A 68,720-nucleotide genomic window follows, 5' to 3' on the forward strand; every position below is an offset into this window, starting at 1 on the left:
CAGGTCTCGCCGGAACTCCCGGGAGCAAAGCCGCGTGTGTCCTGGGCCGCGGCCAACAGCCCGGGCTCCTGGAGCGGGACTCAGCCTTTCGAGGGCCAGCACTAAGGCCAGCAAGGCGGGCCGTCCCGGGGTGCCACTGCCTCCCTTTTGGGAGGGGGCGTGCTGGCTCACCGGCCACGTGTCTGCAGCCGTGGCCCTCACACCCGCTTCACCCGGGCAAAGGGGCTTAAGGTCCCTCCTCTGAACGCGAACCCCGGGGCCCTTGCCCTGCACTCGCTGACCAGGCTCCATCCCTGCACGCCCTGAGGTGTGAGCCAGGACTCCCGCCTCACCTCACCTGTCCTGCCCTCTGGAAACAAACATCCCCTGGCAAGCACCCGAAGGCACGTGCCCCAGCTCTGTGGGCCGCCCCCCCAACCCGTCCACATGCGTCCACCAGGCACGGGTGGGCTCGGGCCACCATCTGGCCCCTGGGCAGAAGGGCGAAGCTTTGCAGGACCCGGGACTGATCCCCCAGGAGTGTCTGAGTTCAGATCCTTCTAGCATTCCTCCACCAGACAAAACCCTGGCGTGGCGATACGGGACGTGCTCCCAGCACACGCGGCCTCTCACGCTGCCGTGCGACCGCCCGTGCTCAGCCTGAAGCCCCAAGTCCTAGCACACGGCCAGCCCGGCCCAGCCGGGAAGTGGTGTCCACAACAAAGGTGGGTGCTAGAAAGCGATGTTCTAGAGGCCGAGCACTCTGCAGAAGGCGGGGTGCGCCCGGCACCCCACGTGCCAACAGGAGGGTCCCAGAGCAGTCAGGAGGAAGCCCTGAGCACCCGGGCGTGGCCCCGAGTTCAACAATAATGACTTTACAGAGCCGACGATTTGCAAGAGTGACTTTCCCCTTAATACTCAGCCTTTGCATCTTTGCAGTGGACACGCGGGAGGCTCGGAGCCTTCTAGAACACGCAGCCTGAATAAACCAACCGGAGGTCACCGGGAAACAGCCCGCAGCTCCCGAGCACGGGGCAGGCGGGGCGGGGCGGCCGGCGGGGGAATCTGGGCACGGGCGGGCAATGCCGAGATAACCGGCCTCCAACCCCGGCCTGAGTCCTGCACCGACACGCGCGGCGGGGAGCGGGGAACGGGGAGCAGGGAGCAGGGCCGCCGCCGCCGGGCCGCGCGCCGGGACTGGACCTGCAGCATCACAGACCCGGAGCGGCCCGCGCCCGGGTCGGGCCCCGACCTACACCGGGACCCTGAGTCCAAAAAGGGGGCTGGGGGCGGGGGTCTCCACCCGGCGCGGCCCCGGCGGGGTCCCGGCCGGCCGCCGGGTGACCGCGCGTCCACGGCCCCGAGTTGTCAGGACAACGGCGCAGGTCCGGCTGCAGGGGGACGCGGGCGGGGGTCCCGCCACCTGCTGCACGGCCGAGACCCTCCGACGGACACGGGCGCCGGCCCCGGCGCTCGGCGGGACCCCCCGGGCGGCGTCCACGTGCGGGACCCCCGGACCCCCGGACCCCGTCCACGTGCGGGGCCCGGCTCTCGGCACGTGTCCGGCCCCGGCGGGGCGCGGGCGGAACCGGGCCGGACCCCGCGGCCCCCAAGGTCACGGCGGCGCGGGCGCCAACAGGTGCCGGACAAAGCGCGGGGCCCGCACGCGGCCCTTTGTCTCCCGCCCGCCGCGACCCCCCGGCGCCATCGCGTCATTGTCCCGCGCACGTGCTCGCGCCGGGCCAGGTGGGCCGGGCGGGCCGGGCGGGCCGGGCCGGGCCGGGGGCCGGGGCCGGGGGTCGGGGGGACGCAGCCCGCGCCCGGCCCGCCCGGCCCGCCCGGCCCGCCCCGCGCCCGGCCCGCCCGGCCCCCGCGGCGCCCCCGGCCCGGCGCGCCCCCCGCCCGGCCCCGGCCGCCCCCCGGCCCGCGCCCCGCGCACTCACCGCGCCGACGCGCCCCCCGCGGCGTGCACGCTCGCCAGGCCCCCGCGCCGCACCTCGGGGTGCAGTTGCCACCGCGGCCGGGAAGGTGTAGCCTCGGCGCCTCTGCGCACGCGCGCCGCCCGCCGCCCGCGGCTCCTCAATCGGGCTCATTTGCATACGGGCGCGCGCGCGTCGGCGGGGGCGGGGCCCGGCGGGCGCGCGCGCTCCCGGCGCCTCTATTGTCCTTTTAAGGGGAGACGCGGCGCGGCGCGGGAAAAACGGCGGCCCGCGGCCCGGGGGCGGAGCCTGCTTACTACGGTGACGTCACGTAAACAAACGCGCGCGCGGGGGCGAGCCGGGGCCGCGCATGAGTGGGCGTGGCCGCGCCGCGAGGAGCGGGGCCCGCCGGGAAGGGCGGGGCCTTAGGGGCGGGGCCACGCGCGGGTGGGCTGGCCGGTCGGGGGCGGGGCCTGCGGGACCGGACCCGACCGCGCTGGGAGGGGCGTGGCTACGCTCGGGTGGGCGGGGTCGCGCTCGGTGGGCGGGGCCGCGCCGGGAGGGGCGGGGCCTGCCGGCCGCGCACCTGCGGCGTTTCCGGCCCGCGGGGGTTTGGCCGCCGGCGGCGCCCACGTGCTCCCCCGCGCGGGGCTCAGAGCAGCGCTGAGGCTTCTGCACCCCGGTGAGGGTCCCCCGCCTCCGGCCCCCTCCGCGCCCCCCACCCTTGACACGTGGCGGGACCGGCCCCAGAGGGCAGCGACCTGCCGGCCAGCCCCCGACGGACCCTCGCTGGGCAGCTGCGAGCACTGACCGAGCACTGACCGCCCTCCCCCGAGGCCTCTGCCGGACAGTGTCGCGGGGCCTGGGCGGCCTGAGCACGTGCGCGCCTGGCCAGCGACGATGGCCACTCAGTGACCACTAGGACAGTGGCAAGCCCGTAGCGTCTCGACCCTGCCGGACACTGCCCGGATCCCCGCGGCCGGCCCGCAGCGGACACTCGCTCACTCATGTCCACGCGCAGGTGCCTCGCAGAGCCCCGCGACGCCCCCGCCCCTCCGCGCTCCGTTTGTAACAGACCTTCCAGAAAGGATTTCCGATCTGTAAGTTTCATAATGTGTCAATAGACCATGTAAACATGTTTAATAAAAATAGAGCTCGAGTGCCGTTCTCTCCCGTTAGTGTGAAGCGTGTCTATTGGCGGGGGGCGGCCACGGTCATGCTTGGTCAGCAGGTGGTGTTCACTGCAGCGTCCTGGAAGCATCCCAGCTGCTGACCCAGCACCTGGACCGTCCCCTCTGTCCTCCACTGCCTGCTGGTCTCTTTCTGAAAGGTGAGGCCACCTCGCACAGAAACCCACCCACCTCCTTAGCCCTGCCCCTCAACCAGAGGCGTGTCCCCAAGGTGCCCTGCCTCTCTGTCGCTGGGCCTTGGCTCCATTCAGGCAGGCCCCTCACTCGGGCACTCGACATCCTCCTCACCCAGACCGTCCTGCTCCACGGCGGAGAGGTGGGGCAGCGGGGAGGGCACAGGCCTGGCGCACACCCGAGTGGGTTCAGTCCCCGGCATCCCACGTGGTCCCAGAGCACCACCAGGCTCGATTCCTGAGTGCAGAGCCAGGAGTGACCCCTGAGCAACACCAGGTGTGGCCCACAAGCCAAATAAATGGACCCACTCCGTTTTCCATCATCACAGAGGGGCTGGGAAGATAGTGCAGTGCGTGGGGCACGGGCCTTGCACCCGGGTGACGCGGGTTCAGTCAGGTTCTAAGGCTCTTTGAGCCTGGGGGCTGGAGCGATAGCTCAGCGGGAAGGGCTTTTGCCTTGCACGCCGCCAACCCAGGTTCTATTCCCAGCATCCCATACGGTCCCCTGAGCACCGCCAGGAGTAATTCCTGAGTGCAGAGCCAGGAGTAACCCCTGTGCATTGCCAGGTGTGACCCAAAGGGCAAAAAAAAAAGGCTCTTTGAGCCTGTCAGGAGTGAACTCTCACCAAAAATAAGCTCTGAGCACCATGGGTTGTGACCCCAAAATCAGGAAAAGAAAAAGAAGGGATAAATGGGAGGGAGAGAAAAGGGAGCAAAGGGAGGGAAAGGAGACACTTTGTAATGTCTAGATTTGTATTAGAGTTTTGTATTTGTATTAAAGTAGATCTTGTTGCCTTTTTTTTTTTTTTTTTTTTTTTTTTGCTTTTTGGGTCACACCCGGCGATGCACAGGGGTCACTCCTGGCTCATGCACTCAGGAATCACCCCTGGCGGTGCTCAGGGGACCATATGGGATGCTGGGATTAGAACCTGGGTCGGCGGGCCCCATGCAAGGCAAACGCCCTACCCGCTGTGCTATCACTCCAGCCCCGCCTTTTTTTTTTTTTTTTTTTTGCTTTTTGTGGGGGGAGGGTCACACCCTGCAATGCTCAGGGGACCATATGGGATGCTGGGATTTGAACCTCCTCAGTGGGCCGTGTGCAAGGCAAATGCCCTCCCCACTGTACTATTGCTCCAGCCCCTCTCACATTTGGTTTTAAAATCCAGGCTGATGCCCTCATCGAGCAGGTCCCAGGCAGCTCAAAGCATTTTGCTGAGCTCAGGAAAGTTAAATACCGCATTTAGCATGGGGTTTGGTTCCTTAGCAGAAAATGCCTGAAAGACTCACATCCAAGCATGTACAGTATTTGTTACTAATTTGTTTAAATCCTTTTGAAATTCACATAGCAAGTGGTCGGAGCAGTGGGGTAATCTTAAGCTCCGAGGAACAGAATTAGGCCATTTGCTGGAAAAATACTCCAGCCACCGTTAACAGCTGCCAGAGAAAGATATCTGTTACTTAATCAAAATCAACTTTTCAAATTTCTGAATTTCTCCTAGGTTTATTCCTAGAAAGAGTAATCTCGTTATTCATGGGAAAAATTCAGTTTTATATAACTGTCTTGTGATAACGGAATAACATACTTGAACCATTTCCAGGTAGAATGGCAACATTGCTGGTAAGGCTCTGCGGAGAGCAAGTGCAGTGAGCTCAGGTCAGCAAACCAGAGACCGTTCCGGGACAAGACTCCAGACCCCTCCTCCAGGCGAGGGGCCTGGGCGTCCTGGGCACCATGGAGGGAAGGGGCGTGAGAAAACAGAAGCAAGAAAGTCATTCTGGCCTTGTCCGCTGCAGCAGGGGCCGGCCCCCTGGGGGAGAGTCTCTCCAGACCCCCACGGACAGCGTGTCCTTATCTGCCAGCCAAGGGCAGGCCCGGGGCAAAGGGGCCTTGCAAAGGCTCTGGCAGTCCACAGTCTCCGTGTGGCCCCTTTCTGCGAAACGGCCGACTCCAACCAAGCAGAGCACCCGGGTGGCGGCCCGAGAGACGGGCTGCGGGCTGATCCGGGCACCCCATACGGTCCCTGAGCCCGCGCGGAGTGAGCCCTGAGCACTGCAGGGTGTGGCCCCCCGACAAAGCCAGACGAAATGGAAAGGTCCCCAGGCCCGGTCTCCTCTCTCTGGCCGCCCTGGCGAATGCCTGGGGCTGTGAGACGGAAACACGTGTCTGCGTCTCTCGCTGAGCCCTGAGCAGCGCAGGGTGTGACCCAAGAATCAGTCCGTCACTACTGAAGTCGAGTGAACTACAGCATGCCAGGGGTCACGGAGAGAGACAGGAACCCCAGGTTCAATCCCTGACAGCATGTGCTCCCTGAGCACTGCTGGGAGCAATCCTGGAGCACTGAGTCAGGAGTAACCTCTGAACACTACTAGGTGTGACCCCCCAGCACCAAAAGAGAAACGCAAAATAAACAAACCAGCTGACATCCCAGCGACCAGTGGAAAGAGAACGTGTGCAGCCGGCACGGTGGTTTAGGGTCATCCTGACGCACACGCGTGTGGCCGAGCGTGGCTTGGTCGCCCCACGCCTGACTCTGGGGGCGCCCACAGGTCTCTGCAAACCCCGGTGCCTCCCAATGCCCGCCATGATTCCTCAGTCCAGACATGGGGCCGGAGCGCGAGAAGGACTGTCTAGCTGGGGCCGGGGGGCCGGGGGGCCGGACATGTGTGGTGCCCTCGGGGCGGAGCCGGCGCAGGCTCGGGCTCGCCCCTGCCAGGTCCCCCTCCCTGCCAGGACCCTGACTTAGCAGGCCACAGGGCGCAGCGGGGCGGCGGGGGCCGGAGACTCGAGCGTTTGCCTCCGCCTGCCCAGGACAGCACGGAGACAGCCCCCAGTACCGCGCGGCCCGGCTGCCCGCGGGAAGGACGCGCAGCGCAGGAATGCGGCCGGACAGGACGGGCGTCAGATGCAGAATGCCTCATCCGAGCACGGCCCCTCGGGGAGACCCACGTTTCTGCACAGCGCTTCGTCTCGGCGCCATGTGACCAGGCCAACTCTGTGAATGTGTGTGCACACGCGTGTGTGTGCGTCCGTGTGCATGTGTCCGTGTCAGAGCTGATGTTTCATTGCATTTCCATTTTCTTTGTGTTTGGTCTTGGGTCTCCCCGGGCAGTGCTGGGCTCTCTCCCGCTGGCCTCTCCCGGCTGTGCCCGGGAGGGGCTCGGCGACCACGTGTGGGGCCAGAGGTCACACCAGGTCTGCTTCGAGCGGGCGGCATGTTGGGGTGTCCGGCACCCCAAGGATGCCCTTCCTTTTGTTTGCATTTTGGGGCCACACCCGTTGGCACTCAGGGCCGACCCCTGGCTCTGCTCTCAGGGATCACTCCTGGCGGGCCGGGGGACCACCTGGGGGGCAGGGTGGGACTCCGGTCAGCCCTGTGCACGGCAGTCCCCCTGCTTGCTGGCCGCCCCAGCACCAGAAGGACACCCTTTCCGGGACCTGCTTGGGTGCTCCGAGTCTCTGGTTGGAACCTTCTAGGACCCCCAAGTCAGAATAAAGATACTCCTGAACTGAAGACTCTGGAGCCTGAGCACTGTGGAGGGTGCAGGAGGAGCAATGGCGGGGCGCCGCCTCACCTGCCCGCCTCACCTGCCCGCCTCACCTCCAGCCTCACCTGCCCGTCTCACCTCCCGCCTCACCTGCCCGCCTCACCTGCCCGCCTCACCTGCCCGCCTCACCTGCCCACTCACCTGCCCGCCTCACCTGCACACCTCACCTCCCGCCTCACCTCCCGCCTCACCTCCCACCTCACCTGCCCGCCTCACCTCCCGCCTCACCTGCCGCCTCACCTCCCGCCTCACCTGCTGCCTCACCTCCCGCCTCACCTGCCCGCCTCACCTCCCGCCTCACCTGCCCGCCTCACCTCCCGGCTCACCCTCCCGCCTCACCTGCCCGCCTCACCTCCCGCCTCACCTGCCCGCCTCACCTCCCGGCTCACCTGCCCACCTCACCTGCCCACCTCACCTGCCCGCCTCACCTCCCGGCTCACCTGCCCACCTCACCTGCCCACCTCACCTGCCCGCCTCACCTGCACACCTCACCTGCACACCTCACCTGCCCGCCTCACCTGCACGCCTCACCTCCCGCCTCACCTCCCGCCTCACCTGCACACCTCACCTGTGCACCTTGCCTGTGCCCCCCTCTACCTGCCTGCCCAGCCGCCCGACCTTTCTTTCCTGCGTGGCCCTGGGTCCCATCCTCAGTCGGGCAAGGGCCAAACACACAGCACCGAGCCACATGCAGCCGCGCCCCCTCCCGATACCCACAGGGGCCGTCACCGCCTCGCGCTGGCCGTTGAGGGTGGGACGCGGGGACGCCGCAGAGAATGCTGCCCACGGACGCCCACTCCCCGGCGCTGCTCGGCCCACTCGGCCTCAGCTTGAGCCAGGCGCCAGGACACGGACAGGGAGATGGGGGGGGGGACTCGGGGGTTCATGCAGGGGTGGAGGGGGAGGGGAGCACAGGTGGAGAGACGGCGCACAGGGGTGGAGGCGGGCTGGGGCGGGCCCTAGAAAGGGGCTCCGGGCTGCCTGCCATGCTTGGCCGCACCTCTGCCTGCTGTGAGCTGGAAGCCCCCAGGCCAGGCGCTGCCCCCTCCCCGGAACATTCTGTCCAAGCACACTGCGGCAAACACTGGTCACGGTGACATGGCGGCCTGGGGCCGGGAGAGCGGGTCTCGGGAGAGTCGCCCCCGTGGCCCGGGCTGGCGCCTCGCATGCTCAAGCCCCCCTCGATTTGCTCCCAGAGGCCCTGCTGGCCCCAGCAGCCCTGGCCCCTGTGGCCCGGTTGGCTCTGAGCACTGCTTGGGAGCACCCTCCAAGTCCTGTGCACGGAAGGGCGGCCGGGCTGTCCTCGGGGACCCTCTGTGACATCAGGGTGGGGCGTCGCTGAGAGAGAGGGAGAGAAGAGGGGCATGCCCCATGCCGGGTGCTCTCCGGGGGCAGGGGGCACCCACTTCCATCCCGGGAGTGTCCGTGACCGCGCCCCGCCTGGCCTGTGTCCTTCACCCAGCGGCCCTTTCGGGGTGCCCTGCTCGGGTCTGAGGCCGTCCAAGGCGTCCGTTTGGCAGCGGGACGGGGCGCCGCGAGGCGGGGGCGGCCCACTCCCCAGCACGCCCCTCAGAGCCTTTCTGCAATTAGCTGGGAACTGCCTTAATGGGCTTGTTTTCCTCGCGCTTTGATCCTGGTAGACTGGTCTCAGCAGGCAGGCGACCCGGGGGGGCTCCCGGGCCCCCAAGCCAAGCCTGGCCGCCTCTGCCTCCCACCACCCGCAGGGCTGCCTGCGCCCCCCCAGCTCCCGCCACTGTAGCAAACCCCTGGGGGCAGCGGGGGGGCCTCAGGGGGTCCCAGAAAGACACAGAACCCCCATGTGGGCCTCAGGACAGCAGGGGGCAGGGACGGCCGGGGTGTGAGCACTGCAGGGGTGAGTCCGTGGCCCGGCCCCATGGGCACAGAGCAGCACCATGTCCGGACCCAGCAGCCCAGGTACCGCCGGGAGAGCCTGGGCCCCGAGCACTGTCGAGGAGGCCCACAAGGCGGGACCACAGTAGAGGGAACTCTGGGCTGTGAGCAGTGCAGGACTGAGGGCGGAAGGAGGGCCGGCACGCTGGGTGTGTGGCGCCCAGCTCTGGTGGGCCGGCTCGCCCCCCCCCCCCCCCCGTGAGGACGCCCCGGGCGGGGCCCTGCGCTGTGTGCGGCCCAACGGGAAGGACGCGCGAGGAAGCTCCTGCTGCGAGCGGAACACAGGCCCAGTGGACTTCGACAGGACCTGAGCACAGAGCCAGGAGTCGGCCCTGAGCATCGCTGGGTGCGGCCCCAAAGAACAAAACAGCCAGAAGAGCCTGGCCTCAGGGGCCTGGGGCAGAGGGGGCTGGGGCAAGCCTCCCGTGGGACTCAGTACTCCCGAGGCCGCCTGCCCTCCTGTGCACCCAGCACGCAGCCCACAGGCCTGTCTCCCCGCCGGTGACGCTGCCCCCCGGGCCCCTCTCTCCGTCCCCTGTGCAAACAGACATCTTCAAGGCACTAGAACCTTCCCACAGGTACGTCCGAGAGTCCCTACACGAAGGACATTCTAGAACCTTCCCACGGGCACGTCCAAGAGTCCCTACACGAAGGACATTCTAGAACCTTTCCACAGGCACGTCCTATATATATATATACGGACACAGAGAACAGCCTAGAGCCTTCCCACAGGCACGTCCTATATATATACCGACACAGAGAACAGCCTAGAACCTTCTCACAGGCACGTCCTATATATATACCGACACAGAGAACAGCCTAGAACCTTCTCACAGGCACGTCCTATATATATACCGACACAGAGAACAGCCTAGAACCTTCCCATGGGCATGCCTACAGGCCCTGCACGAGAAGACTAGAAGCCTGCGGGCATGTGAGCCGAGCCCCTTCACCCCGGGAGCCCTTGGGGCGGGCAGGCAGTGCTGAGGCTCCCTCCACACTGCACTCGCCCCAGATTGGGCGCTCACCGGCAGAGGAGAGGGCGTCCCTCAGACGGGCCCCCAGGGTCATTCATGCAGAATGACCCAGCAAGTGCCACGGCAGAGGGGGCGCCGGGGAGCCTGGCCCCACTCGGGAGCTGTGTCTCTGCCGTTCCTCGTAGCTTCATCTTCTGTGAGTGCATGTGTGAGTGTGTGAATATGTGTGTGACAGTGTGTGCATGTGTGAGTGTGAAAGTGTGAGTGAGCATGTGAGTGTGTGAAAGTGTGTGTATGTGAATGTGTGTGACTGTGTGAGTGGTGTGTGAGTGTATGAGAGTGTGAGTGTGTGAACGTGAGAGTATGTGAGTGTGTGCGTTTGTGTGTGAGTGTGTATGTGTGTGTTGTGAGAGTGTGTGTGAGAATCCATGTGAGTGTGAGAATCTTTGTGTGAGAGTGTGCGTTGTGAGTGTGCGTTGTGTGAGTGTGTGTGAGAGTGTTGTGAAAGAATGTGTGTGTGAGTGTGTGTGAGTGTGAGTGTGTGTGTGTGTGAGCGCGCGTGTGTGTGATAGTGCTGCTGTCCCTGGCAAAGTCCCGCCCACACTTCCTCCCAGAAGGCAGGGGGCGGGGCGGGCCGCAGTCCAGCTGCTCAGCAACCAGGCAGTGACAGGCCTGCAGGACCCCCTGAGGGCTCCCGCAGCTTCCAAGGGTCACAGGGCACCTCTGCCGCCTGCCGCTGCCGGGGTTCCAACTGCTCCCCTCGCGCCAGCCTGTCAGGAACCGGGCGGCGGCTCTTCCAGGACACAGGCCACCGGGGTCTGGCCGGCTCTCCCCTCAGCAGCCCAACAGACACGCAGCCGGCCGTGGGGTCAGTCGTGTGACCTTGGCCCTCGGCTCGCCGGGCCCCCGAGCGGGGAGATGCCACAGCAGGGCCGCCCTGCGACGGCGCAGTGAGCGAGGCTCCAACGCTGGGCGCCGGGGGACCCGTGTCCTGTCCACAAAGGGTCCCAAAATCTGAAACATCCTATTTTTAGTTACGTGTGTGCGTGTAGGGCTGTGTGTCCGGAAGCATGTGAATAGTGTATGTGACGTGCATGCGTGTGTAACTATGTGTATGGAAGTGCCTGAGTACGCGTGTGCATGTACGTGTCTATGTGCGTGTGACTGTGTCTGGAAGCACTGAGAACATGTGTGTGATGGTGTGTGGAAGCGTGTGAGCGCGTGTGTGTGTGTGGCGGGCGGTGTCCGGGCCCTCCCGGTGCTGGGCGTGCTTTCCGCGTGAGTCACACCACGGGCTCCTCTTAGGAGACTCTAGGAGACCAAAGGTCCCCCGAGATCTGCACGGCCGGTCCGTTTCCCGGGCTCCCGCTGGTCTCTACCGTGCTGGGAAGGGCCACGACAGTGTCCTGGGGCCAGGCCCTGTGTCCCGCCCTGGACCTGGCATCTGGTCCCCTACTCGCCTCTCAGTCCCTGACCTGGTGACGCAGCTTCCCGTGGCACAGCCCGTGACTGCTCCCGGGGGACGCAGTGGCCCCTGGCGTCCCACTTCCCAGGCCGCTGCTGAGCAAGGTGCCCGACATCTCTGCGACCGCGGGTCCCGAAGCCGGTCCCGCACACGGGTGGGGGTCTTTCCAGCGGAGCCTTGGGTGAGGAGCCCGGCAGGGCCCGGCACGCTGCCTTTCCCTCTGGGGTGCCTGGCAAAGGCCGCACGCAGCCCTCCTTGCCGAAGGGCAGAGCACAGGAGATGAGTCTGGGCAGGGCTGCCCGAGTCCCACCCGCGGCGCCCCGTGCCGCCCGCACCGGGGGTCTGCAGAAGCCCGCGGAGGGGTCTGCAGAAGCCCGCGGAGGGCTCTGGAGTGGGGGGGGCGGAGAAGTGCCGGCGGTGAGGCCGGGGTTCTGCAGGAGAGCCGTCCTGGTCGGGTTCCGCAGCTGGAAGGCAGCGCTCGCCGGGGCCGGCTCCCGGGAGGCCCCCGCGGGACCCTGGGAAGCCGGGCGCGGGCAGCTGCTCCTCCCTCGGGGAGACCAGCTTCTGGCCTGGAAACGGGGCCTGCTGCAGCCTGTCGCCCGCGCTCCCCGCTGGGCCTGGGCCAGCAGCCGCAGCGCCGGAACAAAGTACAACGGCAGCTCCACACCCGGGCTCGGGCGGGCCCGGGCACGCCTGCTCAGGCGCTGGCGCAGCTGGCTCCCGGGAGCCCGGAGCAGGGGCGGCGAGGAGGGGCGCCACACTCGACACTGCCTGAGCCCCCCGCCTCAGCACGGCAGCCCCGGCCTGGGTCTGGGCTGTGCCGGGCCCCCCGCCGGGAGCACGCGCCCTCGGGTCCCCGAAACAGTGGAGGGCAGCGAGCCCAGTGCCTTTGGCACAAGCCCAGCCCACAGGTGAGCAACAAGTGTCCCCGCGGGTTCCCGCGGAGGGGCTGAGCCCGTGCCCGCAAGGCCCACCACCCGAGACACTGTCTCCCCAGAACCCCGAGTCCCCCCACGCGTCCTGCCAGACTCTGCCCACAGACGGCAGGGCTGGGCAGAGCTGAGTGTGCACACACGGCGTGCGCAGGCGCGGACACGCACACGCGTGAGCACACACACACTCACGTGGATCAGGCAAACGTGCACGCACGCGCACACGTGCAGACACCCGGCACCTGCACAAGCGACCCGGCACGCCGGGCACGGGCAGTGCGGCCCCGCGCGGAGGGGCAAGCCCGGGCCCGTGTTCCGGAGCCGGCAGAGCCGCGGAGCCGCGGGCGTCCCGGGAGGAGAGGCTGTGCCCGCCCTGCACGGCCAGGGGCGCGGCCTGGGTCGGGCTGTGCGCTGCGAGAGGCGCGAGGCCGGGCCCCTGGACACTGACCCCTGGACCCACAGTCATGTGAGAGGGAGGGTCTGCTGCAGATGCATGCCTGGGGAGGCGGGGCTTCTGGCTGGGGCGGGGCTTCCTGCCCGAGAGGCGGGGCTTATTGCTCAGGAGGCGGGGCTTCCTGTCTGAGAGGCGGGGCTCCTGGCTGGGGGCGGGGATTCTTGCACGAGAGGCGGGGCTTCTTAGCTGGGGCGGGGCTTCCTTCTGGGGACGGGGCTTCCTGCCCTTCCTTGCTGCCTGGGCAGCGCCTCCAGTGGGGCCCGGACAGGGGAAGCAGCTGGACAATGGGGATGAGACCCCAAGGCTCCAGCAGTTAGAGGGGCTGCCCTGGGGGGGCGCACAGGGGGCTCAGGCTCCCTTCCCTTTCTCTGCGGAGGCCCTGGGTGAGGGCTGAGGTGCTCCAGGCTGTGTCGGCAAGCACTTAGCAGAGGCAGTGGGGCAGAGGGAGGGGGGGACACACGGAGCTTCCTTCACCCTGACACCCTCCCCAACATGCCCGGGGTGCTGCAGAGAGGAGAGCAAAGGGCTGTGCCCCCAGCATATGCCCCAGGGAAACGGGATGGGTGGGGGCGTGGGGATGGGCAAGGAGCCTTTCAGAATGCAGAGGCGCACCCCTGGGCAGGGTCCTAGCGTCCTCGTGTGGGAGCGGCCACTTCAGCCCCCAGGGGACGAGCAGGACAGTTGGCGTGGCAGAGCCCAGGTCACTCTCATGGTGTCTGCAGGGGCGACTTGAGGCTCCCGGGACGCTTCTCGAACCGCCCAGGCTGGGGGTCCCTGGGGCTGGGGCTCGTTTCCTCCCTGGGCGAATCCAGCGGGCCCAGCCTGGCTCAGCCCCATCTCGGAAAGCGGCCCAGGAGTGCGTGAGTTGCAGCTGAGAGCTTTGCACGCACCTCTCCTCTGACTCGGAGAACTCCAGCCCCACGCCGGGAAGAGAGAAGATGGGAGGACACTGCCCGGCCAGCAGGAGGCGCTAAACGGTTCAGAGCGCCGGAACTGGCCTCAGGGACACGCTTTTGGTGGCCAGTGAAGGAGCAGCAGAGAAGCCGAGGACACGTTTCTCCCCGCCCTCACCTGGCCTGGCTCTCCAGAGCCCGGGCGGCCCCAGCTCCATGCCCCAGATCGGGAAGGACTCCCAGGAGACGCCTCCGACCAGGCGCAGGGCCGGCACTGAGCTCGGCAGCGGGGCAGGAAGCCAGAGTTTCTGTGGTGGGTTCGCCGTCCTCCGGAAGGGGTGGGGCGGCTCCTCCCGACTCCCTGGATAGCGGCCCCGCCAGTGTGAGCGCTCCAGACGGGACCCCAGGACCCGCCCACACGGTCCCATCTTCCCATGCAGCCTGCCCTGCCGTCCCGGGAGACACGGCCCAGAGCGTGCGTCTCTGCCCATGTTCACTGTCAGAAACAAGGGGGAAGTGCTGGCAGTGCCTGGCCAGCTGCAGGGACCGTCTCTATGTTGCATGCACCCATGCATACGTGCCCGTTTGCCTGGGTGTATTGTGTGCACTTCAGTTTGTAGGCCTGTGTATTCCAGGCCTGCGTGCTGTGTGGCTGTGTGTGTGTACCTGTTCATGCATGCCTGTGTATCTGTGCACGTATGCCTGGGTGTATGTATGTCTGTGTGCTGTATACCTGTGCATGTATGCCTGTGAGCCCATGTGCATGTGTGTTATGTACCTATGCATGAATGCCTGTATGTACATGTATACCTGTATGCCTATATCTGTGCATGTACCCGTGTGTTCATGGGTATGTTGTATGTACCATCCATGTGTGTACCTGAGCATGCCCTATGTGTATCGGTGTGCATGCCTGAGAACCATGTGGATGTGTGTACCCATGCATGCATGTGAAAGCCCTGTGTGTGTGTCTGTGCATGCATGCATTCATGCATGAGAGCCTGTGTCTGTACCTGCATGGTGAGAATGCATGTGTATGCCTGCACATGCATGCATGAGAGCCCGCGTGTGCCAGTGCGTGTGTGCCTGTGTGGACAGCCTGGGCTGCTGTGGATGCCTATGTCCGCTCACCCGCACCCCACCCCACATGGCTTGAGCCCTCCCTGTGTGCCAGGCGTGTACCAGGCTACCATTTGGGAGTATCTTGCAGTCAGGGGCCTGCTTGGCCTTTGGGGCCAGTTCTCCGTGGAGTTTGGGGCCCTTGTGACCTCTCAGGCTCGCCGAGAGCCCAGCAGTGGCAGACTGGAGCCTGAGGAGAGACAACGGCGGGAAATGGGGCCAGGAGTGGGGGGCAGGTCGCCAGGGGTCCAGGTGGGCGATGAGTTCACATCACTGAAAACGGAATCTCCGTGCAACAAAAAAATGTCGAGAGAGTATGTACATCCACTAGAGAAAAGGAGTCATGATTCATACAAGTAGAGGCCAAAACCAGGCACGCTAACAGGAAAAGCGATTATTTCCAACCGACATTGTCTTACCGGTCCCTTCTCTATCTTGATCTTGTATTCGGGTCACTCTGGACAAGGACTGCTGGAAGTAGGCAAAGGGACACACACGATAACCTCTCAGTACTGCACTGCAGACCGTAATGCCCCAGAAGGAGAGAGGGGGCGGGGAGAGGGAGGGAGAGAGAGGGAGAGGGAGGTGAGAGAGAGGGAGAGAGGGAAGGAGAGGGGGAGAGAGGGAGAGAGAGGAAGAGAGAGAGGGAGAGAGGAGAGGAGAGAGGAGAGGAGAGAGAGGGAGAGAGGAGAGGAGAGAGGGGGAGAGGAGAGGGAGGGAGAGGAAGAGGGAGAGAGAGGGAGAGAAAGGGAGAGAGAGAAGTGCCCTAGAGGCGGCTGGGCAGGAGGGGGCAGGAGGGACCTGGGGGCTGGTGAGGGAGTCAGGCAGGGGGGATGCTGGTCACGGCAGGTGAGGCTTCCGCCCTCTTGGTGGGAGGCGGCAGGGCAGAGGCCAGCGTAGGCAGAGGTAGGAGGCATGAGGCATGGGTGGCCCAGCCTTGCCCACCCGGTCAGTCAGGCGTGTCAGTGCCTGTGAACCAGCCGTGACGGGGGGTGTCGCTCTGGGTGCCCGGGCAGGTGCCCACGTGTCCTGCCGCGCTCAGGGGACGCGCGGGGCTGGCCCCCGGCCCACCGTCTGTGTGGCAGGTTTCAGCTCTTTCCTCGTGCTGCCGTGCGGCCACCTCTGGAGGGTTCCCGGTCCCCCGCGCCTGTCCCGAGTCTGACGGGGGCGGCGGGCGCCGTCTCTGGCCTGCTGCCCTCTCACGCTCTCCGGGGCAGCATCTGGGCGATGCCCGAGGCCCAATCCCGTCTCCTCCTTCCCGCCGAGCCTGGGGCTTCACGGCCGTTCCCCTTCCTGTTCCCCCCTAACGACTTCGCTTCCCTGTGACGGCCAGTTAAGCCCCAGACGCTGCCGTTTCTGGCGGGTGCCCCCGGCCCCTTTGTTCTGCCCTTGCTCGGTTGGCTGCATTTGTACACAGAGTGGTCAGGGCTTATCACATTCCTGCGCGGTCTCCTGCCCGCTGAGCAAGCGTCCATCTGCAGGGCCAGAGGGACAGGACGGAGCGACAGCACTTGCTTCACGCGTCGCCGACCCTGGTTTGATCCCTGGTACCAGACAGGATTCCCCAAACTCCTCCAAGAGTGACCCGGAACAAGGAGTCAGCCCTGAACAGGCACTGCTGGGGGTGTCCCAAAATCAGAACAGTTTAGAATAATGAGGCAAACTGAAGTATCGGGCTCACTGTTTTATTCAAAAAGAGCACGGAACGTCTTACTGACACGGGCCCGGAGCCTGAAACCCCGCCAGCATCTCATCAGGTGCATGTCGGGCCGGAGTGAGAGTCCAGCGGGGAGGGCGCTGGCATTCATGCAGCCAACCTGGGTCCAATCCTCAGCATCCCATAGGGTCCCCCGAGCACTGCCAGGAGTAACCCCTGAGCACCGCCAGGTGTGACCCAAAAAGCAAAAAATAAAGATTGAAAAAAGAAAAGTGCGTGGTATCACAGTATTCTGTAACCCCCCGTGTGGGCGGGGTCGGAAGGAATCCAGTAATGACGTACGCTGTAACCAACACGGAGAAAACCAACGGGATCGGAGTGCAGGGACGCTCATTGTAAACGATACACAGGGCACGCCTATACTTGACACGTGTGACGTGAGTCCCGGCAGGCGCCTCCCACCGAGCCTGTCCCCCGAAACCATTGGCCACGTGGTCCTGCAGCAGGCCCCAATCGGTCACGTACCCAGCAGGCGCCTGTCTCCCAGGCTAAGTGACAAGGGCTCAGCCACGCACAGGGACTGAAGGGGGCCTGGCCAGCGGAGCTGCTCACACACCGGAAGGCGTGCTGGGCTGGCCAGAGCCAGTGTGGACACTGTGTGTGCTGGGCCGGCCAGAGCCAGTGTGGACACTGTGTGTGCTGAGCCGGCCAGAGCCGGTGTGGACACTGTGTGTTGAGCTGGGCAGAGCCAGTGTGGACACTGTGTGTGCTGGGCTGGCCAGAGCCAGTGTGGACACTGTGTGTGCTGGGCCGGCCAGAGCCAGTGTGGACACTGTGTGTGCTGAGCCGGCCAGAGCCAGTGTGGACACTGTGTGTGCTGAGCCGGCCAGAGCCAGTGTGGACACTGTGTGTGCTGGGCTGGCCAGAGCCAGTGTGGACACTGTGTGTTGAGCTGGGCAGAGCCAGTGTGGACACTGTGTGTGCTGGGCCGGCCAGAGCCAGTGTGGACACTGTGTGTGCTGAGCCGGCCAGAGCCAGTGTGGACACTGTGTGTGCTGAGCCGGCCAGAGCCAGTGTGGACACTGTGTGTGCTGGGCTGGCCAGAGCCAGTGTGGACACTGTGTGTTGAGCTGGGCAGAGCCAGTGTGGACACTGTGTGCTGAGCCGGCCAGAGCCGGTGTGGACACTGTGTGCTGAGCCGGCCAGAGCCAGTGTGGACACTGTGTGTGCTGGGCTGGCCAGAGCCAGTGTGGACACTGTGTGTTGAGCTGGGCAGAGCCAGTGTGGACACTGTGTGCTGAGCCGGCCAGAGCCGGTGTGGACACTGTGTGCTGAGCCGGCCAGAGCCAGTGTGGACACTGTGTGTGCTGGGCTGGCCAGAACCGGTGTGGACACTGTGTGTGCTGGGCTGGCCAGAGCCAGTGTGGACACTATGTATTGAGCTGGGCAGAGCCGGTGTGGACACTGTGTGCTGAGCCGGCCAGAGCCGGTGTGGACACTGTGTGTTGAGCTGGGCAGAGCCGGTGTGGACACTGTGTGCTGGGCTGGCCAGAGCCGGTGTGGACACTGTGTGCTGGGCTGGCCAGAGCCGGTGTGGACACTGTGTGTTGAGCTGGCAGAGCCGGTGTGGACACTGTGTGCTGAGCTGGGCAGAGCCGGTGTGGACACTGTGTGTGCTGAGCTGGCCAGAGCCGGTGTGGAGACTGTGTGTGCTGGGCTGGCCAGAGCCGGTGTGGACACTGTGCGTGCTGAGCCGGCCAGAGCCAGTGTGGACACTGTGTGTGCTGGGCTGGCCAGGGCCGGCGTGGACACTGTGCGTGCTGAGCCGGCCAGAGCCAGTGTGGACACTGTGTGTGCTGGGCCGGCCAGAGCCGGTATGGACACTGTGTGTGCTGGGCCGGCCAGAGCCGGTGTGGACACTGTGTGTGCTGAGCCGGCCAGAGCCGGTGTGGACACTGTGTGTGCTGGGCTAGCCAGAGCCGGTGTGGACACTGTGTGTGCTGAGACAGCCAGAGCTGGTGTGGACACTGTGTGCTGAGCTGGCCAGAGCCGGTGTGGACACTGTGTGTGCTGGGCTGGCCAGAGCCAGGTGTGGACACAGTGCTGAGCCAGCCAGCGCGGGGTGGGTTAGCTGTGTGCGCCCAGCCGGCCCCGCTCCTACTGGCCCGAGAAGGTCCTGGTGGCCGTTGTGTCGCAGAGAGGGAAGCTGCTCTGCAGAGCTCCTGCCCAGGGCTGAGTGTGGACACTGGGGCCAGCACTGGCCTGCCCGGACACTGCAGCGCCCAACAGTTGGGCTGGCAACCTTCATGCAGTTGCCGAGACCCTGCAGCAACTCTGCGGAGACGCCGGCCTGGGGGGCCCGGCCCTCACTCTCCGCCCGGGCCCAGCTAGGGCACCGGAACACACTCGGGACAGGCATCAAGGGGCGGAGTTTTGGAATTTATGTCAGGGCAGGTTCTTAAGCTGCTGTGAGGTGAAAACACGGGGTCCTCTCCTCCGTGTCCCTCGCAGTTTGTTTCGAGGGAGCAACGGCGCTAAGACGGACGTGGGGCTGAGGAGCCAGGAAGGGCTGCTGGCTTTCCACACCGCGAGATCCGGCCCGAGCCCCGCCCTGAGCCCACCGCGTGGCCCAGAACCAAAGCCGTGATCTACAGATCAAGTGAGCCGTGTGACCCCACGTGCAATTGTGCATGAGCAGACAGAGACTGTGCGTGTGGAGGGTGGTCTGAAGCCACCCTGCCCTGCCCGGGGGGACAGCGTGTCCCCGGGACTGACCTCGTGTGTCCCAGCAGGGCGCGGGGACCCCCCAAGCTCGGCTGGGTGAAGCCCCCAAAGACCATGTGAGCCGCACAGGGATGAGCCTCCTCGTAACTGCATTTCCCGTCCATTATGCACCTTCTCGGGTCTGCAGGGAGTCTTGTCGCTTCCCGAGATTCCATTTCTCCTGCAAGGTCCAGCGTGGCCGCGCCCGGCGGTGCCCGGGGCGGGGCTGGGCGCCCCCAGGGGCCCCTCTGGAAAGCCTCAACTTGAGGAACCGGGATCCTGGGGTTCCTGTAAAATGGGGCATTTCTCCCGCGGGAGGGAGCCTGGGGACGGCTGGGGGTGGTGCTCCCCCCAGAGCCCCTGCCAGCCCCAGGTCCCAGTGGGCGCTGGCCCGGGGCTCTCACCGGGTCATTCCGTGCCTTGGCCTTCCTCTATCCTCCGGGACTGGGGCTCCGGTGGTCCGGACACCGGGACAGGGAGAACATGGCAGAAGGTGGGTTCTGGGGTCTCCGTGACAAACCCACGCCCCCTCCTTGCTCCCCCAGGCCCCTGGCCTGAGGCAGAGGGGCATCGGGGCCTGTGAGCGGCACCTTCCGCCACAGCTCGGCACCCAGGCCAGTGCCCTCTTCCCGCTGGCCCCCACGACCCCGCCCGTCACTCAAGTCCCCGGCTCTGCCTCCTGGTCCGCAGCTTCCTCTCCCTCCCCCCTCTCTGCTATTTGCTCTCAGGGAACATTCCAGAGCCTGCAGGCCCCCGGGACATCCCTCCGCTTCCTGCAGGGGCAGGGCAGGGCAGGGCCCAGGTGCTGTGTGTCCCTGGAGAGGCGGGACCAAGGCTAAGGAACACGGCTCGCCCAGGGGCCTCGGCTGGCTTCCCGGGCAGCCCCCGGCCCAGACTCCAAACCCGGGAACTTCCTTCACCTTCTCCCATGGAGCACTTCCTACAAAACGCATGGCAGGCTCGCGTCTAAGGGGTGAGACGGGGGACCCAGGAGCTGTAAGGACGGGCGCGCGCACGGTGTGTGAGTGAGTGAGTGTGTGTGTGTGTGTGTGTGTGTGTGTGTGTGTGTGTGTACGTGAGCATGAGCATATGTATGTGTGTGCGTGTATGCACGTGTGTATGTAGGTGTGTATGTGTATGTATGAGTGCGTGCGTGCGTCTGTGTATGCGTGTGCGTATTTGTGTGCTGGGGGGCATGCAGGCCCATACGTGACGCAGATGTTGGCCCTGGCCACGGGGGCGGCTCCTTCCTGCCTGCCCCTCGGCCAGTGTGGGTGTGGCTCCGGTGCCGCCCCTTTAAGAAGAGCCGCTCCACACACCCAGCACATGAAAATACTCTATTTCATACTAAATTCCAGGTTCAAATGAACTACAATACAGCAGCGCCCTCGCCTGGGCGAGGCTGGTCGGGGGCGGGGCAGGGCTGGCCCCGCCCGCCCGCTGGCTCAGTGTCCCCACACAAGTCCGCGGTGCGGCCCTACCGCGCGGGGCCCACGTCCACGCCCTTAGTGAGCGAGCCCTCCAGGACGATGGGGAAGTCCTGGACGCTCTGCAGCACGCGGATGAGCGTGTTGACGGCCAGGTGGTCCCGCAGGAGCGCGCCCTCCTCGTACATGCGGGTGACGGCCGGGCAGGCGGCCAGCAGCGGCACCCACTGCGGGAGCAGCCGGTCCCTGCGGGGAGAGTGGCCTGAGCACACGCGCCCGCCCGCCCGCCCCGCCCGCCGGCGCCCTGCGTACCGTGCTCCGAGGCACACCAGGATCTGGAACTTTCCGTCCTTCCCGATCTTCCGGGGCGCTGTGTTGATGGCGGTGACGTACTGGCAGAAGGCCCTGCGCGGCGACGCGAGGTCGTCTCCCTGGCCCAGAAGCTCCTCGTCCGTCTCAAAGTAAGCGACGGCCCGCTCTGCGGGGGAGCAGACGGCCGGCTCGGCAGGGCCCGGGGGCCCTCGGCTGCCTCATGGACCCACTCGCTCCCGGGGACAGGAAGCCACAGCACACCGGAACCTTCCGTTTGTGCTGCGGCGAACAGGTCAGAGGGCGGAGGTATGTACGAGCAGGTCAGAGGGAGGAGGTGTGCATGAGCAGGTCAGAGGGGGGAGGTGTTCATGAACAGGTCAGAGGGAGGAGATGTGCGGGAACAGGTCAGAGGGGGGAGGTGTGCATGATCAGGTCAGAGGGGAAAGGTGCATATGAACAGGTCAGAAGGGGGAGGTGTGTGTGAACAGGTCAGAAGGGGGAGGTGTGTGTGAACAGGTCAGAGCGGGGAGGTCTGGTGTGCATGAACAGGTCAGACGGGTGAGGTGTGTGTGAACAGGTCAGAGGGGGGAGGTCTATAAACAGGTAGGGGCTGGGCTGAGAGGCCAGAAGGGGGGGCTCCTCGGCCTCAGCCTCCCTCTGTTCACTGTCCTTCGTCTACCGTCCAGGTGAGGTGGGGTCGGCTCTTCCCCAGGCCTCTGGGCAAACACGACGTGACAAGCCAGGCCGCAGGGTCAGGGGGCCCAGCCACGCGCTGTCCGGGCGCTGCGGGGCACTGGGCCCTGCTAGCTTAGGGCCGGGGCCTGCGGCTGAGGCCGTGACTCCAGGGTCTGGGCACCCTTCGGGGGTCAGTCTCGGGGGGACAGAGAGAACCCGCCCAGGGCGGACCCCAGCCTGGCCCTCGCGCTGCCCCGCCCCCCGCCCCTGCCCTGAGGCTCCTCCTGTCCGGGGGCAGCCGGCCCCGTCCGCACACCTCGGCCCACCCCCGACTGCCCCGCGCCGCTCACCTACGAAGTCCCAGACGAAGGTGTTCCTGTGGAAGATGCGCGCCGAGCGGAAGCCGTGGTGGAACGCGTGCTCCAGCGCCGCCACCAGCCCGTGCTCCCCGCACAGCAGCACCGTGAGGCTCCCCCGCTGCGGGAGAGCCCGTCAGCCCCAGCACTCAGCCCCAAGCCCTCAGCCCTCAGCCCCCAGCCTTCCAGCCCCTCAGCCCCTCAGCCCCTCAGCCCTCCAGCCCCTCAGACCCCAGCCCTCCAGCCCCTCAGCCCCTCAGGCCCTCAGCCCCTCAGGCCCTCAGCCCCTCAGCCCTCAGCCCCTCAGCCCTCAGCCCCTCAGCCCCCTCAGCCCTCAGCCCCTCAGCCCCTCAGCCCCTCAGCCCCCAGCCCCCAGCCCCTCAGCCCCTCAGCCCCCAGCCCCCTCAGCCCCTCAGCCCCTCAGCCCCCAGCCCCCTAGCCCCCCAGCCCCTAGCCCCTCAGTCCCCTTAGGCCCTCACCCCCAGGCCCTCAGCCCCTTAGTCCCCCGGCCCCGCGCACCTCCTTCTCGGGCTTGTGGAAGTGCTTCACGATGTTGTTCACGGCCTCCCCGATGCCATCCTGGATCTGCCCAGCGCTTGGCTCTGCGGAGCAGCACGGGACCCCCGGGAGTGAGCACCTGAGAACGAGTCCCGGAGTCCCGGAGCCCCGCCCTTTCCCCAGGGGCCTGCAGGCGGAGGCACTCTGCCACACCAGCCGCAGACGGACTCGCTGGGGCGGAGGGGAGGCAGGACCAGGCAGCCCGTGTCAGAGTCGGGGACGGCCACAGCTGACACAGGCCTGACACACCCTTTCTGGTACGGGCCAGTCAGTGGACATGGTGCCCTGGGCCCTCGGCCTCCTTGCCGGTGTCCAGCGACGGCTCACGGAAGGGCCTCTCCCCTGCCTTCTTTGAGGGCGTTTCTGGGGGGCTGAGGGGATTCTGGCCACACGGTGCTCAGGGCTGACTCCCAGCTCTGTGCTCAGGGCTGACTCCTGCCGGGGCCCGAGTTGTGCGGGCCGGGGATGAAGTGGCCGGCCACACGCTAGGCCAGCACCTTCAGCCCCGTCCCGCTCCTCAGTCTGGATCCTTCACGCCGTGCGGGGCAGTGCCCGGGACGGGGCGGGCACGCACGGCACCTGCCTGGACACCCTCTGCCCCGCCCGGGCCGGCTCGTCTGGGTGGGGCTCGGGCGACACCTGGTGGTGCTCCGGGGGCCGTGCAGTGCCGGGAACCGGGCGGGGCTGCCCTTCTGCGGTGCTCGGGCTCACTCCGGGCCACGCACTGCTCCCGGCGGAGACCAGGCAGGACGCTGGGGACCGCACCAGGCTTGCCCCCGCCCCTGCCCCCCTTTCTTGGAAGCGGCACCGAAGGCAGGGGGCCCAGTCACCAGCTGCTCTGCGGAGGGCACTGCCGGGACCGGTGCCAGCCTGGAGAGGACGCCCGGCCTGGGGCCCCGCGCCCCCCGCCCCTCCCCTGCTCTCGGGTCGACCCTTCCCGCGGCCGACGCGCAGGGCACTTACTGGCCGTCCTTCCTGACAGGGAGGGGACGCTCGCCCTCCGGGCCGTGGGGGGGGACTTCTGCTGGGGGGGCGTCCGGCACGGCCTGCCCGGCTCCTCCTCGGCCACCGCCGCCACCAGCTCCCCGAAGAGCACCCGCTCCAGGCTGCCGTCGTCCACGCCCTTCCCCAGCCACCGGCCGCACGGGAACCTGCGGGACACCCGGGGCTCACGCACGGCCAGAGGCGGCGGCGCCTCCCACAGAGGGACGGGCAGGCCGGCCACACGACCGGCGTCCCCGTCCTGTGAGGCCCCACTCTGGGCGCTTTTGCTGTCTCACTGTCTGGTGTCTGGCAACCTGGCAGGGCTCAGGCTGACTCCCGGCTCTGTGCTCAGGGCTGACTCCCGGCTCTGTGCTCAGGCTGACTCCCGGCTGTGCTCAGGGCTCACTCCCGGCTCTGTGCTCAGGGCTGACTCCCGGCTGTGCTCAGGGCTCACTCCCAGCTCTGTGCTCAGGCTGACTCCCGGCTCTGTGCTCAGGGCTGACTCCCGGCTCTGTGCTCAGGGCTGAGTCCCGGCTGTGCTCAGGGCTCACTCCCGGCTCTGTGCTCAGGGCTCACTCCTTGTGATGCTCAGGGCTGACTCCCAGCTCTGTGCTCAGGGCTCACTCCCGGCTCTGTGCTCAGGGCTGAGTCCCGGCTGTGCTCAGGGCTCACTCCCGGCTCTGTGCTCAGGGTTCACTCCTTGTGATGCTCAGGGCTGACTCCCGGCTGTGCTCAGGGCTGACTCCCAGCTCTGTGCTCAGGGCTCACTCCCGGCTCTGTGCTCAGGGCTCACTCCTTGTGATGCTCGGGGCTGACTCCCAGCAGTGCTCAGGGTTATTCGTGGCTCTACACTCAGGGATACCTGGTGGTGCTCAGAGGCCTCTAGAATGCCCGGCATGGAACCCGGATCGGCCCGCTGTCCTATTGCTGCAGGCCCCTGAAGGCCGTTCTGAGTGGGGGGTGGCCCTGAGGTAGGGGTGAGTCCCCGGGTGAGCCCAGCAGCCGTGTTCTGGGGCAGTTCGTGCCACACAGAAACCAGGCGAGGGGCCGACGGGAGCGCTGGGTGTGGGCACTGCCCACCTGTAGGTGTGCCCCGTGATCTCGTTCCTGACCACCACGCAGTCCACCAGCCACTTGGTCAGCAGCCCCGAGTTGTCGTGTCCGATCTGCACCGTGCTCAGCCTGCCCAGGTTTTGGCACTGCGGAGAGACGGGGGTCGTCAGCCGAGTCACAGGGAGTCAGAGGGGGTCGGGGACAGTCTCGGGGGAGCGTGTGGGAAGAGCCGGCAGGAAGCAGCCCCCGCCGGCAGGGGTGCCCTGGGGCTGTGAGCGCGCCCACGCTGCGTCTAGAACATTCTGTCCTGCCTCGACTCGGGCAGGAGGCAGGGGGGCTTCGGGAGGGCGGCTCAGGCGCCCCTACCTCGAAGGTCATCTCCAGGAGGTTCTTGGGGATCTGCCTGACGCCCGTGTCGCCCAGCTCCCCCGACACGCAGACCCAGGGCTTGGAGGTGACCATGGCGCTGCTCAGCTTCTTGATGGGGACGACCACGACCCTGTAGGGGATGACTGAGCGCCGGCGGGTGAGCGCAGGAGCACCGAGCCCCGGGCTCACCCAGGCCCCACGGGGACGTCAGCCTTGGCCCCGGTGCCCTTCCCGCCCCCGAGGGGCCGCCCGGCTTGTTCTGATCCCCTCGGACAGGACTTCCCAGGCCACACCCAGAGCACAGGCTGCAACGCCGGGGCCAGCCAGCAGGGGTCAGTCCCGCTGGCCGAGGGGCAGGGGGGGCAGGGCGGGGGCCAGGCGGGCTCACCGATGGTGGAGAAGGAGCCCGTGAAGCAGAAGTAGTCCACGGCGTTGAGCGCCAGCAGGTGGTAGAGGAACTGCTCCCGCTCGTCCTCGCAGCGCAGGAAGGCGTAGCGCTTGTACAGCTTCCTGGGCAGAGGGCAGAGGGCAGAGGGCACCAGGCCGGCTCGCGGGGGCACAGAGGGGGCGCCCCCACGCGCACACAGCACCGGGTGCCAGCTCACACCCCGCGGCCAGTCCGGCAGCACCGCCGGCCCCGAGCCACTCGCACCCACAGCCCAGCATGGGCCGGGACGGCAGCGCCTTGGCCTGGCCTCTGCTCGGGGAGGCCCCCGCCTGGGTGGGGCAGCAGCCGCCACCGGAGCCCCCTCAAACCACCAGCCTCGGACCCCCAGGGCACGAACAAAGGCTCGTGCACAAGTGGACGTGGGCACAGAGGGGGCGGGGGCTGGCACGTCTCCGCAAACTCGCGCTGAGAATGAGCACGGGCCACGGCAACAAGGCCCTGGGGTGCAGGCCACAGGCCACGGCAGCAGAGCTCGGGACCACAGGCCACGGCAGCAAGGCCCTGGGGTGCGGGCCACGGGCCACGGCAGCAAGGCTCAGTGCAGGTGGCTCCCACCCCGGGGTCTGCCGTGACCTCTGCAGGCCGAGGCCCGGGAGGCGGCCCCACCCGACTCGCAGTGCAGGTGCTGGGCCCCGCGTACTTGGTGAGCGGCTGGTCCGAGAGCAGCTGCTTGAGGTGCTGGGACAGCAGCTTCTTCTCCAGGGACAGGCGGATCCAGGAGCGTGCCCGGCCCACGTCCGTCTTGATCTCACTCATGTTCTGCACGTGCCTGCGGGGGCAGCCCAGGGGTGAGGGCGGGGAGGGGCGAGGTGGGGGGGCAAGGCGGGGGAGGGGTGAGGCAGGGGGAGGGCGAGTCCCAGGGAGGGCAGAGCCCCGGGAGAGCGGCCTGGGCTGCGGGGCGCTGGCCAGCCGTGACTGCAGGGCCGCTGGGGGCCTCCCGCCGAGAGACGCCAACGCCCAGACCCAAGTTAGGGGGCGCCGCCGTCCACGCGCTCCCGCCTCGAGGCCCCCTCCCCGTGAGACCCACAGACGGAGCGGCCCTGAGCTGCGGGGTCGGGACGTTCAAACAACGGGGGGCCACCCTGAGCTTTGCGCCCCCACCCGGCCGGACAGCAGGAGAGACAGCAGGAGAGACAGCAGGAGAGACACAGGGGGCCTGGGGACCGGGCGGCCCCGGGAAGCACCTCATGTCCTGGGTCAGGGAGACCCTGAGCGCCGGCAGCACGAGTCCCGAGTCCGACTTCCTCCGCTCCGGCCCGAGGGAAACTGCGAAAAGACGTCGGTGAGGATGAGGAAGACGGGAGCCGAGCGCCCGCCGTGCCCGAGATGAGCCGGGAGCAGCCGAGGGCCAGGGCAGGGTGGCGCCACCCTCGCCCCGAGAGCGCGGGGGCCGTGGAGGCCGGACGCCAGCCCGCCGTGTCCACTGGTGAGGGGGGGCCGGGCAGCTCCCCGAGGAGGCCCCGCGGGCACGTGACCCCGAGTCAGCCGAGACCACAGCCGGGGAGCCCAGGGGTCTCTCCTGGCAGGGCTCAAAGCCGCCCCCCCCCGTGTCCCTCTCTCAGCCGACCTCAGGGAGACCTGGCCATGTCCCTGAGCATCACCCACGGGCCGGGCCCCTCCTGGCCACCAGGCCGGGTGACCCTCATCTCTCTTCTGGGCCTGATCCTGCCACGATCCTGCCATGTGACTGACAGGAACGCGGCCCCCTGCCCACCCCTCCCCCACCCTCGGGAGCCCCTGAGTCTGGGGACCTCCCCCCCCCCCCAGACCAGTCCCTCGGGAGCCGGAACAGTTGGCAAAACAAAAACACTCATTTAGGAACCAAAGGTCAACAAGCTGCTAATTTGTATCTAATTGGGCCACATTGTTTCTCGGTGATGGAGCTACTTGCTCTCCAGCTGACGCTTTTCATACATGTTTCACACCCTCATATTTTTCAGTCCCAGCCCCATGGCTGGGCCACCGGGCGCGTGAGAGAATATCCCCAGCTCTGCCCCCGGAGCAGCGGCACCCACACGACACTCGCCTGGGTCGCCAGAAGCTCACGCCCCTCCAGGCGCGTACAGCCGAGGAGGGGGCCGGGCCCAGTCAGCCGGCGGCCCGGACACCTGAACAGACACGGGCAGAGGAGTCCGAGTCCCGCTCAGACAGACGGGCAGAGGGGTCTGTGCCCAGTGTCTCGGGAACTCCCGGCTGGGGCGGGAGCTCATGGGCGCCGCCCCCTGGCCCCTCGCCTCCTCCCTGGGGGGCTGTGCCCGGCGGGGGACTCGGAGGCAGGACAGTGCTGGGACCCAGGCCGAGTGGCGGGTCCCTCTCTCCCAAGGAAGCTGGGGGGCGCACTCAGGGCGGGGGCAGGCTTCTCGGGAGTGCCCACAGGGCAGTGCTCCCCCTGGGGATGGCAGGGACGGAGCAGGCCCAGGAGGGTCTACAGCCCAGGACTGAAAACTGCTTCCTTCTGGAGCAAACACCAGGACGCCCCCACGGGTGACGGGCTGACGCCAGCACCCGCCCGGCATGAGGACCACCCTCCGCTCCCGGCTCAGCTGCCCGGGGCCGGGCCCGAGACAGGGAGCCACACCCGGCCCACCTGGGGACTCGGCGGAGTGCTCCTGCTTCTCCTCCCGGTCCTGGAACTGGATCAGGTGTGACCACAGCGCGGACTTCCCCTGCCGGGCACGGGTGCGAGGTGTGAGACGCCTGCTCCCAGCCCCGTCACCACACCGCGGCCACTCAGACCCCAGCCCAGGGCCCCGGGGGACACGCTCAGGTCCGGGTCCCCAGGGCGGGCACGCTCAAGACGTCCGGGGGGGTGGGGCCGTGCCCAGGCAGGGTGTGGGGCAGTTTCCAGGCTCTGCACAGGGGCGAGGGGGGCTCGTGGCACTGGTGCCGGGCCGTGGGCCTAGGCGGGGCCGGGGCTGGGGGCTGCCAGAGGATCCGCTGGGCAGGATGGGCTCGGGGCAGCCCCCGGGTGTGGACGGGCTCAGGGCAGCGGCCCCCCATGTGGGCTCGGGCCCAGCCCCCGCCCGTGTGGGCTCAGACCCAGCCCCCCCAGCCCGTGGGCTCAGACCCAGTCCCCCCCAGTGGGCTCGAGCCCCCCCGGTGTGGGCCCAGGCCCAGCCCCCTCCCGTGGGCCCCAGCCCCACCACCGTGGGCTCAGACCCAGCCCCCCGCCCCATGAGCCCAGGCCCAGCCCCCCGTGCCGCGGCGCCGCCCGCACCTGCTTGACCTGCAGCCCGTGGCTCCAGATGCGCTCCAGCAGGTGGCACAGGCTGGCGATGAGCGTGTTCTCCTCCAGGCCCGTGATGCTCACCTCCCCGTGGCCCAGCTCCACGGCCTCGCGGCCCATCTTCTCCACCAGCATGCGCTTCGTCTGCAACGGGGGGCGTCACCACGGACCCCGGACACCGCGGCCAGGGTGGGCTCGGGCTCCCCACGCCCTGACCGCCTGGTCCCTCACGGGGCCACGCAGACACGCCTCCGGGGGCTGCCAGGACGTGGGGTGACGGCCACACCCGGGTCCGGCCTGTCTGACACTGCGGGGAAATCCGCCCGAGCGGGGCCACCGGCACCTTCCCTGCCCGCCCCGTCCCACGGCCGTGTCTGCTCTCCGCGCCACAACACGGGAGGGGGCTCAGCCTACAGCGCTAACTGAGGGGTCCCCCCGACCCCAGCCCAGGGCCCTCCCTGAACAAGGGCAGTCTGGGCCCACGGACACATGGACATGGATACGAATATGGACAGACACACGGACACAGATAGACATACAGACACATGGACACAGGCAGACATACAGACACAGACAGACATACAGAGACACACGGACACAGACAGACATACAGACACACAGACACAGACAGACATACAGAGACACGGACACAGACAGACCCATAGACATGGACATGAGCACGGACAGACACATGGACACAGACAGACATACAGACACACGGACACAGGCAGACATACAGACACACAGACACAGACAGACACATAGACATGGACATGAGCACGGAAAGACACATGGACACAGACGTGGATATGGACATGGACAGAAACATGGACACGGACACACGGACACAGACACAGACACAGACATGAACACAGACACACAGATGTGAACACGAACACAGACATGGACACACACAGACACGGACACACAGACACCACAATACAGATACAAGGACTCACACAGAGAGACACACAGACAGACGCACGGACGCACGAAGCCCCACGCGGCACGGACCCAGGCGCACCTTCATGCGGCACTCCTTCAGCAGGCGCTCCACGAACTTGCGGTTGGTGTGTGCGATGACCGCGGGGGACAGGCCGGACAGCTGGGGCTGCCCCAGGCTCTTCCCTAAGCTCCGGGCCTCCTGCGCGTGTTTCTAGAGAAACGGGAGTTCAGTCAAGGGCAGACGGACAGACGGACAGACGGGCAGATGGGGAGGGTCCGGGCCGGCCTGCGGGAGAGGGGACAGGGAGGGCCAGGAGAGGGGACAGGGCTGGCCAGGAGAGGGGACAGGCCCGGGAGAGGAGACAGGACAGCCCGAGAGAGGGGACAGGGCAGGTGAGGAGACAGGGCGGGCAAGGGAGAGGGGACAGGGCGGGCCGGGAGGAGGACGGGCCTGGTTACATGGCGTGTGGGTGCGTGGGTATCGGGTGTGCGGGATGTGGCATGTGGGTCTGTGGGTGCCACGGGTGGGGGTGGCTGCACGGAGTGTGCTGTGGAACGGGGGGCCGGGGCACGTGCAGGGGACCCTGGGCTCAGTGCCGGCTGCTCTCTCCCGCCTCTGACTCGAGGCCCCCGTCCTCGTCACAGCGGCTGGCACTCCGGGCGCTGCCCTCGGGGGCAGAGGCAGAGGGGTCCCTAGCGCCCCATGCGGGTGGGCGGCTGCTCGGAGACGGGCCGAAACGCCGACTGCGGCCCAGGCACGGGCCCGAGTCTAGCCGGGGGGGCTCCGGAGGCCCCTGAGCACCTTAGGGGCCCCTCAACGCCAAGTCACACAGGGGACAGAAGTGACACGAGCTGGGCGAGCACCTGGCTCCACGACGCTCTGATGGCGTCCTGCTCCCAGAGGGGGAGAGGCCCGGGGCAGAGCCCCAGGGGAGCCAGGGCACTGGACCCGAGGGGACCCGCCGGGGGCACGCCCAGCACGCAGGAGGAAGGGACGGCGCGGGAGGGACCCTGCGCCCAGAGTGACCGTCCCGGCCCTGTAAGGCTCAGTGTTGACCAGAGCCTGGGGAGCCCGTGGGGTTGCCGGCCACCAAACGACAGACGGTGAATAAAGCGGGCGGGCGGGCGGGGAACAGCGACAGGGACCCGCGACGGCGACACCCACCTCCCTGAGGTCGTTGTCCAGGCCCGAGTGCTCGCAGTGTGGCCGGAGACGCTCCTTCCGGCGCTGGGTGCTGCCCCCACGGCCGGCCCAGCGGCTGCCGGAGAGAACAGAGGTCAGGGGCGTCCGGCACGGCCGCGGTCAGCGCTGGGCTCCTGGGAGGAGCGACGGGGCTTCTGCTGACGGCTGCCCGGCCTGGGAGTGGCCTGGACACAGCCCGCGCGCCCACCGGGAGTGACCGCAAAGAAAGCGTCCGGATGGCGGTGGCTGGACTGGGCACTGCCCCCGCCAAGCCGGACGCTGCTCCGGGCTCCGGCCTCAACGACAGTGCCCGGGGGCGTGGGGCAGCCGGGAGGCCTCCAGAGGCAGCAGGCCACCACGCTGCGGGCCGGGCCGCACCCGGCAGGGGGCACAGCTGCCAGTACTGCTCCCGGGCACGCAGCCTGCCTGCTCGGTGGGGGAGTTGGGACCAGGCCCCGCGACGGGCCAGAGACACTCACTTCCGGGGCCAGACCCTGGTCATGCTCTGCTCAGCAGGAACCTGCACGGTGGCAAGAGCTGGACTGTCCACCCTGGTGGGGGGCACGGTCAGTCTCGCACACTGTTCTCCACTGCATCTGTCTGCACACGGCCCTCTCCACTGGGTCTGCACACGGCCCTCTCCACTGGGTCTGCACACGGCCCTCCCCGCTGGGTTCTGCACACGGCCCTCCCTGCTGGGTCTGCACACGGCCCTCTCCACTGGGTCTGCACACAGCCCTCCCCACTGTGCACTATTCCCAAGCACACAACCCCAGAATCAGAACTTTTCCACGATGCACCCAGAAACCTCAGTGTCAATCCAAAGTCAAATGAAGTGATTTGGCCTTCAGAGGACCAGGAGAAGGACCCAGGGTGGGAGGTGGGAGGTGGGAGGGGAGGGAGGGTCCTCACTTGTTGCTGGTGGGCCCCGTGGCCAGGACCTCGGCCTGCAGCCGCGGGAAGAAGCCTTGCTGGTACTTGCCCTGCCCGATCTTCATGTCCAGGAGGTGGGGGTGGATGGCCGTGTGGTCCATCTTCATCAGCCGCTGCTCAATGGGCTGGGCTGCGGTCAAACCACAACCGGTCAGGGGCCGGGGCCCGAGAGCACAGCGACGCTCCCCAGGAGGCTCCGGACAGCGGCCCGCGCCTGCTCAGCGGGGGGTGGGGGGGCCGGGCATCCATCAGCGTCCACCGCCTGGGGCTCCTGTGGCCACGGGATGGGCCCCCGGGGACGGCACTCACCCACGTCACTCAGGGCGCTGCAGGGCTGGTGCAGGGACGGCCGCAGGCGCAGCTTCTCGATGCGCGCGTCGAAGACCCGCAGCAGGGGGTCCTTCTCCTCCCACTGCGACAGGATCTTGTTGTCCACGAAGGTGGCGAACATCTGCGTCTCGATGAAGCGCGACAGGAAGGGCAGGAAGGGCTCGGGCTGGTCCGACAGGAAGGAGGCCTGCGGGGCGCAGGGTGAGCAGGGGGCGGGCAGGGGCGCAGGGTGAGCGGGCAGGGGCGCAGGGTGAGCGGGGGTGGGGGGTGGGCAGGGGCGCAGGGTGATCAGGGGGCGGGCAGGGGCACAGGGTGAGTGGGGGGCGGGCAGGGGCACAGGGTGAGCGTGCGGTGGGGGCAGGGGCACAGGGTGAGCGGGGGGCGGGCAGGGGCACAGGGTGAGCGTGCGGTGGGGGCAGGGGCGCAGGGTGAGCGTGCGGTGGGGGCAGGGGCACAGGGTGAGCGTGCGGTGGGGGCAGGGGCGCAGGGTGAGCGTGCGGTGGGGGCAGGGGCACAGGGTGAGCGGGGGGCGGGCAGGGGCACAGGGTGGGGGGGCGGGCAGGGGCGCAGGGTGAGCGTGCGGTGGGGGCAGGGGCACAGGGTGAGCGGGGGGCGGGCAGGGGCACAGGGTGAGCGTGCGGTGGGGGCAGGGGCGCAGGGTGAGCGGGGGGCGGGGGGCGGGCAGGGGCACAGGGTGAGCGTGCGGTGGGGGCAGGGGCACAGGGTGAGCGGGGGGCGGGCAGGGGCACAGGGTGAGCAGGGGGCGGGCAGGGGCACAGGGTGAGCGTGCGGTGGGGGCAGGGGCACAGGGTGAGCGGGGGGCGGGCAGGGGCACAGGGTGAGCGTGCGGTGGGGGCAGGGGCGCAGGGTGAGCGGGGGGCGGGGGGCGGGCAGGGGCACAGGGTGAGCGTGCGGTGGGGGCAGGGGCACAGGGTGAGCGGGGGGCGGGCAGGGGCACAGGGTGAGCAGGGGGCGGGCAGGGGCACAGGGTGAGCAGGGGGGGGGCAGGGGCACAGGGTGAGCGTGCGGTGGGGGCAGGGGCGCAGGGTGAGCAGGGGGCGGGCAGGGGCACAGGGTGAGCAGGGGGGGGGCAGGGGCACAGGGTGAGCGTGCGGTGGGGGCAGGGGCGCAGGGTGAGCGGGGGGCGGGCAGGGGCGCAGGGTGGGGGGGGGCGGGCAGGGGCGCAGGGTGGGGGGGGCGGGCAGGGGCGCAGGGTGGGGGGGCGGACAGGGGCGCAGGGTGAGCGGGCGGCGGGCAGGGGCGCGCTGCCCGGGGCGGGGGGGGGCGCGCCCACCTTGTCGAAGTTGTGCGTGTGCTCGCGGCTGCTGAGCCAGGCCTCGGGGTCGGCGGCCGCCTGGATGACGAAGGCCTCGTAGTCGGCGAAGAGCAGCGTGAAGCGGCGGGCGAAGACCTCGCGCAGCTGCGCGCCCAGACGCTGCTCCTGCAGCTCGGCCGCGTCGCACGGCGCCCGGCCCTCGCGCGTGTCCGCCTTCTCGGAGCCCGCCGGCCGCTCCTGCGCGGGCGCCCCTGGGTCTGGCGCCCCGAACTGCAGCAGCACCTGCGCCAGCTCCTGCAGCAGCTGCGCACGCTGGGGAAACTGAGGCAGCTCCTCGGGCAGCTCCAGGAAGCGCACGTCCAGGTCCACGAAGCACAGGTTGGCCTGCGGGCGGCGACGGCGAGGGTGAGTGGGGCGGCGGGGGCACCGAGGGGGCACTGAGGGGGCGGGGGGCACTGCGGGGGCGCAAAGGGGACAGCGGGGACAGCCGGCTCCGCGCGAGGGGACGCGTGGGGGGTGGGAGAGGGCGGAGGCAGCGTGGCGGGGGGTGGCGGGGAGGGTGAGGGGCGGAGTCGGGGACAGTGCCCGGCTGGCTCCGGGCACACAACCAGCCGCACGCAAATCTCCAGTTTCTTTGGCCTTTCCCAGGCTAGCCCCTGAGGGAGGGCAGCGGCCACCCCAGCACGGGCACTCCTGGCTCTGTGCTCAGGGGTCACTCCGGGGTGGGCATCTGGGGACAGAGCAAACACCCGCCCGCTCTGCTCTCTCTGGCCTGGGGCTCGTGCCAACCCTCTCCGGCCGAGCACTCGCCGGGTGCACGTGAGGCCCTGGGCTGGCCCCAGCACAAGCCAAAACGGACGATGAAGTCAGTCAGAGAGACGAAATGCGTCTCCGGGGCTAGGGCTTTGGCACGCCCGGCCCCGGCTGCAGGTGCCCCAACTCCTGGCTTGGCGTCCCCCTGTGGAGCGGGCGCAGGGCTGTGGGCGCCACCTCTGCCAGGCAGGGGCTGGACCCCCATCACTCACGGCATCCCCCGAGCCAGCCACCGTCCCTCAAGGCCACAGCCGTGTCCACAAGCACGGTTCTTGCTCCCGGCTCCGTGGTCGTGTCTGCCACGGAGACTGAACAATCACCACCAACCTCGGCCCCAGAGAGCACTGAGCTCACGCAAACCACACGTCCCTCGTCCCTCCTCTCTGCCCTCACGGCGCACACGTCGGCCACCACAGCACCTGGCAGGAGGCGCCTCGGGTAGGTGAGGACCAGCGCACACGTGGACACACGCCTTCTGGTGTCCACGTCCGTGCAGGTGTGCACACACGCCTTCAGGTGTCCACGTCCGTGCAGGTGTGCACACACGCCTTCAGGTGTCCACGTCCATGCATGTGTGCACACACGCCTTCAGGTGTCCACGTCCGCGCAGGTGTGCACACACGCCTTCTGGTGTCCACGTCCGTGCAGGTGTGCACACACGCCTTCAGGTGTCCACGTCCGTGCACGTGTGCACACAGCCTCTGGTGACTCCATGTCTGTAGGCCTGTGCTCACGGCCGCCTGGGAACCCACGTCTATAAGCATGTGTGTGCAGCTCCACTGAGTCCACTCTACATGCACACAGCCTACCACAAACCCAGGTCTATATGTATACGTGCACACTTCCGGTATTCGTCTGCGCATATGTGCTCAATGAGCTCCTGTAAATTCACATCTATGTATGTGTGTCCACACGGGTTTTTATGTCTACATGCATGTGTGCGCAGCTTCCTGTGAATCCATGTCTGTAAGCATGCATGCACACACGGCTTCCTGTGAATCCACTCCTGTGAGAATGTACGTACACACGACTTCCTGTGAATCCACATCTGTAAGCACGTGTGCGCACAGCTTCCTATAACTCCATGTCCGCACATGTGTGCGTGTGACCAGAGAGCGGGACGTGGGCCGCTCGAGGGAGAAGCAGCTTCTGGGTTCCGTGGCAGCTCCCGTCTCTGCCCCCTGCGAGGGGAAGCCCAGGGGAGGGGCAGACCCAGGCCACGGCAGGGCCGGGTGTTCCCCCACGCGAGACCTGTCCCCTCACAGGCCCGGAGTGGCCGCAGGGCTGCACCCAGGACGGCACCCCAGCCAGAGGCCCGGCCTCAACGTCTTGGGCTCTGGGAACCCGAGGGGGGGGCAGGGGGGCTCCCGCCTGTTGGGGCCTGGGGCCACCCACGTGCACGGGCGGATGCTTTCCTTCGAAAGGACGACGTCTTGCCTGGGAGCAACAGTGCACAGGCGGGCGCTTGCCTTGCACACAGTCCACCTGGCTCCCAGCCCAGAGCCCTGCTCCCCGCCAGGAGTGAGCCCCAGCACAGAGCCAGGAGCGAGCCCTGAGCATCGCCGGGGTGACCCAAAAGCCAACAAAAAGGACAAATGTCCGTTTCTGTGCCTTTAAGCCCCAGCCCGGCATGCAGAAAGCCAGGGGTCTGCCCCGCCCCTGGGTCCCAGGGCGGGAACCCTGCCGGGTCCTCAGCCGGGACGTCTGGGGACACTGAGTCCGGGCTGCGGAGACAAGGTCTGCCGTGGGACAGAGGCCACGGACCTGGTCCCCGCAGCGGACACGCCGAAACACGGACGGTGACATAGGGGGGCCGCAGAACCCCCCCCAGCCCGCCCGCCACCCCCCGCATCACCTCCTGAGGAAGCTCCAGCTTGGAGCGGTCGGCGCCGCCCTTGGCCTGCAGGCCCATCAGGTAGGGCACGGGCGCGTCCAGGAACTGCAGCAGGGACGCGGGCAGGATGGGCACGTACACGTGCTGCCACTGGAACGGGAAGAGGAGCGCCGTGATGCTCTCGGCCACCGTCATCAGGCGCTGGCAGTCTGCGGAGGGACAGACGGGGCGGTGAGCACGGCCGCACGGCCGCACTGTCCCGAGCGCCCAGCCGCGGGCAGCCCTGTGCGACCGCTGGCCAGAGGTGCCCCCGCTGCACCCCACCCGGCCGCCCCCGGCCGCCCCTGAGCGGGGCCTTCTCGCTCCTCTCTTGGGTTAAAGCCACACCCGGAGGTGACTCCCGGCTCTGTGCTCAGGGATCACTCCTGGCGGGCATGGGAAAGCAAATGTGGTGCTGGGGCCTGAACCCGGGCCGGCCACGTGCACGGCAAGCGCCTTCCCCGCCATGCTCACTCCGTGGCCCTCACCCCGGCCTGTCCTTCACTTTGTGGGGAAAGAGATCAAACAGGCGCTGGGCACTCGCCTGGTCGGTCGGGAGGGCGGGGACAAAGCCGGAGTGAGGCGGGGAGGGGAGGGGGTGGGGGGAGGCGGGGAAGCCCAGCTACGCCCGGCCAGAGAGCTCTGTGTGTGTACACGGGGCGCTCACGTGTGTGCAGCTCACACGGATGGATTTATCCGAGTGAAAACGGGCAGAAGCAGGTGCTCCCCCGCCCCCCACAGCGTCAGGTCGCATGCACACACACACACACACACACACACACACACGTGAACCCACACACTCACACATGCATACTTACACGCACACAGACGCACTCAGTCACACCCATGCACACTCACACACTCACACAAAATCTCCACCTGCACCTAGCTGCATCCTGAGAGCAAAGGCCACTCTCCCTGCTCACGCCCCGCACACAGGCACTGCTGTGTGGAGCCCCTGTCACACACCACCCCCGGCTGTCACATCCAGCCTGTCACACACTCACCACTGTGGTGTCACACACACGTGTGTCACATCCAGCATGTCACACACTCACTGCTGTGGTCACACACACAGATGTGTCACAGCCAGCCTGTCACACACTGCTGTGATCACTCACTCACTCACACACACACACAAACCCCAGCCGTGTCCCAGCCAGCCCGTCACACTGCTGTGATCACTCACACACACACACACACACACACACACACACACACACACACACAAACCCCAGCCATGTCCCAGCCAGCCCGTCACACATTCCCTCTGTGGACTCTGCTGTCACACTGGGCACCCAACAGCACCACACGGCTACGAGGGTGACAAGCTGGAATGCTAGGCTGGGGGGTTCACGGGACGGTTTCCAGCACATTCCAAGGCACTGCAGGCCATGGGGCAGGTCCATGGCTGAGCCCAGTGGGCACCTGCCATCAGGCCCGGGCAGGACACACGAGGGGGCGGACACAGCCCAGCTGGTCGGCGAGCCCGGCCTGCTCTGGGTGAGGAGGCCGACAGCCGTCCCACCTGCGTCTGTGACCCTGGGAGCCCTTGGACGGCGCCCCGCAGGGCTGGAGCACCGGGCGGCGCCTCCAGCCTGGTTCAGGAGCCCCTGATGCAAAAACGCCCATGCCCTCCTGAGTGACCCGCCGAGCAGGGGGCCAGAGGCACGACTCAGAGGGACGCAACTCCCAGAGGAGCTGACGGGGCATCCCCGCGGGAAACACCCAGGGACAGGCCGGGTGGGCAGCGCCAGGCTGACCAGAAGCAGCGTGAGGGACGCCTGTTAAGGGGTGACTGCAGGGGGGCGGGGGGACGAAAGGCAACAAGGGCAGATGGGAAAAGCCTCCACACAGACACCAGGAGTGGGGAGCTCGGAGCCCCTGGCAAGGGCTCTGCCGGCTGCTGGGGCCTCAGTGCTCCGGCCGTCCAGCTCTCCACGGGGCTTGGGAGGGGCCGGGGAGTGTCGCTCTCGGCACACGGCTGGGCCTCTCCCGGACGCACGCTGGCCGGGGAGCGGGCCCGGTGCAGGGAGAGCCCAGGGCACTGCCGGCTAGTCCCGGCGCGACGGCCACGGAGTGACCGGCGGACCCACCAGCGCTAGGGGCCGTCCTGCAGGGCGGCGCCCGACAGACAGACACCGGGCGCCCGGCGCGGGGCCCACCTTGCGAGTAGAGCAGGACCTGCATCTCCAGGAGCACACAGGTCAGCACCTGCACCAGGCTCTCGGGGCCCAGCAGCTCCAGGGCCTCCCGCAGCGAGAAGTCGGCCAGCGGCAGCTCGTCGGGGCCGGGCCGCTGGCACACCACGGGCTCGTACACGCCGTAGAACTTGAGCGAGCGGCCGGGCGGCGGCAGCGGCACCTCGTAGAGGATGTTGTGGATGTAGCTCTCGAGGGGCAGGGGCGGCGGCTCCGGGGACACCACGGCCCGGTGCAGCTGCAGCAGGAACTTCCTGCAGGCGCGCATGAAGGGCAGCGGCACCACCAGGCAGATGCTCTTGGACACGTACAGCGTGTCCCGGGCCGGGTCGAAGGAGCCGCCCGGCGGCGGCCGGGGGCACGGGCCGCCCTCGCCCTCGTCCGGGCTGCTGGCCAGCGAGTCCGTGCTGCCCGCGCTGCCCGCCTGCTCGGCCTGGTGCATGTGGTACAGCGTCTGCATGGCCGTGCGGATGGGCCCGCTGGTCACCTCCTCGTAGAAGGTGACCGCGAAGCCGTAGGTGCGCGAGCTGTCCTCCCGGGTGATGAGGAACGAGTGGAACTGCGGCTCCCGGCTGTCCGCCTGCGTCCGGAACGACAGCCCCTTGGGCATGCACAGCTGCGGGGGACAGCACGGTCAGCAGAGGCGGCACGCGGCCACAGGCCAGGGCCTCTGCCAGACGGACGGACGGGCAGATGGACAGACGGACAGATGGATGGATGGACAGATGGAAGGATGGATGGGCAGACGGACAGATGGACGGACGGACAGATGGATGGACGGACGGACGGATGGACAGATGGACGGATGGATGGGCAGACGGACAGACGGACGGATGGATGGACGGACGGACGGATGGACAGATGGACAGACAGATGGATGGGCAGACGGACGGATGGACGGGCGGACGGACACACAGAGAGATGGATGTATGGGGCAGATAGACGGACAGCAGGTGGGTGGACAGAGGGAAGGACACACAGTCTGCGGGTGACCAGCAGGCCGCAGAGCCCAGCTAACTCAGGCCCGGGGAAGCTGGGTGTCCTCACTGCTGCTTTTTGGGGGGCTGGGGGCTCCCCAGCAGCAGGGGCGCCCAGAGCTGAGCTGGGGGCAGCAGCCCTGACTCAGCCCAGGGTGCCCTGCCCGCTGGCCAGTTTCTTTCCGGTTCTCGAGTTTGGGATTTTGAGCCTCGCCCAGCGGTGCTCAGGGGCTGGTGAGACCCCGCAGGGCTGACCTGCGCCCCGGCCCCTCGCCCGCCCCCTCCCCGCGACTGAACGTGCCACTCCGAGACAAACAGGAAAGTGCCTCCCCCCTTCCTGAGGAAGCTCCGGGCCGAGGGCAGATGCAGCCGGGAGCCAGGGTCCCCAGTCACGGCTTGGGCTGGGAAGCTCAGTGGGCACCGCAGGCCCTGCCCCAGGCAAGGTGGGGGGGTGGCAGGTCACAGGGCAAGGGTCGGGTCCCTCTGCTATGGCCGTTGGACCACAGAAAGGGGACGAAGGCAGGTGGGCACAGGGCGGACGACCCCAGGGAAGAGCCCGAGGCGAGGAGGGCAGGAGAGGCTTCTGGGGCAGTGCCGAGCCGCGGGGGACAGCCGAGGACTAGCAGCACGTGGCCAGCTACCCGCAGAGCCCCCAGGGTGCCCAGAGCAGGCCCCTCGCGTGCCCCCTCCCGGCTGACCACCAGGGGTGTCAGGGACCCGCTTCCCACGGTAACCCCGGGGGGTCCCCGAGAGTCCCGGCCGACCTGCAGACAGTGGAGACGGACATGCGGGCGGGCCTGCGTGGCCATCGCCGCTCGTGCCTCTCACGGGGGTCAGCACGGAGCCCCCAGCCCCTGCAGGAGGAGTCCGGGTGCTGCCGGGTGTGGCCCCCGGGCCAGAACCGCTAAGGACAGGACACGAAGGGCTCTCCTGGGCGTGCCCGCCCTGGTGTCCAAGCAACCCTGCCTCCCGGTCCCGCAGAGGAGAGCCAGGCCAGCCCCGCCAGACTCACACCCAGCCCCGGCCCGCGCGGCCGGCCGGGCGGTGGCATCAGCACTCAGCCGTCCTCTGGCTTATCTCCGTTCTCTCTCCAGCAGGAGAAACCAGCAGAGACGCAGCAGCAGCGGCCGGGCGCCTCCCCAGCACCTGGTCTCCCTCCCTGGGCTGCGGGGCCCCGGACTGCGCCAGCGGACAGGCCTTGCCGGCGTGGGCTCTGCTCAGGGCCGGCCCGAACCTAACGACCTAACAACGTCAGGTGGAAACGGATCACCTCCCAAACAAGTGCTCGGGAAACCAGGGGCGAGAGCGAGAGGAGAAAGCAGGCACGTGGCGGAGGCTGGCCATGGGCAGAGCAGGGGCTGAGGTGCTGACCCCGGTGCCCTGCCACCCCAGATGGCCCCCGGAGCCCTACCAGGGGCAGCCCCGAGCCCGGAGTAAACCCTGAGCACTGCTGGGTGTGGCCCAAAACATCCCCAAACTAAAGATTTGAAGCAAAAACTTTGAATTCTGTTAAAAATCTTGAGTACCACCAAGTGAACCCCCAAATCCCAAAACAATTTTTTTTCTTTTTTTCCTTTTTGGGTCACACATGGTGATGCTCAGGGGTTACTCCTGACTCTGCACTCAGAAATCACTCCTGGCGGTGCTCGGGGGACCTTATGGGATGCTGGGAACCGAACCTGGGTCAGTTGCATGCAAGGCAAATGCCCCACCCACTGTGCTATCGCTCCGGCCCCCCCCAAATTTTTAAAATAAAAATCCAGGGACTAGAGCGACAGCACAGCGGGTAGGGCGTTTGCCTTGTAAGTGGCCAACCCGGGTTCAAATCTCAGCATCCCATATGGTCCCCTGAGCACCGCCAGGAGTGATTCCTGAGTGCAGAGCCAGGAGTAACCCCTGAGCATCGCCAGATGTGACCCAAAAAGCTAAAAAAAATAAATAAAATAACAAGAAAGCCAGGGGCCAGAGTACAATAGCGAGGCCACTTGCCTTGCTCGCGGCCGAGCCGGGTTCGATCCCTGACACCCCATCTGGTCCCCAAGCACAGGCCAGAGTATGGCCAGGTGTGGGTCCAAAGCAAAACAAACGGAAAAAACCCAAACCCAGCCCGTGAGCCCTGGACACGCGGGCCGCGGGGAACCGGCCAGGCACCGCAGAGGGTCGAGGTGTGGCGTGGCCTGCAGCCCCCAGGAGCCCGGCCGGCCCCCGCCCTGCCCTCAGCACTCCCGAGGCCACCCGCGGCCCGAGCAGCTGATGACCTATTTTGGGCCCCTGCTGTCTGCTATTTCGGTTGGTGCCAGCTCACACGTCTAACGGCCGTGCCCGCTCTGCTGAGGCACCGCGGGGGGCGGGCACACACGTCCAGCCTGCTGCGCAGACAAGGTCTGCCCTCGGCACCCAGGGCTGTGCACATCTGTGTGTGTGTGTGTGTGTGAGAGTGTGAGTGAGTGTGTGAGTGTGTGTGAGTGAGTGTATGCCTGTGTGTGAGTGTGTGTGAGTGTGAGTGTATGCCTGTGTGTGTGTGTGTGAGTGAGTGTATGCCTGTGTGTGTGTGTGAGTGTGAGTGTATGCCTGTGTGTGTGAGTGAGTGTATGCCTGTGTGTGAGTGTGTGTGAGTGTGAGTGTATGCCTGTGTGTGTGTGTGAGTGTACGTTAGTGTATGCGTATATGTAATGTGTGTGAGCGTGGTAGTGTGTATGTGACTGTATATGAATGAGAGTACGTGTGTGTGTGTGCGTGCACGCTGCAGGTCGGGCCGGGGGTAGAGGCCTGTTGGCGTTTCTCCACCTGCCCCCGCCCCGCCGTGCCCCCGGCCTCCCCTCCTAACCCCCAGCCCCTGGCCTTGCCTGTGCCCCCACAGGGGACGCACCCTAGATGGTGTGGGCCGAGGCTCAGCGCGGAGGGCCGGGCGCACCCCTCCCGCCAGCAGACAGGGCCTCGCACAGCCCCGGCCTCCTCTCGTATCGGGTGGGGCTGGGGTCCCCTTCAAAGCACGCAGGACCTGAGGCCCCCAACCCACGGTCCGGGGCCACCTGCATTTCTTCCCTCTGTCCAGCGGCGCCCAGGGGCTGCCCCGGGGGCTGCAGGTGGGGCCTGGACTCCTGCGTGCTGGGCCGCGTCCGCCTCAACCTCAGGAGTCCGGGACCCCCGCGGGTCTCACCACTCAGCTGAGCCACTTCCCATCCCTCCCGCCCCTGAAGGTGGGCGCCACGGGGGTCTCTGTGCCTTCCCCTGGGGCTGGGTCAGCCACAGGCCCCCCGGCAGAGCAGCCACGCGTGAGAGCAGCTGCCCCCAGCACCCGAGTCCCGGCACAGACCCGGGCGTGCAGGAAACACGACACAGTGAACGCACAGGTCACGCAAGTACTCCGCGGGGGGAGACGTACCAGGTTGACGGCGTCCTGGTCGAAGGGGCTCCACTCCACGTTCTGGGGGTAGTGCGCCAGCACCTGGGACTTGAACGCTCTCCTCAGGGGGCTCTGCTCGAAGTTCTCACCTGGGACAAACAGCAGGCGCCGGGTCAGCTCCCGGTGTCCTCGCTCGGGTGGTCAGAGCCGAACAGTGGCGAGGGCGGAGTCACAGCCCGGGGGGGCCCCACTCGGGTGGGGAAGGGCCCTCGGCCTGCGGCGTGCGTCTGAGGCACCAGACCCGGATATGGGGTCCGGGCTGCACAACAGATGCGAAAAATCCACGAGACGCTCAAGTCGCACTGAACGCGCGTCCCTCGGGCCCGACTCCCCGCGTGGGTGACCCAGAGGGGACAGGGACGGGACGCGGGTGCCCCAGAAGGCTCCTGGGCTCCTCGCTCCCGTCCACGCACTGTCCCTGTCCAGCGCATGGTGATTTAAAAATTACTATTTGGAAACTATGTAGCCCGCGGAGACAGTCCTGTCCGGGGGCAGGGCTCGAGAGATGGGACAGCAGGGCAGGTGGCAGCCGGGCACGCAGTGACCCGGGCCTGGCCCCCAAGCGTGGAGCCCGCGGTGAGCCTGAGCGGTGGGAACCGGCGCCTCCTGCCTGTGTGGGGGCAGGGGCCGGTGTGGGCAGGGCAGGTGGGCCGAGCGCCACGGGGGTTGGGGACAGTCCAGAGGGGGCGGGACTGGGTGTGGCCTTTCCCTGGAGCCTCAGAAGGCTCCGGCCCGGCACAGGCCCCCTAGTGAGAAATAAAAGCAGAAGAAAAACAAGAATTCAGGCCCCCGGGTCAAAGGTCAGCGGAGGTGCTGGTCCTTCCTCTCAGCCGCAGGCCTGAGCGGTTGCTGTAGAAACGAGCAAGTTCACGAAACCCGGGAAGGGGGCTGGTCCTGGCCCGACGCTAGTCATGGCCAAGAACGTGATGACAGAGGCTGGAGCGATAGCACAGTGGGTAGGGTGTTTGCCTTGCACGTGGCTGACCCGGGTTCGATTCCCAGCATCCCATATGGTCCCCTGAGCACCGCCAGGGGTGATTCCTGAGTGCAGAGCAAGGATTAACCCCTGTGCATTGCCAGGTGTGACCCAAAAAGCAAAAAAAAAAAAAAAAAAAGAACGTGATGACGGCCCCTCGGCCCCCCTGCAGCCCTGCCCTGACGGCTGGGCCTGACCCTGCAGTGACAGCCACCGTGGGCAAAAAGAAAATCGTGAGGGGCCGGAGCGATAGCACAGCGGGGAGGGTGTTTGCCTTGCACGCGGCCGACCCAGGTTCGATCCCCGGCATCCCATATGGTCCCCCAAGCACTGCCAGGAGTAATTCCTGAGTGCAAAGCCAGGAGTAACCCCTGAGCATCGCTGGGTGTGACCAAAAAAAAAAAAAAAAAATCGTGAAAGGGGCTGGAGTGACAGCACAGCGGGGAGGGTGTTTGCCTTGCATGTGGCCGACCCGGGTTCGATTCCAGCATCCCACATGGTCCCCTGAGCATCGCTGGGTATGATCCCCCCCAAAAAAAAAGGAAGAAGAAGAAAATCACCAAAAGGTCCAGGATCAAGTGCATCAAAGTCCATGGCTATGATCACCTCGTGCCCACACGGCACCCTGCGGACACCCCCGTGGGCAGAACCACCCTGCACAGGCATCCCCAGAGACCCTCTCCCAACCGCAAGGCCCGCAGAGAGGCCAAGGCCGCGCTCGGCGGGACACGGAAGCTGCACTTCCACGTGTTTTGTTTCAATCTTAGGAAGTAAAATCAAGGCCAGAGCGATAATGCAGGGGGGAGGCATCTGCTTTGCACGAGCCCAGCCCAGTTCATCCCGGGGATCCCACGGGTCCCCTGAGCACCACCAGGACTGATTCCTGAGCATCGCCAGGTGTGACCCAAAAAGCCAAAAACAAAATAACAATAACCATAACAAAAAGGTCAAATCAAGATGGAAAGAAAAAAGGATTCTGCCTCAGCTGCGGGCTCTGAGAACCGCCCTGGGGTGACACAGGAGCTCTCCTGTGACCTAGCGCAGCATTTCCTGAACATTTTCAGTGTCAGGGCTGAGAGCTCGGAGCCGCGGTGACAGCCGGCCATGCCCACAGGCCGGCCAGCAGGTCAGGGGCCAGGCTGGGCACGGAGTCGGACTCAGGGTCCACCCGGGGCAAGGACACTCCGGTGCCCATCCACACGCCACCCTCCGCAGGCAAGGGCGCCCGTGGAAGGCAGCCCCCGGGCTGTGGGCGGGAGCGGGTGCAGACACCCGGGATTTCCACGCGTTTAAAAACATTCACATGATTTTAAGTCAAAGGGGCAGAGTGCCGAGGCTGGCCCCGGGCCAGAGGTGGGCCGTCCCACGTGTGCCTGGCCTGGGAGCCCGGACACCGCCAGGGCGCCACGGGCACCGGGCAGAGAAGCTCCCCACCCACTCACCGTCCGACGGGCTCCTGGAGTGTGGGGGGAAGCCGGCAGCCCTCCCGTGGGGTCCTCACGGGCTCGCGGGCACGGGGGAGGGGCACCACTTAGAGGAAGTGGAGCCGAAAGGGGAGAGTGCACGCACCCAGCAGTAACAGAAACAGACCCCCACCACCCACCTGCCGCTGCCCCAAGCACCGCGACCCGGCCAGAGTGACAATGGCAGGCCAGCCTGGCACTCGGCCCACCCGCATCCGTCCCCGGCACCCCTCAGGATCCCCCGAGACCACCAGGAGTGCAGAGCCAGCAGTAATCCCTAAGCATCGCCGGGTGAGACCCAAAATACATTTAAAAAAGAATCACATTACCGCCACCAGCATTACAGCCACCACGAAACCACCATTCTCACACCGCCACCATAAGCACCATCACCACCGCCACCGCCACCGCCACCAGGACTAATCAGGCTGTGGAACAGGACAGCAAACAGAAACCATCATTGCTCCGTGTCCCACTGTCTCGGCAAACAGCGTTTTGAAGGAAATTAGGGCAGGCAGCAATTAAGAAGCCCGGCTTCGGGCTGGAGCAATAGCACAGCGGGAGGGCATTGGCCTTGCACGCGGCCGACCCAAGTTCGATTCCCAGCATCCCATATGGTCCTCTGAGAACTGCCAGGGGTGATTTCTGAGTGCAGAGCCAGGAGTGACCCCTGTGTGTTGCCAGGTGTGACCACCCCCCACCACCAAAAAAAAAAGCCCGGCTTCGCCGCTAGGATTTGGAGTGCTCAGCTTCTGTGCGGGGCAAGTGGAAAGAGGAAAATGCAGCGCCCCCTGCAGGCAGGGGAGAGCCCCACTCCACCCTGTGGCCCCAGCCGGGCTCAGGCTTAACTGCAAGGACTTGGCAGAAGGAATGACTCAAAGAATCCGAATTCCCGGGAAATGGAAATTATAAAGAAGCGTCTTAACTGGACGTTAAGTCCGCTTCTGAAAGCCCGACTGCAATGAGCAGGGGCCACAGGCCTACTCCTTGCGCCACTGTGACACGGGGCCTCGCGAGCGTGCCAGGGGCCCCGGAACACGTACACGGCAACTGCACTTCTCCCCTGGAGACCCAGGCCCGTCAGACTCAGCCTAGAGGAGAGTTTAGTCGAGGCTTAAAGCAAATGAGGTCGAATGAAAGCTTAGGTGCGAATGAGAACAGGCAGGTAACAGTGAGCTTTCGCCCAAGCAAACACAGGAAACAGTCGTGGGGGGCTCAGGGGGCTCAATGACCTCGAACACCCCACCTTCATTCCTGGCATTTTTACCTGTGTCCATATCCGCTGCATCCGGGCTCCTGGTGTGCGGGTCTGTTCGGAGCCATCGGAACAAAACTGATGATGCAACAGAAACAAGAAGCAAAACGGGCGGATGAGCAGACACAGACACACGCTGGGTGAAGACACGGACCCCTGGATGAACAGACTCCACACACACAAACACATGCGCGCGCGCGCACACACACACACACACACACACACACCACACCCCAGGTGAAAAGACTTGAGACACACAAACACAGGATGAACAGACTACACACACACACACACACACACACACCCCACACACACCCTGGGTGAACAGACTTGAGACACACAAACACAGGATGAACAGACTACACACACACACACACACACCACACACCCCGGGTGAACAGACTTGAGACACACAAACACAGGATGAACAGACTACACACACACACACACACACACACCACACACCCCGGGTGAACAGACTTGAGACACACAAACACAGGATGAACAGACTACACACACACACACACACACACACGCAGGGTGAACAGACTTGAGACACACAAACACAGGATGAACAGACTACACACACACACACACACACACACACCCCGGGTGAACAGACTTGAGACACAAACACAGGATGAACAGACTACACACACACACACACACACACACACACGCAGGGTGAACAGACTCAGACATGTGCCCACCAGCCACGGCGCCTGGAGCACAGAAAGTGAGAATGAGGGGCTGGAGCCATAGCACAGCGGGGAGGGCGTTTGCCTTGCACGCAGCTGACCCGGGTTCGATTCCCGGCATCCCATAGGGTCCCCGGAGCACCGCCAGGAGTAATTCCTGAGTGCAGAGCCAGGAGTAACCCCTGTGCATTGCCGGGTGCGACCCAAAAAGAAAGAAAAAAGAAAGTGAGAGTGAAAGGCCCAAGAAGACGCAGTTACTGACTGCACACGGCGGCCTTCACGAGCTGTCGCCATCCCCTCGGACCCCGCATGGGCTCGGCTCTCCTGAGGCCAAGCTGAGGGGTCCAAGAAGGCCCCGGGCTGCAGGGCCCACCTGCTAAGGCGCGACAGTGACACGAAACCAGCGCCGTATAAACGACCCGGGGCCGGGGCCGCACACACTGGGTGGGTGCTGCTGCTCCCACAGGGCCCTGGACTCCAGGACCCCCCACCCGCCTGGCTCTGACGGCGAGCACCGAGGCGGTGGGGACACAGGGCACGCGGCTGCGGGGCGGGACAGGCCGCAGGGACACGCTCAGGAGAGTCCTGGGACGGCCGTGAGCAGACAGCAGACCCCGGAGGCCACGTCCCGGCCACGTTCTCGGAGTCAGAGCAGCTCTGTGATCGCGCCGGGCCAGGAGGGCACCGGGAAGGCGCTGGCGCTCGCCGTGCAGGCAGCCGACCCGGGTTCCACCCGACACCCCACAGCAGCCCCCTGGGAGGACCCCAGGGCAGAGCAGGAAGCCCTGAGCACCACCAGGTGTGGCCCAGAAGCCAAAGAGGAAGAAGAACCCGAGCTGGAGGGCGCTGCTGGGGGGCGTGGCCACAGCCGGACGTGGAGCTGCCCACTGCCCAGTGGCCAGGGTGGGCGAACGTGGCCACCTTCCAGCACAGGCCGCCAGACGCCCAGCTCTGGAGGGAAACCCCACACACAACCAGGACGCAGACGGGCGTCCACGCATCCCGCAAGCATCAGTGGCACGAGGGCTGCGGCCAGACGCCGGCATGCAGCCATGGCGGGCGCAGAGCCAGGGGCTGGACAGCTCTGCTGCAGGCATGCCCAAGTACCTGCACCGAAGCCCACTCCCCGGGGACAGGCGTGCAGCGTCCACCCGCACCCTGGGGACAGGCGTGCAGCGTCCACCTCTATCTCTGGGGACAGGCATGCAGCGTCCACCCGCACCCCGGGGACAGGCGTGCAGCGTCCACCCGCATCTCTGGGGACAGGTGTGCAGTGTCCACCCCACCCTGGGGACAGGCGTGCAGTGGCCCCTGTGGCCCGCAGCCCTGGGCCGGGAGAGCAGGTGGGAGTCGGTCAGGGAAGGCGCCAGGGCTGGACACTTCTCCGGCTGCCTCGCCACGTGTGCACGTGTGTGTGTTTGCGTGTATGAAGCCCCTGATACTACGTGTGGCACTCACAGCCCGCCAGAACCACCGGGGAAAATGCCCCAAACTCGGACTCTCCCCTGAATCCCACCTGGAAAGCCACTTTTTTGGATCAGTCGCACCTGTGTCCCAGGGACGAGCCCCGAGCCGCCAGGGCAGCGGGAAGGTGACGGCCATCAGCCTCCCTGTGCCATGGAGGCCATGTGTGGGGGGGGGGGCGCGCGCTGAGACAGGGACGGGCCCGAGTGCGTGCGGCTCTCCCGGCGAGCAAACAGGCCCGTGTGAGAGTCAAGCGCGAAACGCACAGCCTCACACGGAAACGCAGGCAGACGCGTTGGCTTCACTATTCCAGTTTGGGGGTGCTCATCCCTCAGTGCTCAGGGTTTACTCCTGGCTCTACGCTCAAGAATCACTCCTGGCCGGGCGCGGGCACCGTAGGGCGTGCCGAGGACGGAACCCAGGCGGCCGCGCGCAAGGCAAGTGTCGTGCCCGTACTCCAGCGTCTGTATCTCTCTGAGCAACAGCGGGGGCGGGGGGGGAAGGCAGCTCAGCAGGAGCCCCGCCATGGGGTGTGAGGCCCCGACATCCTCTGAGCACCTCTGGGTGCGCCCTGGCCGATGCAGGCCCAGTGACATTCGTTTTGTTTTGTTCTTTTTGGGGCCGCACCTGGCGGTGCTCAGGGCTTGCTCCTGGCTCTGCACTCAGGAATCGCTCCTGGCAGTGCTCGGGACCCTGTGGGATTATGGGATGCCGGGGACTGAACCCGGGTCGGCCGTGTGCAAGCAAGCGCCCTCCCTGCTGTGCTGTCTCACTGGCCCCAGCAGTGACCACTTGGTTTCCAGGCCACACCTGGTTTGTGCGCGTCACTCTCGTGCCTCGCCCCGCCCCGCACATCTCCCAGCCCTGCGGCCGCCCTGGCACCGTTTCCGGGAGCTCCCTGGCCACATTCACGCCCGGTCCTGCAGGGCCGTGTGGGGAGGCCGCAGGACCTGCAGGGGCAGTGGGGCTGGTCCCCGGGCCGGGGGCACGGCAGCCAGGACGGACTCTGAGCTTACCGCCTTGAGTGGGTTTCTGGAAGGGCCGCCCCCAGGAAGCACAGGACACCCAGACTCCGACGGGCCCCGCATCGCGGGGTGACACACACAGGCCCGAATCTCGGGGACTGTGCCCCACAGTTCCACAGGCTGCACAAAGGGCCCACAAGACAGATGCATCACACATGCATAAATGCACCCACACACGTGCACACACAGCCAGCGCCCTAGGCACACGTGTGTGCACGCACCCACACATGCAACTATACATACGCACTGACACATGCACGCGTATGTTGGGTAACATTGGTTTGTCCTTTCTCCTCCAGCAGGGAGCTTAGGTTTATTGAGTTACTCCCACCACAGTGCTCCCAGGCACACCCAATTCCAGCAGGCACTCCCAATCCTCAGTGTCTACCTTGACCTCTCTGTGCTCTGCTTCCCCTCTCTGCTAATCACTTACACCCCCACATCAGACCCTGGGACTTATAAAGTCAAATTCTCCTTTGGTTTGGATCTTGTATATGTAACTGAAACATTGCTTTTCTCTTTATGTCCTTTGCGTGGTTTTGCAATGTCCTTTTTGTGCGGGCACAGGAAGACAGTCGGTGCTACGTTCTTATAACTTGAGAGTTACCTGACGCTGAGTAATTACTCCGTGGCATCCGTCATATTTACCTAGGCCTCTGTTGCCCTTGCTTCCTAACACCCCCAAAAGGAGGGTCCCGATGAGGGACTTGGACGGACCCAGGGTGAGCCGTAAGCTGCTCTGGCATGGAGAAGGAATAGGAGAAGCTCCACAGAAGTGCAGGAGCCTGGACATGAACAAACTCTGCCACGACCCAGAAAGAAGTAACCGAATTAGGATCCTGGGGGGGGGGGGGGTAGGAAGGACTGGCCCAGCCTGAGGGCCGTGGTCTGGGGCCTATAGCGAGATGTCCCCAGGAGAGCCACCCCTTCAGCTTAGTTTATCTCTTACTGCATGACCGAGATCACACAAAATGACCAGAAATATTAGCATTCACCCTGACTGCTTAAGTGGATCACCAGCTAAGGAAGGAGAAAGCGTACACCCTTAGGTGGAACCCGGCCCTGAGTGCGTCTCCTGGGAATCGAGACCCCTGAGTTCCCAGTGAGACTCTGTCCTTGAATTAATCCCCCAGAACCTGTCCTGAAGGAGAGACTTTACATCTTTACGATGATGCTCCACCCCACCTGTGTGTACCACACCCTTCACGGCTTCCATATGACTAGCGCTGTGAGACCTGACCAAGGCCCCTGACACCAACCAGCCTGTGGCGCTGTGCCTGGCCATCCGTCGATGCTGGCCGGCAGGGGGACAGTTCTCAGCCAGCGAACGCACCCACGCTTGAACTCATAACCCAGGGACAGGGCGTTTGTCGTGCACACAGCTGCTGTGTCCAGACTGGACCTGACCCACACCAACACGCTGGCCCGTGTCAGGGTCCCACTCAGAGTGACACACGCAGATCACTCAGGTCACACTTAGGACCCCAGTCAGGGCCACACGAAGGTCACATGCAGGGTCACACTCAGGGCCCCGGAGTCCCCTCTGCGTGGCTGTCCCCCTCCTCACGCCGGGCGGCGCAGGACCCTGAGCACCAGAGGCAGGCCCGGGACCGAGCCCGGACGGGGAGCACCTGCCTGGTGCGGGCCTGGGGTGACGTCCCCGCACCCACACAGAGCGTGGCCCCAGCAGCGCAGCAGCTCGGGTGCGAGCAGGTACGCACGGGGCGGGTGTGCAGCCCGGGCGGGCCCGTCACCACCACAGACCCCCAGGCTACGGGCACGAGACACGCGCTCTGCTCCGGGTAGCGGCACTCAGGGGTCCTGACGCGGCTCTCGGTCACGAGCCTGATGCCCACCCTCGCCCTCACGACCCCCGTCCCAAACAGGAACCGGCCAGACACAGCACCGAGAGACGTGAAGGGTCTGCCCTGACACGGGGAACCGAGTCCTGAGGCAGGCGAGGGCCCCTGGAAACTGCTCCTCGTGGGTGCCGCGCCCCGGCTGCCCCGTCTGGGTCGGCGAGTCACTGAGAGTCCCAGGCGCCGGGCACCGAACAGGGCCGGCAGGACTTGCAAAGTGACTCAGCTCGTGTCTCCCAGGAGGCTCCGGCACCCGTTCCCGGGGCTGCGACACTAAGAGCCGCGTCCCCGAGGTGGGACAATGAGAGAGAGGGAAGCTGCTCTGGGCTGAAGGCGAGGGGGTCTGAGGCGGAGCCTTCCCGCCCCGCTGGGATTCTCCACCAGTGACACACACAGACACACACTCACACAGACACACACTCACACACCGACTTACAAACATACATAATCACACACACTGACATACTCAGACACACTCACAGACACACACTCACACAGACACACCCACAGAGACACACACTCACACACACTGACATACTCAGACACACTCACAGACACACACTCACACAGACACTCAGAGACACACACACACACTGACTCACACAGACACACACTCACACACACGCCCCTTCCCACACACACACCCACACTCACGCCCCTTCCCACACTGACACACAGACACACACACAGACATACACCCACACTCACGCCCCTTCCCACACACACACACACACACTCATGCCCCTTCCCACACTGACACACTCACACTCACGCCCCTTCCCACATGGACACACACCCACACTCACGCCCTTTCCCACACGGACACACACACACACTCACGCCCCTTCCCACACTTATACACTCACACTTGTGTGTCCTCTCACTCAGTCACGTTCACACACACTCAGAAACTCTCTCCTGCACATACAGACGCTCACACTGACACTCAGTCGTGTACACATATTCACCATGCACTCACACTGACACAGCACAGATATGCGCGCGCGTGCACGCACACACTCATGTATGCAAACACACCACAGGGGGGAGGAAGGCTGGAGAGGGAAGGAGGGAAGAAAAGAGGAGAGAGGGTGGGAAGGAGGAGGGGAAGGGGGAGGGAGGGGGAAGTGGAGGGGGGAGGGGAGGGAGGGGGAAGTGGAGGGGGAGGGGAGGGTGGGGGAAGTGGAGGGGGGAGGGGGGAGGGAGGCCCGTCTGTGCACACACGTGAGTCCCGGAGAGAAGCCCGTTGGGTCGGTCTCGGGTGGACGCGAGCCCTCTGGCAGGACAGGGCCAAGCGGTGGCTCCTCCTTGCTCTCAGGGGCTGTCGCCCGCCACCAAGGAGGGCTGTGCTGGGCCGCGTCTGTCTGCCCACCCCGAAAGGCGCCCGCCTCCCCCGCCCCCCCCCCGCCCGCAGCCCTTCCCAGGCCTACCGCCGGCCTCTGGGGGAACGGAGGGGGCTGCCTTCAGGGTCCCAGGCTCCCCGGGCCCCCGTGGCCGCTGCCCGCACAGATGCAGGAGCCCAGGTTCAGGGGGCCAGGGCGGCACCAGCCCCTCTGGCCTCGCCCCTCTGGCTGCAAGCACAACAGTCCCCACCAGCACCCTCTGCTACACGCCCCCAGGGCGCCCCTGCCTGGGAGCCGAGGGGGAGGGCGCGGGCCACCCGCCCCCAGGGCCCCATACAGTCCCCCGAGCACCACCAGGAGTAATTTCTGAGCACAGAGCCAGGAGTAACCCTTGAGAAACACCACACACACACACACACACACACACACACACACACACACAACAAAAACAAAAACGCATCATTTTCTTTGGGGCATTATGGTCGCATCCCGCGTGCTCAGGCGCCATTCCCAGCCCAGTGCTCAGGAGTCACCCCTCACCTGCGGGTGGCAAGGGCCTGGACGACCTCAGTTCCAGACCCCGCCCTCGCCCGGAGAGGCTGTGGGCCAAGCAGGCCAGGTAATCCGAACCCTACGTGTTAATTTTTTATGACTGGATTTTCTTTTTTTGGTTTGTGGGGCGCAGCTGGCAGGGCTCTCTCGGGGCCCTCCGGGCGCCAGGGGCTGAGTCCCAGCGGCGTGTGCGGGGGGCGGGGGGGGGGTGCTCCAGCTCCTGCCACCCACTCCACTGCTCCGGCCCTGAGGAGATGAAACACAAACCCTCGCAGGACGACGGCCACAGGCCTAGGAACTTCTCTTAGGGAGTTGGAGCTTTACCGAGGGGAGGCGGCTCAAAGGCCTGTAATCTCAGCACAAAGTGTGGGGTCAAAGGGCAGGGGCCAGGCACTGGGTGCAGAGCGTTCCCACAGGGGGAGGGGAGGGCTTTGTGGGCTGCAGCTGCGGAGCTGGCCCAGGGACTCTTCCCTCCACAGGATGCAGTGAGGAGCAGGGCGGGCGGGCGGGGGCGGGGAGCGGGGTGCCCTGCACAGGGCTGCTGCGGGTTCGAGCCCTGGCACCCCGTATGGTCCCCAAGCCCACCAGAACTGGTGGCTGAGTGCAGAGCAGGAGTTAAGGCCTGAACACTGCTGAGCGTGGCCCCCAACAAAACCAGCTGTCCCCAGCCGAGGGACCCCAGGGTCTCGCCACGGGAGACCAGAGCACCCACCCACAGGATGGAGGTGCCGCCTTCCCGGCAGAGGGCGACGCGGTGGGGCTGGGCCCCGGCAATGTGCCACAATACGGGGGCTGGGGGTCACCGGAGGAGGCAGGACGGAGCTGGAGGAGCTGACGCGGGCTGAGCCCCAGTTCCCAGAGGCCCCACCAGCCCTGAAACCCGGGCGGGGCTGGGCAGGAAGGCAGGCGGGGCAGGGCGCAGGGCGGCACAGGGCGGGCACCGAGCCCCTGAACTGCCAGCCCAGGCCACTCGCCCCCGGCCACCGCCTGGGGCAGAGCCCGCCTCCTGGCGCCAACACGGAAGCTGCGGAAGCGACAGCACAGCTCCTCCCCGGAGGGCAGAGACCCCAAAGGAAACCGAGCAGCTGCCCACCAAGCTCTGGGAGCGTCACCTCCCTTGGGAAACTACCGTGCCAGCCGGGTTTCATCCCGGCACCTCACACAGGGTCACGGAGCCCGCCAGGAGCGATCCCTGAGCACAGAGCCAGGAGTCAGCCCTGAGCACTGCCGGGGGTGGCCCCCAAACAGAACCCTTTTGGTGGGATGTGGAGAGAGTCCAACCGGGGGACACCTGCCTGGCTCATGGTCGGCATGGTCCAACCCACGGTAACTTACGGTCCCCGAGTCCCACCTGGTACGGACCCAACAACTCCGAGGGGCTGGAGAGATAATATAGGGATAAGGCGCTTGCCTCCTCGTGGCTGACCCTGGGGGGTCCCTGGGACCACATGCCGCTCCCCCTGGCAGCTGCCAGGAGTGACCCCTAAGCACACTGCTAGGAGTAGCCCCTGGGCACCACCAGGTGTGGCCAAAAAAGAAGGGAGGGAAGGAGGGAGGAAGGAAGGAAGGAAGGAAGGAAGGAAGGAAGGAAGGAAGGAAGGAAGGAAGGGAGGGAGGGAGGGAGGGAGGGAGGGAGGGAGGGAAGGAAGGAAGGAAGGAAGGAAGGAAGGAAGGAAGGAAGGAAGGAAGGAAGGAAGGAAGGAAGGAGGGAAGGAGGGAGGGAAGAAGGAAGAAAAGGAAAGAAGAAGGAAGGATGGAGGGAAGAAGAAAAGAAAGAAAAGGAAAGAAGAAGGAAGGAAGACGGGAAGGGGAGGGAAGAAGGAAAAGAAAAGGAAAGAAGAAGGAAGGAGGGAGGGAAGAAGGAAGAAAAGAAAGAAAAGGAAAGAAGGAAGGAAGAAGGGAAGGAGGGAGGGAAGAAGGAAGAAAAGGAAAGAAGAAGGAAGGAGGGAGGGAAGAAGGAAGAAAAGAAAAGGAAAGAAGGAAGAAAGAAGGAAGGAAGGAAGGAAGGAAGGAAGGAAGGAAGGAAGGAAGGAAGGAGGGAAGGAGGGAGGGAAAGGAGGGAGGGAGGGAGGGAGGAAGGAGGGAAGGGAGGAAGGAAGGAAGGAAGGAAGGAAGGAAGGAAGGAAGGAAGGAAGGAAGGAAGGAAGGAAGGAAGGAAGGAAGGAAGGGAGGGAGGGAGGGAGGGAGGGAGGCGGGGCTCAGGGTAGAGACAGCTGTGCCCAGCGAGCAGCCCCAGGCGCTGCCTTTTTTAAAAAATGGAATCGAGGTGAGCTACAGTTACAAACCTTCATGATTAAGTTCCAGCCCTCCAGTCCCGGGATCCCCTGCTTTCCTAACCCCAGCACCCCAGGAATAAAACAATGTATCAATTATTCATCCACTCTGGCTTTTATCCTTTCCAGCCTCCCCTGCGGGTGCAGAGTTGCTCCACCCTGCAGACAGGGGGGGGGCCTGAGTCTCGCCCACCCCAGTGCCCCTCACTCTGGGCTCCGCCAGCAGCTCCCCGACAGGCTCACGGGCACGTGGGCACACCCCCCCACCGCCTGCAGCAGCTGTGCCCGGGGGCCCGGGGGCACTCGGAGGGTCTCGCCCAAGGAGGTGGCCCCTCCAGAGTGCTGTGCTGCCAGGGGCGGCCGGGAGGGCGAGGCCCCAGCAGCACCGAGCCTCGGCTAGCCCACTCGCGTCCACGTGGGCACCAGCACACCCGCTAGGGCCCCGCTTCCCCAGCCCTGAAATGGGTTCTTTCCGGCAGCCGCAGCTAACACCCGGCTGGCATCTGTGCCGTGCTCGGGCCGGGAAGAATGTCGCAGACCCTGCTCGGCCACCATGATACCCCCGAGCCCGCCAGGAGGGTCCCCGGAGAAGGGAGGCAGGAGTGGGGAAGGGTCCGCAGCACAGCAGCCCGGCAGAGGGGAGCCGATGCGGGGACCCTGAAGGCCCTGCTGGGGGGGCGGGGACGAGGAGCAGACGGAGAACTGGCCACCGGAACCCCCCAGACCCTGGGGGGTGTGAGCACTCTGTGCCCCCAGAATCACAGCCCACCTTACTAGCCACACCCTCACACGGGCAGAGCTGGACCCCAGGTGGTGGAGGGGGAGGGGGGAGACAGGAGCTAAAGAAGCGAGAGCAGAGAGGCGGAAGGCCAGGGCAGCGGGGGGCACGCGGACAATCCCCCAAGCCCACCAGGAGGGAACCCCTGAGCACAGAGCCAGGAGTCAGCCCTGAGCGCCACGGGTGTGGCCCCAAAGAAACTTCCGAAGAGGAAGTGTGTGGTGGGTCCTCTGGGGCTGAAGGGAGGGAGGGTCAGCGGGGCCGTGGCCGGGGCAGAGCCTGGCCCTGCAGCCGCTGCGACAGGAGCGAAGGTGGGGTGCGTGGGGGACAGGGTCCCGGGGCTGGTGCAGACCCTCCCACGAGGCCCCGCTCACTCCAGACCCCGGCCCGTACTCCAGCGGGGGTCCCTGGGGCACCCAGCGTGACAGCTGACCTCGCCGGCACAACCACCAGCGAACCTCAGGACGGCGGCGGGGTCTGCCCAGTGGGGGGCGGCAACAGCCACGGACCCCAGGAGGAATCAGCCCTCGGGGGCTCCCGGGCTGCCCCTCCGGCCACTCTAGGCCCGGGGCGTGGCCAGCCTGCTCCCAGCCCGCCACATCCTGCGTCCACTCGGCTCCTTCCCCGGCCCGCTTCTTCCCTGGACAGCGCGGCCCTCCCCATCCGGCCTGCTCCGGAGATCCAGCCGCTTCCTGCACCGCAGGGAAGGAGGTTCCTCCTGCACGGGGGCTGGGCAGACAGCGGGCAGGGCCACCAGCCACCACTGACTTCTAGGGAAAACCCGAGACACGCCAAGTCACCTCTCAAGTCTCCGCAAGCAGGACGTGCCACCTGCCCACAGCAGAAAGCCCACCGCCCAGGTGAGACTCGCCCTCTGGCCACAGAGACCACAGCCACGACAGCCAAGTGGGGCGTGCGGGGGCCAGGCAGCGGCGGGCGACGGGGCGCCGTGGTGCAGACGGGAGGGACCCGCCACAGCACCCGCCCCAGTGGCCCTCCTGGACCCCGCTGTGGTGCCCCTTTCTGCCACGGGTGAGGGCAGAAGACGCGGCAAAGAACCGTCGTCACGCCTACTGAGCACGCCTGCCAGCAGCCCTCCAGGCTCCTGCTTCACACGCAAAACGTGTTCCCACCCCAGGGACAAGCTGCCGGAGGGCTGGTCTCGGCCGGGGTGGCTGTGTCAGGAGGCCACGGCGGGCCAGAGCCGGTCCTTCGCTCTAGCGGCCAGCCAGCGGCCTGACTTCACTCAGGGGCCGAGAAAAGCTGCCGAGCACTTGGCAGAACTTCTGTCCCATGGAAGCAGAAAGAAGGCGGGCGAGGTGTGGACGGGCGGAGAAACAGCGGGAGGAAAACAGATCGGCTCCAGAAGGTACGGCAGAAACTGACGGCCACGAACCGAGACAGAAAACAGCGGCACCTGCCCGCTCGCCACCTGCCACCTGTTTCCTGACCCCCACCTGCAGCTGGCTGAGTCCCCAAGCCCCGCGGCGTCGGCCAACACCATCCCCATCCTTGTGGCCACTGTCCTCTGCCCGCAGGCAGCGTCCCCTCCTGCTGTCCTGGCCTGAGGGTCCCCAGCCCCAAGGGCCCCTCAGGCAGTGCGGCAGCTTCGCTGGCTCTGTGCCCCCCTCAGGGGCGTACCCCGGGAGCATCTGCATGAGGGACACCCCCGCCCACTCTCTGCTGGCCTCCTGGGCCCCCTGACCAACGCCCACCTCAGCTCCCCTCGCCCGGACATCCCGGCTTCATCCTGCTGTCCCAGAGCCAGGGGCCGGCAACTGTGGGGGGCACTGAGCCCCACACCCCCACACGCCCCCCTGGAGGCTGCCAACCAGCGTCTCCTTACATACACATACCCCCCCAAGGTCCGGCCTTCTCCTTGGCACTGCCCACGCGTCTGCGCCCTGCCTGCGCCTTCCTTGCGGCCGCTAACATCTGGCAGAGTGCATATTTTTATAATTCATTTACGTAAGCGGTTTCTGGTGCCGCGGTGCCCCGCCCCCCCGCAACTGCGTACAGGGTCAGGGGATGCGGGAGCACCCTGCAGTCCCTGGGTCCCACCGGCACCACCCGCTCCCCCGGCACTTCCAGGAGCCAACACCCAGCACAGTTTTGGGGGCAGTCCGGCTGAGTGTTGGGTGTGGCCCCCTCAAAACACAATGAACTATTTCTGGAAGAATGAGTGATACTGAAATAGTAGCAGTCAAACGGGCTGTGGGGGTGGAATCAACGCACAGCGCCCGGGCTGTCTGCCTCGCGGTGCCCGGCCGGGCTGGATCCTGGCACGCACAGGGTCCCCGACCCCGCTAGGAGAGATCCCTGAGCACAGAGCCAGGAGCAAGCCCTGAGCACCGTGGGTGGGAGGGTGGCCCAAAAACAATCACCAAAAAAGATGAATTATCAGCTGAAGGCGCCAAATATTAGGGGCAGAAATCCCAGCTCTGAAACCACAAATTCCTCTTCACTCTGGGCAGAAAGACGCCGCCTGTTCGCCTGTTCGGATGAAGGTGTTAAATGAAGCTTCGGCCGCTCAGTTTCCTGCTGGGCATTTGCCCCGCATTCCCGCGCCCCTGCCCCCCTGGCGCTGCCCTGGCAAAGAGGCCAGAGGTGGCCGCACAGGGCAGCAGCCGGGGATCCCGGGTCGAGGAGGGAGGGGGTCGCGGACGAGCCTGCGGTCCCCCAGGCTCCACGTCGCGACCCCGAGCCGCTGCGCGCGCGCTTACGTAACCGCACACCTGTCCGGGTCCGCGGGCAGCGGCTCCGCGTCCTCCCAGGCCTGGAGGCGAAGGGTGACCCCCCTCCCCGGGCAGCGCGCACCCACCTCCGCCCCGCACTGCGCCACCGAGCGGGGCCGCGGGGACCACCCCGCGCAGGACGCCCGCGGGCCGGACGCGCCAGGCCGGGCGTCCAAAGGTCCCCGCAGCGCCCGCCACGCCGCCGAGGCCACGGGCCTCCCGGGCGCGCCGCCAGCCCCGCAGAGCCCGAGCGCAGGCGCGGCCCGCACCGCCCCGGCCACCGGCGTCGCCCCCCGCCCGCCCCCGAGCGCCCCGGACCCCTCCACCCGCGCAGCCCCGCGCAGCCCGCGCGCCCGGAGCCCGCGCCCCCCGCGCCCCCCGCGCTCCCGCGCAGCCCCGCACAGCCCCGCGCGCCCCCGGAGCCCGCGCCCCCGCGCATCCCCGCACAGTCCGCGCGCCCGGAGCTCGCGACCCCGCGCATCCCCGAAAGCCCCGAAGCCCGCGCCCCCTGCGGCCCCCGCGCATCTCCGCACAGCCCCACGCGCCCCCGGAGGCCCCCGCGCATCCCCCGAGCCCGCGCGTCGCCCGCGCGTCGCCCGCGCCCGCGCCCCGGCTCGCCCGCGCCCCCCGCCCGCGCCCGCGCGCCTTACCCGCCAGCTCGTCGGGCTCCAGCCCGCTGTCCGCGTCCATCCCGCACAGCACGAAGTAGTGCGCGAAGCGGCCGGCGGCCGGGGACGAGCCCGAGCCGGGCCCCCCGTGGCCGCTCATCCCGCGCGCCGCCCGCAGGCCGCGGCCCGGCGCCGCTCGTGTCCGCGCTAGGCCGGCGCTCGCGCGCCCATGGCCGCGGCTCCCCGCGCTGCGGCCGCCCGGTCCGGCCGGGAGTGTCCCAGCCCGCGGCGCCCCCGGCCCCGCGCGCCCGGCGCCCGGCGGTCAGCTGAGCGCTCGGCGGGGCGGGGCCTGGCCGGGCGGGGCGGGGCCTGACGGGGGCGGAGCCTCACGGGGACAAAGCCAATCCGGGCAGGGAGCGGCCAGGAGGGGGCGAGACTTCTGCTTTGGGGGCGGGGCCTGTGTGGGGAGGCGGGGCTTGGCAGGAAGGGGTCATACTAGGGGGCCAGAGGAGAAGGTGAGTCCCGCGTGCCGTGGGCGGGGCCCTGTCGGGGAAGGCGGGGCTTGGTAGGGGCCGTCCTATCCTAGGCTGGGGGCGGGGCCAGAGGGGCGGGGCTGCGGGGGCGGGGCCCGCTTCGGCTCGCACGCGGGCGCGCTGGACACTCGCCTGCCTGCGGGGCGGGAGAGGGGGCGTGGGGGCCTGGCCGGCGCGGTCCCGGGAGAGCGCGGGGCTGGAGACCCCAGAGCACCCGGCTGGGCGGAGCCGACTCGGTGCCCCGCGCTTGGCCAGTGACCTCCTGCCGCGCTCGGACACCGGGATGCTCTGCAGGCCGCCGCGCTGACCGGCGGGGGTCGCGGGGCGGGGAGGGATCGGCGCCCAGGCCACAGGCGCGCGCCTACCGCTGCCCTGCCCACAGGGCCAGCACGAGCCCTGGACTCTGCCCCTGCCCTGCCCGCTCCCCCGGCCCTCGGCCCCGCGGAGGCCGGGCTGCAGCCCCGTCCACGCAGGCTCTTCCCGGGTGTGGCTGTGCCCTGCCACCCCGGGCCCCGGGGGGGCTGACCTTTAGCCCCGCTGAACTCTGCACCGGCTCCCGCCCCTCCCGGCCCCGTGTGCCGCTGGACCCTGGTCCACTGCCTGTTCTCCAGAGGAGCTCACCTGTTGGCGCTAGGTCACTGCAAGGTGTCTGCACAGAGGCTCATCAGCTGTGGTGGCACACTCACGGATGCTCCTCCTGGAAAGTGCTGGAAGCCCAGCGCAGCCTCGCTGGAGCAAGCGGCAGAGGAAGGGCGACTTTCTCCTGGTTCTGTTGGTGAGGTCCTACAGAATGTGCTAGATTGCAACCTAGTCAAACAAAACACCCAAGAAAAGGACATGTAGTGTTACTAGCTAAGAAACCTGTATCTCATGGCTCAGTTTAAAAGTTGGGCTGCATGGGGCTGGAGCGATAGTTCAGCGGGAAGGGCATTTGCCTTGCACACACGGCTGACCTGGTTCCATTCCCAGCATCCCATAGGGTCCCCTGAGCACCACCAGGAGTGATTCCTGAGTGCAGAACCAGGAGGAACCCCTTTGCATAGCTGGGTGTGGCCCAAAAAGAAAATTAAAAAGTTGGGCTGGAGCCCTAGTGCAATGGGGAGGCCGTTTACTTTTCACATGGCTGACTGACCCAGATTTGGTCCCCAGCATCACGTAAGATCCTTTGAGCACTGCCAGGAGTGATCCCTGAGAGCAGAGCCAGGAGTAAGCCCTGAGCACCACCAGGTGTGACATAAAAACAAAACAAAATCAAAACAAAAAAACAAACACAGTAGGGCTAGAGAGATAATATAGAGGGTAAGGCATTTATTTGCCATGCATGCAACTCACCCAGGTTCCATCCCCAGCATCCCATATGGTCCCCTGAGCACTGCCAGGAGTGATCCCTGAGTGCAGCCAGGAGTAATCCCTGAACATCGCCAGTGTGCCCCCCCAAAAAAAAACACAAAAGTAACTGACTTATGAAGTTGTCATTAATGATGGACATAAGTCCCACATTTGTATATAACTTAAGAGAAAAAAACAAAAAGGAAACTAAGGAAACATCAAATAATGTTTGATTGTGATACATAAACCCTAATCAAAATATACAATATTTCTAAACTTTTGTTTTTGGTTTGCGAACCACATGTACCCGTACTCAGGGCCTCCTCCTGGCTCTGTGCCCAGGGGTCACTCCTGGCGGGGCTCAAGGGACTACATGGGGTGCAGGAGTTTGAACCTAAGTCACCCGCGGGCACACCAGCACCCTCCCTGCTGCATAATCTCTCTGGCTACAAGATTTCTAAATCTTCCCTACAACGTGCAAGAGAATAATCACGAGCTCCAAGATGAAGCGCCCATATGGAAATACCTGGCACTTCCCAACCATCGCCCCGTGGCGCCAGGTTAAGCTGCAGTGGAAGGACCACAGAGAATCCGCCACTCGCCTGGCGTCTGCTGGGACCCCGACAGGAACCTTCCGAAGCATCTCCACTGTGTTGAGGACCTGTCTCTGACGCTCGGATCCCTCCCAAGGCGAGCTTCTCCCCGCGGGCACACACAGGCTGGGGGGCTCTGCGGGCTGGCTGTGTGCCGAGGCTCCAGCCGGCCCCCTGCTCAGAACTCTGTTCCTGCCCTCTGTGCCTGGGGCCTTTGCTGCCCAGCGACCTGTCTGCAGTGCTCACCCTTCCACCTCGAACCTCCCTGGCACCTCAACCATGCCTGTGGCCACTGACCCTCCAGGGGAATTCTCCGGTGACATTTTCTTCTGCCTGAGCTGTGGCTTTCTGGGAAAATCTTGCCACAACAAAAGGTTATGTGGAAAATCAATCGTTGCATTTCCTCATCAGATTATCAGAAAAAGGGCTCGCTTAGGCCAAGAGGACTCTAGTAGCAGAACCGCTGACTCACAGTTTGGCATGAATGTGCTTCTGCCTTATACAATGAGCCTAGCGTCGTCCAGAATCTCCCTTACGTAAGTCACTGAGCCCCGGCTCTCAGAGCTGCACGCTAAACAAGGTTACTTAGCTAGAAGGAAGCCCTGAGCTGCCGATCTAGCGAGAAGGAAAACAGCCACCAAGAAGCTGGACAGACGATACAGCGGGGCAGGCGCTCGCCTTGCTTCTATCCCAGGCTCCCCATTGGCCTGGGCCCCTCCAGGAGTGAGCCCTGAGCGGAGCCAGGAGTCGGCCCTGTGCATCACTGGGAGTGGCCCAAACCACACGCCCCACCTCCCCCCAAAAGGGGAAAGGCAGGTAGCAGATTGGGCAGAAGGGCTAGATTTGGAATTGAAATGGTGCATCAATGGGCCCCAAAGTCACAGATTTTCTTTTTGTTTTTATTTGGTGGGGAGGGGAGAGGGGGTGCGTGATGCTCAGGGGTTACTCCTGGCTCTGCACTCAGGAATTACTCCTGGTGGTGCCTCGGGACCCTACTGGGTGCCAGGGACAGAACCCAGTCGGCCTTGTGCAAGCAAACCTCCCACCCACTGTCCTATCCCAAGTGACAGACTTCCACTCACAGAGGAAACCTCTAAAGAGGCCGGAACCCAACGCAGCGCAGGATTGGACCTAAAGAACCACAGGGCCAGTGTGGAGCGAAGGGACAGTGCGGGGGACTCTAGCCACCAAGGGCGGAAGACAAGGTGCTGAGGGAAATGCAGTTCTCGAGGGCCTGATGGAAGAGGGACACTCCTGGCGGTGGACCCGCAGGGTAGCTGCACTTCTGCTCCTCCTTCCCGGCCAGTGCTCGTCCCGGGAAAGCCAAGAGCCAGCTCCCGGGGGGGCCTGTCCAGTCATCAGCTCACGCAGAAGGGGTGCAGCCTGCGTGGGCTGCGGCGGGGCTGGGAGACCCCCTCCAGGATGGAAGCAGGAGCCTGCCCGAGTCTGCCCACCGGGGCTCCTGTCAGTGCTGGGAGGGGCCCCCGTGCCAGGGAAGCCCCCGGCCTGGGCCGTGCTGGTGCAGGACAGTCAGCCCAGAGAGGCAGACGAGCAGTGCAGACACAACTGCAGGAACGGCCGCAGAGGACAGGAAGCCAGTCTGGGGAAGTCTCTGGAAACCTCTGGAACTGCCGCTCTGGCGCCCGTCTAGTCCTGCCCCTTCAGCTGGCTTGAGTCCTTTTTCTTCTTTGCTTTCTGGTTTCTGGGCCACACCTGAAGGTGCTCAGGAATACTCCCGGCTCTGTGCTGGGGGGAGGGGTCACTCCTGGCGGGGCTCGGGGGACCACGTGGGGTGCCGGGGATTGAACCCGGCTTGGCCACATGCAAGGCATATGCCCTACCCACTGCACTATCTCTCTGGCCCCCTGAGTGGTTTTTTTTCACCTGCAACTTCAAGTATCTCGCCCAAACGCAAGGGTGGATCCCAAAGGTCCCTTCCAGTTTGTAGAAAACTATATTCCGACTCTCGAAGGAACGGAAGACATGATTTCATGTTCTGAAGAAAACAAAACCCCACCTTTGAGCGTTCTCTCCCCAAGGAACAGGAAGGAACAGCAGAGAGCCTGGAGCAGTCGCGCCTCTGCTCTTCAGCAAACACCCAGGGGCGGCCCGGAGCCATAGCACAGGGGCAGAGCATGCGCTTTGCAACGCGGCCACCCCAGCGTCAGTCCCCGGCACCCCAGCTGGCCCCGAGCCCCTGAGTGATTCCTGAGCATTGCTGGGTGTGGCCCCAGAACAAAACAAACAAAACTCCCCACGGGACGAGAGTGGTAGCACAGTGGGCAGGGGGTTGCCTTGCACCCGGACGACCCAAGTCTGCTCCCCGGCACCCCCTGGGGTCCCCTGAGCACCACCAGGAGTGATCCCGGAGCACAGAGCCAGAAGTAAACCCCGAGCACTGCTGGGTGTGACCCGAAACAAAACAAATCAAAGCCCCGAAAGCCTCCCCCTGCCTGAGTCCTTCTCACTCCCGAGACCCGAGTTCAGGAACAGCTACGGGAGCAGATTCTGTCTCCCCTCAGAGCAGCAGGGGACTCTCCGGGGACCTTCCCAGGGAAGGATAGGGAAGCAGCCGGATTTCCAGAACCAGGATGTGGATATAGCCCCATTCTCCCGAGAGAAAATGGCTCTCAGCCCGGTGACGGGTATCGGCGACAGGCTGAGTGGACAGCGAGTGGGCACAGTCTGGAAGGAACGCTCGGGAGAGAGAGACGCGGAGCATGGCACGCTCCCCCTCCGCTGCGTGCAGCCCGTGCCCCTCCCCCACCCCTCCCGGTGCTTATTAAACAGACCTCAGGCGGCCGGTTTCATGGCCGCACACGGCTCCTTTTCATTCCCGCTCTCGCCATATCGTCAGCATAGTTTCAGAGCACATCTACTTTTTTTTTTTCTTTTTGGGTCACACCCGGCGATGCACAGGGGTTACTCTTGGCTCTGCACTCAGGAACCACCCCTGGTCGTGCTCAGGGGACCATATGGGATGCTGGGAATCGAACCCGGGTCGGCCACGTGCAAGGCAAACGCCCTCCCCGCTGTGCTATCACTCCAGCCCCGCACATCTACTTTTTTGTTTTGTTTTTTTTTTCTTTCTATTTTTGTTTTTGGGGCCACACCCAACAATGCTCCAGGGGTACTGTTGGCTCTGAGCTCAGGAATTACTGCTAGCGGTGCTCAGGGGACCATATGGGGTCCCAGGGATTGAACCCAGGTTGGCTGCGTGCCAGGCAAGTGAGCTCCCTACCCAAGGCCCTGTCACTCCTGCCATCCTTCCTTTCTGAAGTTCGCCTGCATATTTTTCGGGTCTCAATTACTCCACGGTGTAACTGCGATTGCCTTAGTGCCGGGCGGACCCAGCCTTGGCCCACCCGTGTTCACTCCGCGTCCACAGTCCTGCCTCCCCCACGTGCTTCTGCGGGACGCTGATGGCCACAAGTCCCAGAGACAGAGTCTGCCTTCTGGAGACGCCAAGGACAGTAGTGACCGTCGCCCTCACGAAGCAAGGTGACCGCCTGTACGGGACCACTCTCAGTAGCTGGGGTGCTGGCGTGGCGCGGCCGGTGGGGCTGTGTGTGTTCGAGTGTGTGCCTCGGCTGTCACGGCCAGAGGACCAGACACCGTCTCTCCGCAGCCCTCCCTGGCGGCGGGCTCAGCCCACGTGCTCAAGCCCAGATTTCATATACAATTTCTTTTTTTTCTGGGGGGGCGGGGCCCGCACAGGACCGTGGTCTCTGGAAACTGAGGCGGCACAGGCCCGCGGGAAGGGGCGACAGGCGGGGCCCAGCACAGCACGCAGGCTCTCACTGCTGCAAGCCTCGCATGTAGACAAGACCCCACCGTGCCCCAGGTCTGAACCCCGAGGCAGAGACCCCAGGACTTGATCCAGCTCCCCCTGGAGCCCGGTTCCCCCGAGCCCCGCCACCCCCGCAGGCCCAAGGAGTGATTTTAGCTGACGTGATGATTTTGCAGTACTCAGGGAAAGTAGCTGTTCTGTTGCAGAAAACTGAAGGACTCGGGCTCTCCCTCTCCCTCCCTCTCCCTCCCTCCCTCCGAGCATCTCTCTCTCTCTCCCTCTCCTTCTCTCTCTCCCTTCCTCCTCCCTCCCTCCCTTTCTCTCCCTCTTCCTGTCTCCCTCCCCCTCCCATTCCCTCTCTCTCTCTCCCTCCCTCTCCCTCTCTCTCCTCTCTCTCCCTCCCTCTCTCTCTCATTCTCTTATTCTCTCTCTCCCTCCCTCCTCTCTCTCTCATTCTCTCTCTCCCTCCCTCTTCTCTCTCTCCTCTCTCTCTCCTCTCCTCTCCCTCCCTCCCTCTCTCTCTTATTCTCTCTCCCTCCTTCCTCTCTCTCTCCTCTCTCTCCTTCCCTCTCCTCTCTCTCTCCTCTCTCTCCCTCCCTCTCCCTCCCTCCCTCTCTCTCTCATTCTCTCTCCCTCCCTCCCTCTCTCTCTCTCTCTCTCTCTCTCTCTCTCTCTCTCTGTCTCTCTCTCAAGAATATACTCCCCCTGTGACTGTTCCCTCAAGCTTCAGGCTCAAACAGTCATTAGAGGTGGAGGCAGGGAGAAGAGCCGCTGTCGCTGTAATCGTGTGGCCTGAACAATGGTTTCTGACTCCCGGCTTGCCCACTGTGATTTGGGAGGGAAGGGGGAAAATTAATATCAGCCTCCAACAATCTTCAAACAAGTGAAAATTATAATGTGGTGGGTGTCTATTTAAAGTAGCGAATCCAAGGCGACACGGAGGCTTGCTTTCAGACACGCGTGTTATTAACTGCGCACAGCACTGAGCGTTATCTCCGAGAAGGGCCGGGAGCAGAAACGGCACTTCCCAGCTGACCCTTCCTTCCTGGTGAAGCCCCCCGGCCCCTCAGCTCGGCCAGACCTCCCTCTGTCCGGCCAGCTTACAAGGTGCCCGGCCCGGTGCTCCCTTGGCCATGCGAACGGGGTGCTGGGCTGCTGAGATAAGAGATTTCTTTCACTCTAGAGGCGGGGCACCACGGTCAAGTGTGGAGGCCGTGCTTCTGGAGCTCAGCGGTCACACCCAGGAACCACCTCTGATGCTGGGTCACACCCAGGAACCACCCCTGACTCTGGGTCACACCCAGGAACCACCCCTGACTCTGGGTCACACCCAGGAACCACCCCTGACGCTGGGTAGGCTCATGCACGGACCTCATCCCGAGACTCATAAATAAATCTCAAAGGAGACCAACAAGTCTCAGAGATTCTTCCAGACCCCGTGCAGGGCTGAGCTGTCCGGCACACCCTAGAGGTGGGTTCGGGGTGAGGCCGGTACCCGCCCAAGCAGAGCCCTGGCAGCCCAAAGCCTACACCACCGTGCTCCTGGCCAGACTCCCTGGCTCGGGACAAGCTTCGTCCAGAGATTAACCTGTCGAAAAACTCAAGCACGTGGGGGTTGTGGCTGAAATCTCCAGCTTTCATGGGGTTAGGGCTGAGCTGCCTCCCCGTCCCCCGCCCCCTGACACACACGTCTCCTTGTACTTCTGGAAGCCCCACGGTCACACACGCCCCAAAGCTGCCACCAGTTAAAAATTTAGCTCCAGCTTAAAAATGTTGGACATCCGGAGCTCGAGGTGGACATGCGCCATCTCAAACTCTGCAACACCAGGGGTCGGAGCGATAGCACAGCGGGTAGGGCGTTTGCCTTGCACGCGGCCAGCCCGGGTTCGATCCCCGGCATCCCATATGGTCCCCCAAGCACTGCCAGGAGTAATTCCTGAGTGCAAAGCCAGGAGTAACCCCTGAGCATCGCTGGGTGTGACCCAAAAAGCAAAAAAAAAAAAAACCAACTCTGCAACACCAGATGGGATGGGATGGAGAAGGTGCCCGACCCCGGTGAGCAAAGGATAAACACAGAAGCTTGACCTGAAACATCTCCGCAACCTCTTAGACAAGGGCTTAACGGCTCCATGCCGAGATACAACAATCTTCACTGACTTCTTCTAAGGAAACACTTTTGATCATTCTTTTAGCTACTTATTTATAAGAAGCAATGGAAAATAAAGTATGGAGGCCTGCTTTGGTGGCAGGTTAAGGGGTGGCTGGAAAACTGGAGATACTGCGGAGGATTGGTGTTGGGATACTGAGTGTCTGTAACAAATCCTCAGGAACAACTTCGTGAGCCACAGTGTCTGGATACAATGTAAGGAGAAAACAAAATTTTGCTAGTGGAGGGGTGGTGTCCTCGGACGCAGCCTCTGGGCCCTTATCCTCCCTGTGGAGTCGGCAGTGGGGGGCCTGGACACCCCAGTTTACATCCACACGGACCCCGACAATCTCCAGCGAAAAGGCCGAATGCAGCGAATGCGCTTTCACCACAGCTGGCCGGCGCGCCCCGACTCCCTCCAGGAGGCACGTGGCCAGCGTGCGGCCACCAACGACCAGCAGCAAGATGAGGCATTCTTTCGCCTTAAATAAATAAATGAGTGTGGCGAGGAAGCGGCACCCACCCACGGGCCCGGGCCTGCTTTCTCAGCCGAGCCTGGCGCACGGGCGGGGAGCTGGGGGGGGGGGGGGGGGTGCAGTGGCTCATGTGACGGCTGACTGCTGAGACCAATTTAGGGGGAATTATTTCCTCTGGCTGCGGGAAGCACCAGGGCTCCTGGGGATAAACACCACTTTGGGGCTTCGCCTGAGATCTGTAATTGCAGAAGCTGCTTTAAAGGGAAACAAACCCAAACCAAGAGAATGACCGAAAACAGCTCAGTTTTAACCTCCCGAGGACCCCGAGCACCGCAGCCCCCCCAAGAGGTGAAGGTCAGACCCGGGAACATCTACACATGCGCGTGTAGCACAGACAGAGCCACGGGCCCCTACTGGATTTAACCTTCTCACCCCTCTGTGCCCTCACCCACCCCAGGGGTTACTGAAACCAGCCGTCAGGCCCCGAGAGCTGGGTCAAGG

The 68,720-nt window shown here is 65.5% G+C and overlaps 2 protein-coding genes across 3 annotated transcripts in view; both read right to left on the reverse strand.

The window, feature by feature from the left end:
• The window catches only part of SINHCAF (SIN3-HDAC complex associated factor), a 13,962-nt gene extending 11,890 nt beyond the window's left edge, over positions 1-2,072 (reverse strand). The window contains exon 1 of the mRNA XM_055118616.1: positions 1,923-2,072. The gene's annotated coding sequence lies outside the window, so the exon portion shown is untranslated. The remainder of the gene's footprint in view (positions 1-1,922) is intronic.
• Positions 2,073-20,300: 18,228 nt separating this feature from the next.
• DENND5B (DENN domain containing 5B) lies at positions 20,301-59,639 on the reverse strand. 2 transcript variants are annotated; one of them, XM_055118043.1, is made up of 21 exons: positions 59,395-59,639; positions 42,303-42,412; positions 37,905-38,556; positions 35,722-35,909; positions 33,072-33,437; positions 31,757-31,964; positions 31,427-31,577; positions 30,497-30,590; positions 29,411-29,542; positions 28,378-28,530; positions 27,748-27,826; positions 26,345-26,426; positions 25,801-25,929; positions 25,101-25,222; positions 24,710-24,855; positions 24,371-24,489; positions 23,270-23,457; positions 22,268-22,350; positions 21,743-21,869; positions 20,718-20,883; positions 20,301-20,651 (listed from the first exon to the last, which is right to left on the reverse strand). In XM_055118043.1, exons 1-21 carry the CDS (start codon positions 59,510-59,512, stop codon positions 20,456-20,458), a joined length of 3,609 nt encoding a protein of 1,202 aa, XP_054974018.1. In that variant the 5' UTR covers positions 59,513-59,639; the 3' UTR covers positions 20,301-20,455. The 2 variants fall into 2 exon arrangements, with proteins under 2 accessions (XP_054974018.1, XP_054974019.1); XM_055118044.1 differs by lacking the exon at positions 59,395-59,639 and adding an exon at positions 45,092-45,154.
• Positions 59,640-68,720: the final 9,081 nt, after the last annotated feature.

This window comes from Sorex araneus, chromosome 10, assembly GCF_027595985.1.
Source record: "Sorex araneus isolate mSorAra2 chromosome 10, mSorAra2.pri, whole genome shotgun sequence".
NCBI lineage: Eukaryota > Metazoa > Chordata > Mammalia > Eulipotyphla > Soricidae > Sorex > Sorex araneus.

Excerpts from the sequence above, each read along its gene's own strand:
- DENND5B (XM_055118043.1), bottom strand. The coding sequence starts at position 59,512 with ATGAGCGGCCACGGGGGGCCCGGCTCGGGCTCGTCCCCGGCCGCCGGC. Across the intron at positions 38,557-42,302 it reads ACCAGGACGCCGTCAACCTG|CTGTGCATGCCCAAGGGGCT; the intron begins GTACGTCTCCCC and ends TGTCCCCCGCAG. Across the intron at positions 26,427-27,747 it reads GCACTCCGCCGAGTCCCCAG|TTTCCCTCGGGCCGGAGCGG; the intron begins GTGGGCCGGGTG and ends GTCTTTTCGCAG.